The 72,089-nt window shown below is 43.9% G+C and overlaps 2 long non-coding RNA genes across 5 annotated transcripts; one reads left to right on the top strand and one right to left on the bottom strand.

Moving 5' to 3' along the window:
- Nucleotides 1–33,059: 33,059 nt before the first annotated feature.
- LOC111092076 lies at nucleotides 33,060–47,815 on the bottom strand. 3 transcript variants are annotated; one of them, XR_005377767.1, is made up of 3 exons: nucleotides 47,455–47,815; nucleotides 38,308–38,384; nucleotides 33,060–33,326 (listed from the first exon to the last, which is right to left on the bottom strand). It is a non-coding gene; the product is annotated as an uncharacterized LOC111092076 (long non-coding RNA). The 3 variants fall into 3 exon arrangements; XR_005377768.1 differs by lacking the exon at nucleotides 33,060–33,326 and adding an exon at nucleotides 33,734–34,917; XR_005377766.1 differs by lacking the exon at nucleotides 33,060–33,326 and adding an exon at nucleotides 35,128–36,394.
- A 501-nt stretch (nucleotides 47,816–48,316) lies between these two features.
- On the top strand, nucleotides 48,317–53,562 carry LOC111092077. Of its 2 annotated transcripts, none has more exons than XR_005377770.1 (3): nucleotides 48,317–48,511; nucleotides 49,247–49,304; nucleotides 53,362–53,562. It is a non-coding gene; the product is annotated as an uncharacterized LOC111092077 (long non-coding RNA). The 2 variants fall into 2 exon arrangements; XR_005377771.1 differs by lacking the exon at nucleotides 53,362–53,562 and adding an exon at nucleotides 50,046–50,096.
- Nucleotides 53,563–72,089: the final 18,527 nt, after the last annotated feature.

Below are 72,089 nucleotides of genomic sequence, written 5' to 3'. Positions count from 1 at the left end.
TCACAGATTTTAAAGATCGAGAATTCAGACAAGGCACAGTGGAGATGATTTCTCTCTGTTCCAACAATGTTTAGGGCCTTTACCAGGAAGACTCTAACTGCTGGAGGTGACTCAACTGGAATGATCTGAAGACTTCTCTTCACATGTTTGACACCTAGGCTGGCATGACTCAAAGGCTGAATTCAGTAGGGGCTATTGACCACAGAACCTACACATGGCTCCTCTATGTGGCTTGGGCTTCCTCATAGCATGGCAGACTCAGGGTAGTCAACTTCTCACATAGTGGCTCAGGGGGTCAAGAGCAGAGCAAGTGTTCTAAAAAGTAAGGCAGCAGCTACATACATGGTCTTTTGTGACCCAGCCTCTAAAATCACATTGAATCAGTTCTGCTGTACTTTTTTTTTTCCCCAAGATTGTATTTATCTATTTGGGGGAGGGGGGGGCGGTGCACAGGGAAGAGAGAATCCCAAGCCGACCCTGAGCTGAACACAAAGCCTGACATGGGCCTGAATCTCACAACCTCAAGACCCAGAACTGAGCCAAAATCGAGTCAGATGCCCAACTGACTAAGCCACCCAGGCACACCTCTACTGTACTCTTAAAATAGTCACAAGCTCACTAGGCTCAAAAAGAAAGGACATAGACATGACCTTTTTTTTTTTTTAATTTTTATTTATTTATGATAGTCACACATTGAGAGAGAGAGAGAGAGAGGCAGAGACACAGGCAGAGGGAGAAGCAGGCTCCATGCACCGGGAGCCCGATGTGGGATTCGATCCCGGGTCTCCAGGATCGCGCCCTGGGCCAAAGGCAGGCGCCAAACCGCTGCGCCACCCAGGGATCCCAGTATATCATTTTTAAAAAGAAACTAGAGGTATTTATACTTAAGATGCTGCCTCCAAAGTGTTCAGTAATTTTGCTTGTTATTATTACTTGATTCTTCCAGATTTCTCCCCACATACACTAACATATATAAATACATAAGTATCATGGCACACAGATAAAACAGTATATACCTAACTCTCTATGTTTAAAAAACTACAATGTGGATATATCTCTTCACATCTGTGTCTATAAAATGATCTGTTTAAAAAAAACTTCTTATTGTGGAGGGGCACCTGGGTGGCTCAGTGGTTGAGCATCTGCCTTTGGCTCAGGTCGTGATCCTGGGGTCCCAGGATAGAGTCCCACATTGGGCTCCTAGCAGGGAGTCTGCTTCTCCTTCTGCCTATGTCTCTGCCTCTCTCTGTGTCTCTCATGAATAAATAAAATCTTTAAAAAAAAAAAATTAAATTAAAAACTTCTTATTGGGGATCCCTGGGTGGCACAGCGGTTTGGCGCCTGCCTTTGGCCCAGGGTGCGATCCTGGAGACCCGGGATCGAATCCCACATCGGGCTCCCGGTGCATGGAGCCTGCTTCTCCCTCTGCCTGTGTCTCTGCCTCTCTCTCTCTAACTATCATAAATAAATAAAAATAAAAATAAAAATAAAATTAAAAAAAAAACTTCTTATTGTGGAAAATTTTAAACATATACAAAAGTGGAAGAAATCTTATAACAAAATCCCATGTGCCCATCATCCTACTCCAGTGATTATCAACTTATGGAGACTCTAGTTTCATTTCTGCCAACATCTACCTCCTGTCCTCTCGTATTATTTTGAAGCAAAATTCAGACATCATATTATTCCATTAGTAAACATTATTTTAGCAAACATTTTAGTATGCATTAGAGCTATCCCTTTTTAAAGATTTTATTTATTTATTCATGAGAGACACAGAGAGAGGCAGAGAGAGAAGCAGGCTCCATGCAGGAGCCCGATGCGGGACTCGATCCCGGGACTCTAGGATCATGCCCTGGACCAAAGGCAGGTGCTAAACCACTGAGCCACCCGGGATCCCCGAGCTATCCCTTTTTTTTAAAAAAGGATTTATTTATTCATTTGAGAGAGAGAGAGAGAGAGAGAGAGAGAGAGAGCAAGTGAGCCAGGGGAAGGGCAGCAAGGGAGAGGGAGAGAATCTCAAGCAGACTCCTCACTGAGCCCAGAGCCTGATGCAGGGCCCTATCTCACAACCCTGATATTATAACATAGCTGAAGATGCATCAAGAGTTGGATGCTTGGGTGCCTGGGTGTCTCACTCAGTTGGGTGTCTGCCTTCAGCTTGGGTTGTGGTCCTGGGGTCCTAAGATCGAGTCCCACATGGAGCTCCTTGGTCGGTGAGGAGTCTTCTTCTCCCTCTACCCCTCCTAACTTCTCATGCTCTCTCTCTCCCAAATAAATTAATAAAATCTTTTTTAAAAAGTTGAATGCTTAACTAACTGAGCTACCCAGGCACCCCAGAGACCATCCCTTTTTTTTTTTTCATCCCTTTTTTAAAATGACAAAATAGGGACGCCTGAGTGGCTCAGCGATTGAGCGTCTGCCTTCAGCTCAGGGAATGATCCCAGAGTCCCAGGATGGAGTCCTGCATTGGGCTCCCTGTGAGTATCCAGCTTCTACCTCTGCCTGTGTCTCTGCCTCTCTCTCTCTCTCTCTGTGTCTCTCATGAATAAATAAATCTTTAAAAAAATAATAATGATAAAATGACAAAATCAATACCTGGTTGTTATAAAGAAGCCAGACATTACACACAAATAACATGGAAAATAAATATTCCTCATAGCCTCAACTTATAGAAATAATTGCTGTTAACATGCTCTTAGTGACTATTCCCCTCGATCTCGTTTTCTGAGCACATACTAGTATATTTCAGTACTTAAAAAAACTAAAACAGGCATATTTGGTACGTTGCTTTGTAACAGAAACATTTTTTTAAAAGATTTTATTTATTTATTCATGAGAGACACAGAGAGAGAGAAAGAGAGAGAGAGAGACAGAGGCAGAAGGAGAAGCAGGCTCCATGCCAGGAGCCAAATGTGGGACTTGATTCTGGGACTACGGGATCAGTACCCGAGCCCAAGGCAGATGCTCGACCACTGAGCCACCCAGGTGTCCCTGTAACAGAAACATTTTATTTAGCAACATACCTTGGCCATATATTCATTGCAGCAAAAGTTGTGGATTTTTTGGCTGGATTCTCCCCATTTTGAGGCCTTAGTAAGGTGGGGCAAGTTCTAATGTAAAGACTTTAGGCAGAAGCCACCATGCAAAAGCAAGAAAGCCAACATTTCAATCCTTCCTCTCCTCCTCTCCCCACTAAGTTAAATTTTCACTTAAATTGGTTCAGCCCAATCTGGTCAAATTTTGGCTTGGTTTTGAGAGGCAGTTCTGAGTTGGCTGGTTGAGGAGCAACAGTTATGGTGAGGTGGAGGCAGATAAGGTCTTCACTTGGGAGGCTGCACAGTAAGCTGTAGATGAATTTGAATTGAGATTCTAAATACCTGAGCTCCTTATCTTGACTCTGCATTTTGTATACTTTATTTAGCTTAAATTTTTGAGATCTCTCTTTCTTAGATGGATTACAAGGATAGATAACTGAAGTATCTTTTTATTAGGTCATCTTATTAGGCACAACTTTGGAAAAGAGAAAATAAACCTATCACCATATGGATAAAAGGAGTATGTAACTGAAAACACCAAGAGAATCAACCAAAAAAAAAAAAAAAATGTCACAAACAATAAAAGGATTCTGTAGAATAATATGATAAAGAATTAAGGGATCCCTGGGTGGCGCAGCGGTTTAGCGCCTGCCTTTGGCCCAGGGCGCGATCTTGGAGACCCGGGATCAAATCCCACATCGGGCTCCTGGTGCATGGAGCCTGCTTCTCCCTCCTCCTGTGTTTCTGCCTCTCTCTCATCTCTCTCTGTGTGACTATCATAAATAAAAAAATAAAAAGAGGGATCCCTGGGTGGCGCAGCGGTTTGGCGCCTGCCTTTGGCCCAGGGCACGATCCTGGAGACCCAGGATCGAATCCCACGTCGGGCTCCCGGTGCATGGAGCCTGCTTCTCCCTCTGCCTGTGTCTCTGCCTCATTCTCTCTCTCTCTCTGTGACTATCACAAATAAATAAAAATTAAAAAAAAAAAGAATTAATAAACACCAACTTCTTAAAAAAAAAAAAAACCACCAACTTCTTTCATATATGTAAACATTAACAAGGAAGAAGACCTAATGGAAAAAAATATCCCGTTTACAATAGCAACAAGAAAGATGCAAAAGGATTCAAGTTATAAAGAAATCTAATCATTTCTTTACAAAACACCTACGAATAAAAGTACAATAACTATGTGCAGAAAACGTTAAAATATTACCAAAGAACATCAAATACTTGAATAAATAGTAAAATGTGTACTTGTATAAAATGACTCAATAACCCAAACATGTCATTTATCCTAATGCCAGTAGAAATACCAACAGTTTTTCTGTTTTGTTTTTTTTTAGAAATACCAACTGTTTTCCTTTTTTAAGTAAACAAGATTATTCCAAATTCCATAAGAAAAATAAACAACAATACCTGGGCAAATTATGAAAAGAAGAATGAGGGAAACCAGTTCCAACAGACATTCAAGCTTATTACATAACCACAGCAAAACAGTGCATCCATGTCACATGAATAGACAGGGAATAACTACTTGGACAGAAGACAGAGTCCAGAATTAAGTCCAAAATACAGAATTAAGTATATGATAATAGTGGCATCTCACACCAGAAGGAGAAAAGAGAGACTATTTCGAGGCGCCTGGGTGGCTCAGTCGGTTAAGCATCTGCCTTCCGCTCAGGTCATGATCCCAGGACTCTGGGATCCAACCCCCACATTGGGCTCCCTGCTCAGCAGGGAGCCTCCTTCTCCTCTCCCTCTGCCTGCCACTCCCTCTGCTTATGCTCTCTCTCTCTCTGTCAAATAAGTAAAAAAAAAAAAAAAAAATTTTAAGATTTTATTTATTTATTCATGAGAGACAGAGAGAGAGAGAGAGAGGCAGAGCAGGCAGAGGGAGAAGCAGCCTCCACACAGGTATTCCAACATGGGATTCAATCCCGGGTCTCCAGGATCAGCCCCTGAGCTGAAGGCAGCGCTAAACCACCGAGCCACCCGGGTTGCCCTCTGTCAAATAAATACAATCTTTAAAAGAGAGAGACTCAGGGATCCCTGGGTGGCTCAGCGGTTTGGAGCCTGCCTTTGGCCCAGGGCACGATCCTGGAGTCATGGGATCGAGTCCCATATTGGGTTCCTGGGGGATCCTGGCATGGAGTCTGCTTCTCCCTCCTCCTGTGTCTCTGCCTCTCTCTCACTCTGTCTTTCATGAATAAATAAATAAAATTTTAAAAAATTTCATAAATAAAATCTACAAAACAAAACAAGAGAGTTGGGAATGCCTGGGTGGCTCAGCGGTTTGGCGCCTGCCTTTGGCCCAGGGTGTGATTCTGGAGACCCAGGATGGAGACCCGCATCGGGCTCCCTGCATGGAGCCTGCCTCACTCTCTCTCTGCCTGTGTCTCTGCCTCTCTCTCTGTACCTCTCATGAATAAATAAATAAATAATCTTAAAAACAAACAAACAAACAAACAAAAACAAGAGAGTTGATGGAAAACAAACAAATGAGAGTTGATGGGACAGTTGGGTAGTCCATATGGGAAAAAAATTAGATCCATTAGATCCATTCCTCATTCACTTCATCAAGATAATTTCTACAGGATAAAAGATTTAGGTTAAAAAATAAAGATACTAGGAGAAAACATGGGGGGATGCTTGGGTAGCTCAGTGGTTGAGCATCTGCTTTGGGCTCAGGGCATGATCCTGGAGTCCTGGGATCCAGGCCTGCATCAGACTCCCCATGGGGAGCCTGCTTCTCCTTCTGCCTATATTTCTGCCTCTCTCTATGTGTCTCTTATGAATAAAATAAAATTTTTTAAAAAGAAGAAGAAAGAGGGATCCCTGGGTGGCGCAGCGGTTTGGCGCCTGCCTTTGGCCGAGGGCGCGATCCTGGAGACCCGGGATCGAATCCCACGTCAGGCTCCCGGTGCATGGAGCCTGCTTCTCCCTCTGCCTGTGTCTCTGCCTCTCTCTCTCTCTCTGTGTGACTATCATAAATAAATAAAATTAAAAAAAATTAAAAAAAAAAAAAGAAGAAGAAAGAAAACATGAGAAATTACTTTATTTTGTTGGCATAGAAAAAGACTGTCTAATTGTGACTCAAATTCCAAATAAATTTGACAGGGAGAGAGAAAGAGAAGAAAAAGGAGGAAGGAAGGAAGGAAGCAAGAAGGAAGGAAGGAAGGAAGGAAGGAAGGAAGGAAGGAAGGAAGGAAGGAAGGAAAGAAAAAATATCTGCATGGCAAAAATGCCAGAATCAAATTTAAAAAGACAAGTAATATATTGGAAATAATTTTTTCTGTAACTCCTATCTCAGACAAAGGACTAATCCCCTAATATGTAAAGAGCTCTGACAACTGAAAAGAAGAACAACCCAATACTAAAATGGGCAAGGATAAAAACAAATAATTCACACAAAAAAATAAATGCATGAAGGGATGCTCAAATTAACTCGGAATAAGAAAAATGCAAATTAAAACACCGATTTGCTATTTTTCACTGTCAGATTGGCAAAAATTCTAACATTACACTCTGTTAGGGAGCCCACAGTGGTCTTATTTATCTCTGGTGAAGAGAATAAACAACATAAATTGGTGCAACCCCTATGGAAGGCAATTTACAAATATCAAAATTTAAAAGACATATGCTGAGGGACACCTGGGTGGCTCAGCGGTTGAGCATCTGCTCAGGGCATAATTCTGGGGTCCTGGGATTGGGTCCCATCTCAGGCTCCCTGCATGGAGCCTACTTCTCCCTCTGCCTATTTCTCTGCCTCTCTCTCTCTCTGTCTCTTGCGAATAAATAAAATCTTTAAAAAAATAAAATAAAATAAAAGCTGAGGCATGTGGCTGGTTCAGTTGGCTAGGCATCCAATCTTGATTTCAGCTAAGGTCATGATCTCGAGGTCATGAGATAGAGCCTCACATCTGGCTTTTCACTGGCAGTGGAGCCTGCTTGGGATTCTCTCTTTCCCTCTCCTGTGCCTTCCACCTGCTCTCCCTAAAAAATAAAATAAAATATGCCCTTTGACCCAAAAACTCTTTTTCTGAGAATTTATAATAGCAACACTTACCAATAAGTGTAAAATGATGAATGTACAAGGTTATTTGTTGCAATACTGTTCATAATAGCAAATGATTAGAAATAATCTAAATGTTCATCAGGAAACTGGTTAAATACATTACAGTATATAAACAATGGTACAAAAGTGTAAAAAAGAATGAGTGGAACTTCTGATCTCACCAAGATGAAATAGCCCCATTTCTCCTAGGTCCTCTAGCTTACAACTAAAAAACATGGATATAACATAACAATAAACATAAAAGGACTCTGAAGGATGGAAAGGAGAAGGTATATTACAAACCCATAGCTGTCATGAATTGAGATGCAAAAATCTGCAACAAAATATTAGCAAATCAAATCTAGCAGTGTATAAAAATAATTATATTCCATGATCAAGTGGGATTTATTTCAGATATTGGGGAGGAAAAATTTTTACTCTACCCTCCTAGTTTTTTTGATTGGTTTATTAATTAAACTGAGCCTCGGTGACTCACTTAGTTAAGTGTCCAACTCTTGGTTTTGGCTCAGGTCAGGATCTCAGAGTTGTAAGATCAAGCCCCATATCAGGCTCCCACACTCAGCACAGAATTTGCTTGAGATTCTTTCCTTCTGCCTCTCCTCCCCCTCTTCTCCTCCCCCTACTAGTACTTGCTCTCTCCCCTTAAAATAAAGAAAAAAATTTCAAATTCAATATGAAATAGATTAGCAGGACAAAACAAATTTAATTACACACATACAGGAAGAAATATGAGACCCAAGAACAAGTTGGTCAGTTGAGGCTTATTATAAATGTCATCCTGAGCTAGGGAATAGGATGGAGAGGGAAGGAGGGTAATTTACAGGACAATAAGAAAAGCAGATTTTGGTCATTAGATGTTTGCCTGGCCATACAGATGGGTCTTTCAGACAAAAAGTTATCTCCGGTAATAGCTCTCTTTCCTGGCCAGGCCCCCTGTCTAAATTCTTTTAGGTAGTTAAGGGAGAGGTAAAGCTTGTCTTGAGTCTGCTGGATCTCTCTCTCTTTCTTAGATTTTATTTATTTATTTTTATTTAGAGAGAAAGAGAGAAGAGCATGAGTGGGGAGGGGCAAATGGAAAGGGAGAGAATCTCAAGCAGACCTTGTGCTGACCATGGAACCTGACACAGGGCTCCATCTCATGACTGATATCATAGCCTGAGCTGAAACCAAGAGCCAATCACTTAACTGACTGAGCCACCCAGGTGCCCGTAGTCTGCTCTATCTTGATTGCCTTCTGTTCAAAATAATCCACATGCCAAGTGGCATGTTTTGGGGTCAGTATTTTGTTCCCCCTCACAGGTATGGAAGCTGTGGTATTATAATTTATGATAAGAAATATTGGATCTTCCTACCAGTTTCTGGCACAGAGCTCCTACAACCTTGGAAATTGTCAAGATGAGAGCTATAAAGGTGATATTTGTTATGTTAATGAGGTAACTTTTCGAAAGTAACCCATGGTGGGAGCTGTCAGTAGAACTAACCATGGGATTAGAGCATTGAAACACCAAAAAGAAAAAAAGAAAGGGTTGAAACACTCAGTTTTACCTCCCTGACCTCTGGGGAAGGTAGAGGGACTGGAGATTGAGTTTATTTATTTATTTATTTTAAGATTTTATTTATTTATTCATAAGAGACACACAGAGAGAGGCAGAGACATAGGCAGAGGAAGAAGCAGGTTCCCCGTGGGGAGCCCCATGTGGGACACTATCCCAGCCAGGACTCTGGGATCACACCCTGAGCTGAATGGAGATGCTCAACCACTGAGCCACCCAGGCATCTCTGGAGATGGAGTTTAATATCAATGGCCAATGATTTGATCTATAATGCTTTTGTAATAAAGCCTCCATAAAAGCCCAAAAAGATGGAGTTGGGAGAGCTTCCAGGTTAGTGAACCAAAAGGCCTCCATGTGCCACCATTCCAGGCCCCAAACTCCATAAGTCTTTTCTGGCTGTTAGTTTGTATCCTTTAATATCATTTACAATAAATCAGTAATCTACTGCGTAAATGGGTTCCTGAGTTCTGTAAGCCACTCCAGCAAATTAATCAACCCCATGGAAGGGGTAGGGGGTCATAGGAACCACTGATTTACAACCAGTTGGTCAGAAACCCAGGTTAACAACCTAGGTTTGTGACTGGCATCTGAAGTGAAGGGCAATCTTATGGGACTGAGCCCTTAACCTGTGGAATCTGATGCTATCTCCAGGTAGACAGTGCTAGAATTGAGTTGAATTGTACAACACCAGATGGTATGGAAAAAATTGCTTGTTGGTGTGGGGAAAACTCTCTCCCACACACACACACGTAATTATAAGCCTAGTTCAAGCAAAATAAAGAAGAGAAGTTGTACGATCATATCAATTGATGTGGGTAAAACATTGACAAAATACACCTACCTATTCATAATAAAAGCTCTTAGCAAGCTAGGAATAGAAGGGAACTACTTCAACTTGATAAAGAACATCTGGGGTGCTTCGGTGGTTCAGTTGGTTAAGTGTCTTCTTTGGCTCAGGTCATGATCTCTGGATCCTGGGATTGTGCCTGCATTGGGCTCCCTGTTTAGCAGGCAATGTACTTCTCTCTCTCTCTCTCCCTCTGCCCCTTCCCACTGCTCATTCTCTCTCTTTCTCTCTCTCTCAAAAAATAAATAAAATCTTTTTTTAGGAGAGCCTGGGTGGCTCAGTCGGTTAAGCATCTGCCTTTGGCTCAGGTCATGATACCAGGGTTCTAGGATGAAGCCCTAAATTGGGCTCTCTACTCAATGGGGAGGGAGCCTGCTTCTCCCTCTTCCTCTGCCTGCCACTCTTCCTGCTTGTGCTCTTCTCCCTCTCTCTCTGTCAAATCAATAAATAAAATCTTAAAAAAATAAAATAAAATGTTAAAAAAAACCCTATAGCTAACATACTTAAAAATGATAGACTGAATATTTCTCTCTATGATTAGGAATAAGTTAAGAATGTCTGTTCCCACTACTAGAAGTTAGAGCCAATGCAATAAGGCAAGAAAAAAAAAAAGATAGAAAAAAAAAACCTGCCTCTATTTGCTGATGATATAATTGCTTACACAGAAAATCCTAAGAAATCTAAAAAAATAAAACAGGGGGATCCCTGGGTGGCTCAGCGGTTTGGCGCCTGCCTTTGGCCCAGGGCACGATCCTGGAGTTCCGGGATCGAGTCCCATGTCCGGCTCCCAGCATGGAGCCTGCTTCTCCCTCCTCCTGTGTCTCTGCCTCTCTCTCTCTCTCTATCATGAATGAATAAATAAATCTTTAAAAAAATAAAAAAACAAAAAAATATAAAACAAAAAACAAAACAACAAAACCTCCTGGAACTAATAAGTAAGTTCAACAAGGTCATAGGAGGGGTGTCTGTGTGGCTCAGTTAAACATCTGCCTTTGACTCAGGTCACGATCTCAGGGTCCGGGGTAACAGGCTCCCTGCTCAGTAGGGAGTCTGCCTCTCCCTCTCCCTTTGCCCCTCCCCTACTTGTGCTTTCTCTCTCAACCTCTCTCAAATAAATGAAAAAAAATCTTAAAAAAAAAAAAAAGTCACAGGTATCAGATCAATACACCAATATCAATTACATTTCTTTTTTTTTTTTTTTTTAAAGATTTTATTTATTTATTCATGATAGTCACACAGAGAGAGACAGAGAGGCAGAGACACAGGCAGAGGGAGAAGCAGGCTCCATGCACCGGGAGCCCGACGTGGGATTCGATCCCGGGTCTCCAGGATCGTGCCCCGGGCCAAAGGCAGGCGCCAAACCGCTGCGCCACCCAGGGATCCCTCAATTACATTTCTATAAACTAATAACAAACATGTAGAAACTGAAATAAAAAACTCAATACTATTTACTATAACTCCAAATAAAACTAAAGAATTAGGTTAAAACTGAACAAATTATGCAGGATCTGTATGTTGAAAATTACACACACACACACACACACACACACAAATTACAAAATGCTGATGAAAGAAATCAAACACTTGCAAGGGCATTCTATATCAATGAATTGGAAACTCAATGTAGTAAAGATGTCAGTTCTCTTCAAATTGATCTATAGATTTTACCTAATTCCTATCAAAATGCCAGCAAGTTTTTGTTTTGTTTTTATTTTTTTATTTTATTTTTTTTTAAAGATTTTATTTATTTATTCATGATAGTCACAGAGAGAGAGAGAGAGGCAGAGACACAGGCAGAGGGAGAAGCAGGCTCCATGCACTGGGAGCCCGATGTGGGATTCGATCCCGGGTCTCCAGGATCGCGCCCTGGGCCAAAGGCAGGCGCCAAACCGCTGCGCCACCCAGGGATCCCTCTTTTTAATAGATATAAACAAGTTTAGGTTGGTTAAACCAGGGTGCCTGGCTGGCTCAGTCAGAGGAACATGTGACTCCTGATCTTAGGATCATGAGTTCAAGCCCCATGTTGGGTGTACAGATTACTTAAATAAATAAATAAATATTTTTTTTAAAAAAGGATTGGTTAAACCAATTTTTTTTTTTTTTTTTTTTTTTTTTTTAGTTAAACCAAGCTTAAAAAAAAATAAAGTGGGGCAGCCCGGGTGGCTCAGTGGTTTAGTGCTGCCTGCAGCCCAGGGCATGATCCTGGAGACCTGGAATCAAGTCCCACATCAGGCTCCCTGCATGGAGTCTGCTTCTTCCTCTGCCTGTGTCTCTGCCTCTCTCTGTGTGTCTCTCATGAGTAAATAAATAAAATATTTTCTAAATAAATAAATAAATAAATAAATAAGACTTACTCTACCTGATATTAAATCCTATTATATAAATACAATAATCAAAGCAATTTAGTATTGGAAGAGGGATAGACCATAGATCAATAGAACATAATTGAGAATCCATAAATAGACCCATACATATATGCCAGTACAAAAACAATTCAATGGAGAAGGATAGCCTTCTCCACAAATGGAGCTGGAGCAAATAGACATCTATAAACAAAAACAAAAAGCAAAACAATTTAAAAACCTTGACCTAAATCTCACATCTTATACAAAAATGAACTTAAAATAGATTATACATTCACATGTAAAATGTGAAACAATGAAACTTACAGAAAAATTTTGGAAAAATCTTTAGGACTGTTATGGGCTTTGTGTTCTCAAAATTCATGTTAATTCACAGTGTGACTGTTCTGGGGATAGGGTCTTTATAAAGATAATTAAAGTTTTTTTTTTAATTTTATTTATTTATTCATGAGAGACACAGAGAGAGAGAGGCAGAGACACAGGCAGAGAGAGAAGCAGGCTCCATGCAGGGAGCCCCACGTGGGACTCGATCCCGCGGCTCCAGGATCAGGCCCTGGGCTAAAGGTGGCGCTAAACCGCTGAGCCATCCGGGCTGCCGATAATTAGGGTTAAATGGGGTCATTAGAATCAGTTCTTTTTTTTTAATTAATTAATTTATTTATTTATGTGTGAGACACAGAGGCAGAGGGAGAAGCAGGCTCCATGCAGGGAGCCGGACGTGGGACTCGATCCCAGGTCTCCAGGATCACGCCCTGGGCGGAAGGCAGGCACCAAACTGTTGCTGCTAGAATCAGTCCTAATCCAGTATGATTGATGTCCTTATAAGAGGAAATTAGGACATAGACTCACACATGGGAGAAATCATGTATAGACACAAGGAGAAGCTGCCCACCTATAAACCAAGGAGAAAGTCCTCAGAAGAAATCAATCTGACACCTTGATCTTGGACTTCCAGCTTCCAGAATTATGAGAAAATAAATTTCTGTTGTTTAGATCACCCCATCTGTCATACCTTGTTATGGCAACACTGGTAAAGTAATAAAGGAATCTAGAGCTAGGCAATGAGTTCTTAGACTTGACTTAAAAGTATGATTCACAAAAAGTAAAACTGAGAGGCACCTGGGTGGCTCCGTGGTTGAGCATTTCCTTTTGGCTCAGGTTGTGATTCCTGGGTTCTGGGATGGAGTCCCACGTTGGGAAGCAAGAAGCCTGCTTTTCCCTCTGCCTATGTCTCTGCCTCTCTCTTTCTCGCATGAATAGATAAATAAAACCTTAAAAAAAAAAAAAGTGGGAAGCCTGGGTGGCCCAGCGTTGGGACACCTGGGTGGCTCAGCGGTTTGGCACTTCCCTTCGGACCAAGGCCTGATCCTGGGGTCTCGGGATCGAATCCCGCAAGGGCTCCTTGCAGGGAGCCTGCTTCTCCCTCTGCCGGTGTCTCTGTCTCTCTCTCTGTGTCTCTCACGAATAAATAAATAAAATCGAAAGAAAGAAAGAAAGAAAGAAAATAAGAAAGAAGAAAGAAGAAAGAAAGAAGAAAGAAGAAGAAAGAGAGAGAGAGAGAAGAAAGAAGAAGAACTAACAGAAAGACATCGAGCACCAGCTACTAAAGACCCAAGAAAACGAAGCAAAACAACAAGACACAGAACCACTCGACTACGCCCCGCGCAAGAACAGAAAAGAACCGACGAAGTCATCCCTGGGTGGTTCCGCAGCGGTTTTGGCTCCTGCTTTGGCCCAGGGCGCGATCCTGAGACCCAGGATCGAATCCCCATCAGCTCCCCGGTGCATGGGCCTGCTTCTTCCCCTCTTGCCTGTGTCTCTGTCTCTTCTCTCTCTCTCTCTCTCTGTGACTATCATAAATAAATAAAAATTTAAAAAAAAAAAATTAAAAAAAAAAAAAAAAAGAAAGAAAGAAAGAAAGAAAGAAGCCGATAAAGCAGACCTCATTAAAATTAAATTTTTTTCCTTGGGGCGCCTGGATGGCTCAGTTTAAGTGTCTGTCCTCTGCTGGGGTCATGATCCCAGGGTTCTGGAATTGAGCCCCGCTTTGGGCTCTCTGCTTGGTGGGGAGCCTGCTTCTCCTTCTGCCTGCCACTCCAGGTACTTGTGTGCTCACTCTCTCTCTCTCTCTCTCTCTCTCTCTCATTCTGTTAAATAAAGGAAAAAAAGAAAAATTTTTCCTCTGTGGAAAGACTCTGTTAAGAGGATAAAAGGACAAGCTACAGACTGGGAGGAAATTGTTGCAATCCTCATATCTGACAAAAGACTGGTATCTAGAATATAAAATAATTCAATAGTCAACAGTAAAAAATTACAAAAATAATCCAATTAGAAAATAGATAAGAGACATGAATAGACATTTCACCAAGGAAGATAGATAGAAAGCAAATAAGCATATGAAAATATGCTCAACATCATTAGCCATTAGGGAACTGCAAATTAAAATTAAAATGAGAGGGGTGCCTGGGTGGCTCTGTTGGTTAAGCATCTGCCTTTGGCTCAGGTCATGATCCCAAGGTCCTGGGATTGAGCCCTGCATTAGGCTCCCTGCTCAGCAAAGAGTCTGCTTCTCCCTCTTCCTCTGCCTCTTCCCTGGCTTGTGTGTATGCTCTCTCTTTCTCAAATAAATACAATTTTTTAAATAAATAAAAATAAAATTATAATAAGATATCACTACATGGCTAAATTGAAAAATGGTGATAATACCAAATGAGGACACAGAGAAACTTGAAACAACCCAGCAATTGCACCCTGGGGCACTTAACCTGGAGAAATAAAAGTTTACCTTCATACAAAAATCTGTACACAAACGTTCAGAGCGGTTTTGTCTGTAATGGCCCAAAACTGGTAATAGCCCATATGTCTTTCAATGGGTGAACTGTCAAGCAAGCTATGGTATGTCCATACCATGGCACATTGGTCAGCAATGGAAAGGAACTGGCCGTTGATACACTGGATGAATTTCCAGGGAATTATGCTAAGTTAAAAAAAATCAATCCCAAAAGGTTACATGTATGATTCATTTAACAGTCTTCAAATGACAAAATTGTAGACATACAGAACAGATTAATGATTGTCAGGGCTAAGAAAAGATGAGAAGGAAGTGGTGGAGAGGAAGGTACATGTGGCAATAAAGGGCAACACATAAGATACTTGTGGTGATGGAACTATTCTGTATGTTGACTGTAATGATGTCAATATCCTGGTGGTATTGTACCATAGTTTTTGCAAAATGTCACCACTGGGGGAAAATGGATAAATGGTACACAGGATCTCTTAGTATCATTTCTTATAACTGCATGCGAATCTACAAGTTTTATGTTAAGGGACACCTGGGTGGCACAGTCCATTGTGTTCAACTCTTGGTTTCAGCTCAAGTCGTGATCTCAAGGTTGTGGGATTGAGCCCCATGCTGGGCTCCACACTCAGCATGGAGTCTACTTTGTATTCCCTCTCCCTCTGCCCCTTTCTACCATGCTTTCTCTCCCTCTCTCATAAATCTTTTAAAAATATATTTTATGTTAAAAAAGAGAAATGAGAATGCTCTCTAAAATGATGTGGGGGGCAGCCCCGGTGGCTGGGCGGTTTAGCGCCGCCTTCAGCCCAGGGCAAGATCCTGGAGACACGGGATCAAGTCCCGCGTCAGGCTCCCTGCATGGAGCTTGCTTCTCCCTCTGCCTGTGTCTCTGCCTCTCTCTCTTTCTCTCCTCTGTGTGTTCTAGTGAATAAATAAAATCTTTTAAAAATAAAAAAAAATAAAAATAAAGTGATGTGGGAATATCTCACTATTAAGTGAAAAAGAAAAAAAAAAGGATCAGAAGACTGAGAGTATCTGCATGCACAAAGAAATCTGGAAGGATACATGTGAAACTACTTAGGTATCCCTGAGGGTGGGAACAGGTGGATGGGGAAGGGAGTGGGTAAGAGAGGCACACATAGTTTTATAATGTTGGCTTTGAAACTATATGTATGTAAAACTTAAATAAATAAAAAAAAAAAGATGCTTGTAGCTTCTGAAAGGAGAATGGATTGAAGGGGCCAAAGGTGGAATTGGAGAGACCAGAAAGGAAACTTCTTACCTAGAGAACAATCGAAGAACAACTGAGCTTCATATTCTTCAATGCTGCTGAATCCAAATTAACTGGTCTTGCCTGCTAAGGAAACCTTTTTCACCCCTAGGATAAAGGCCAGCCACTCAGCACAGCATTCAAGACACATCACAACATGATCTACCGCTGATATTTCCAGGCTCATCCTTTCTTACTGTCCCTTCAATCGTGATATTCTTTTATCTGAACACTTGATATATTGTCACATCTTTGTGCCTTTGCCCATGCTATTCCTTCTGCCTAGAATGCCCTTCCTGCACACTTTACCCTTAAAATCTCCAACTTCTTTTTTTTTTTTTTTTTTTTTAACAATCTCCAACTTCTTAAGACCAAACACCAGGTTCTCTTTTTTCTTAATGATTTCTGATGAATCCATGTCCCCATGCACAATTAATTGCTTTCTGTTGAGGGTTCTCAAGGCACTTTCTCTAACTGCCATTTTATCACTTGTGACACTGGCATACATTCAGGTGTAACTTTAATTAATTGTTACTAAATAATTGAGTGGTCATTTGTTTGATATCCTTTTCCCCCACTAGACTGCCAACTAGGGACCATGTCTGTCATATAATTTCATTGACTGGGGTAGTATCTAGGATTCTGGAGCTTACTGCTAAAGGGTTCTCTAAAAAGTTTGGGATCTTGAGCTCCCATTCACCTTTAAGGAGCAGCATCCTGAAAGGTGATGCCTGTAGCATGTCCTAACTGGCACTAAAGGACTGAACATCACTTTCCTTGTTCAGTTCATGCAGCCCTATTATTGGAGCCCTACTTGGCAGGCCATTGGTCTCCCTAAGGTTCTAGCCCACCAGAAGGAAGGGGTTAAACCCTGCCATCAGGGGTTGGTGTAGAGAGCCTAGAGCTGCATGTCCAACACAGTAGCCACCAACCACAAGTGACTATTTAAATTTAAATTTGTTAAAATTAAGTTAAAAATTAAGGTCCTTAGGGGGCACTTGGGTAGCTAAGCTGGTTGAGTGTCTGACTTGAGCTCAGGTCATAATCTCAGGGTCCTGAGATGGAGCCCCACATCAGGCTGCCTGCTTCTCCCTCTCCCTCGCCCCTCCCTCCACTCGTGCTTGTTTGCTGTCTCTCTCTCTCTCTCTCTCAAATAAATAAATAAAATCTTCCCAAAAAATTAAGGTCCTTAGTCAAGCCAGCCACATTTCAAATGTTCAGTAGCTACCTGTGGCTAGTGGCTACTGAGACAGCACAGAATTATAAAACATGTCCATCATTACAGGCATTTCTATCGGACATCACGGAGATGTAGAGTTACCCTTTACCGAATGCTTCCTATAAAGTAGCAGTCTGCTAAAGCATCCCAGAGAGTTTGCTCTGAGGTCAGACTCTGGGTTTGAACCCCAGCTCTGCAGTCACTAACTGTGTGACCTTGAGCGAGTTTCTTCATTTCTCTGTGCCTCATTTTCTTCCACTGTAAATTGAGGGTGTACCATAGTAGTATCTATCTCATAGTAGGTTGTTATGAGTACTCCATGATATAATACAGTAAAACACTACCCTGGCCCATAGTAAATGCTCAGTTCCTGGTTTGTTTGGTTTTGAAAATGTTTAAATGTTTTCTTTAAATCTCACAGCAATCCTCTTAAGTGGATGCTATCATGATCCCCATTTACAGCTCGGGAAATTGAGGCTCAGAAAGATGAAGGAACTTCTCCAATGTCACATAGTAAGAAAGTGGCAGAGCTGGCTTTGAACCCTAAAGCCCACAGTTTTCTAGACTAACTCCTTTGAGGAGAAAGGATGGATATGTCCCTAGCTCCAGCTGGAACTCGTTTTAGCTCCATAGTCCTCTTTGCCAAGGCAACCTCCTGCCGACCCAGGGGCTCCAAGCACTTGGCTGATGCCCCATCCCCATCAGCAGGGGCCTCCACCATCAGCTGGTATCCATCAGAAAGCCTTCTCCTTCCTGCTGCCCTAGATGAGATGCTGGACCCGGAGCGCTGTGCAAATAGAACATGAATTCTGCTGACAGGGTAATAATAAGGATCCTAAATCAGCACTTGGACTGATTTTTGCTTTATATATATATTACTCAAATTACGTGTCAGGGATTAATATACATTATAAACCAGATGTGCCAGTTATATATTTCTCTCTGGAATGTCTCTCGGGTGCCTCCTGAAACTGCTACTGGTGTTAATCACATATTCTTCCCACCATGCTTGGGTCATGGTGGGGCCACAGACACCAGGACGGCCCGGATGGGGTCAGGAAGGCTGGGAGGCCTAGCGGAGCTGTAAGGAACCAGAACCTGATTTTCTCACTTTGAAACTAGGCCCAGCTACATTGGGTTTCTTTCTTTTTCTTTCTTTCTTTCTTTCTTTCTTTCTTTCTTTCTTTCTTTCTTTCTTTCTTTCTTTCTTTCTTTCTTGATTGTATTTATTCATGAGAAACAGAGAGAGAGAGAGAGGCAGAGACACAGGCAGAGGGAGAAGCAGGCTCCATGCAGGGAGCCCGACGTGGAACTCGATCCCGGGACTCCAGGATCAGGCCTTGGGCCCATGGCAGGCGCCAAACTGCTGAGCCACCCAGGGATCCCCTACATTGGGTTTCTCAATCACTTCTGTATCCTTCAGCTGTGTGGGCTGTAGTTTCCAGTCCCTGGTGCTTAGCCGGAGTCTAGTACATAGTATAGATTCAGAAGAGGTGGCAAAGGCTGCCAATGGCCCACCAAAGGTCTATTCTCTGCTTGTTTCCAATGAATAGAACTGTGATATTGGGGACGCCTGGGTGGCTCAGTGGTTGAGCGTCTGCCTTGGGCTCAGGGCATGATCCCAGAGTCCCAGGATCAAGTCCCACATCGGGCTTCCTGCGTGGAGCCTGCTTGCTTCTCCCTCTGCCTATGTCTCTGCCTCTCTCTCTGTGTGTCTCTTATGAATAAATAAAAAAAAAATCTTAAAAAAAAAAGAACTCTGATATTGTTTGGAGCTATAATGTATGAAGCTAAAAGTATTCACCTTTCCGACTTCCTTGTGGCTAGATATGGGTGTGTGAGTCAGTTCTAGCCAATGAGATGGAAGGGGAAATATACTGGGGACTTCTGGGAAGTTCTTACATAACGACCATTGCTTACTTTTTGATTCCTTTCCCCCTGGCCTGGAACATAGTCATGATGGTTATAGCTGCAGCCATGTTGCTGCTATGAGGTTCCAAGCATGAAAACAAAAGCCCACATGCTCACGTGGAGGTGTGAAAAGATGGAGTCTGGAATCATGTGGATATATCTGAGGCTTTGTTCTGGCCCTGTTCTGCCTCCTCCAGACACATTTTTTTTTCCCAGACACATTTTTTAAAAGATTTTATTTATTTGAGAGAGAGAGAAAAAAAGAGAGAGAGAGTGAGAGAGCACACACAGAGGGAGTGGGGAGGAGAGGGAGAAGCAGGCTCCTCCCTGAACAGGGAGCCCAATGCATGGCTCAATCCTAGGACCCTGGGATCATGACCTGAGCAGAAGGCAGACACTTAACTGACAGCCACCCAAGCGCCCCTTTTTATGTAAGATACGTAATTTCCCATCTTAAGTTTGCTGTATAAGAGTTTATCAAAGGCCTGATATAGTTGCCTTCTGTGCCCCTGTCATCCACAGAGAAGCAACTCTTAGGGGACCTCCCCTCAGTCCCTGCCTCTCTTCTCTGAAGTGTGGTCATCACCCCCTTCCTACCCACACTTGCTTCTCAGAGTATTTTCACCACATTCCCTGCTGGGTGGGCAGTGGACCATGACCATAGTTAATTGAGTCAGTGGAATAAATCTGACTCAACTGGATACTTTCCCTGAGAATTTCAACTGGACCCAGAGATTTGCATTCAGAACACACATACTGGGGATCCCTGGGTGGCGCAGCGGTTTGGCGCCTGCCTTTGGCCCAGGGCACGATCCTGGAGACCCGGGATCGAATCCCACATCGGGCTCCCGGTGCATGGAGCCTGCTTCTCCCTCTGCCTGAGTCTCTGCCTCTCTCTCTCTCACTGTGTGCCTATCATAAATAAATTAAAAAAAAAATTAAAAAAAAAAAAAAAAAAAGAACACACATACTGGCATCTCCAGCCCATCATGGCCCTGGGAGGGTTTGTTTGGCCTGCACAGCACTGTTTTTTGTTGTTGTTGTTGTTTGTTTGTTTTGATTTGTTTTGTTTTTTTTAGATTACTGATATTAGAAAATATCAAGCTTCCCATAAAAATCTAGATTTCTGGCTTCTCTTGGAATAGTGGAAAATCTGGCATCACTGGGCTTACATTCCATGTGGCAATAAAGGATGCTGCTGAGAAGTAGCTGCTCCCTCTAGACAAGCACACACTCTTCCAGACCCCATAGTCCCCACCTTTCCCAAGGTGTTCTTGCACATGCTCCACCTTACTTCTTCCCGTTGCCTGTCTGGCTCCTTCAGGTGCTTGAGTTGAAGACATCTGTTCTAATTAGTCTCCATAAGGCCCTGAGTCATGATGATGATAAAATGCTGCTCCTTGGGATGCCTGGGTGGCTCAGCGGTCGAACATCTGCCTTCGGCTCAGGGCGTGATCCTGGAGTCCCGGGATCGAGTCCCGAATCAGGCTCCCTGCATGGAGCCTGCTTCTCCCTCTGCCTGTGTCTCTGCCCCTCTCTCTCTGTGTGTCTCTCATGAATAAATAAATAAAAAATCATTAAAAAAAATAAAATGCTGTTTCTGAAGATCACAATGGCAATGAAGATCAATGACTATTGATGGTTACTATGAGCCAAGGAGCATACTGAGGGCTTTAAATACCATTATCTTATTTAGTCCTCAAAACAAGAAGGCCCTACCATGATCATTGTACAGATGAGGATTTAGAGACGGTTGTCACTAGGGATCCCTGGGTGGTGCAGCAGTTTAGCGCCTGCCTTTGGCCCAGGGCGCAATCCTGGAGACCCGGGATTGAATCCCACATCGGGCTCCTGGTGCATGGAGCCTACTTCTCCCTCTGCCTGTGTCTCTGCCTCTCTCTCTCTCTGTGTGACTATCATAAAAAATAATAATAATAAAAAAATTTAAAAAGTAAAATAAAAATATCAGCACTTTATTTTGCTGATAGTGATAGGTGGCCAAACCGCTGCGCCACCCAGGGATCCCAGTACTTTAAAAAAAAAAAAAAAAAGTAGAGACCGTCACTAGACCAAAGCCTCACAGTAAGCTATACATCTGGGATTCAAAACCAAGCATTCTGACATCCAAGTGAGTGCTTCCCCAGCTACAGACTATACTGCCCTCTCTAGAATTCAGACAAAGCCACAGCTGGAGAAAAATGTGGCAGAGGCACTAAGGGAGAGTGGGGGGAGCTAAGGCACCAGCATGAGAGGCGGAGTGGCTGCTGTGGCCCCTGGCTGTTTCCTGGCTCCTTGTGAGGCCTGGGTGTGCTCCACACTTCGGTTCCAAGGAAACCTCCACCAGGTTGGGATTCTTAAATGCAAGCAACAGAAACTGATTCTGATAGATTTTTTTAAAGTATTTATTTATTTATTTATTTATTTGAGAGAGAGAAAGAGCAGAGAGAGAGAGCACATGCACATGCACAAGTAGGGAGGAGGGTCAGAGGGAGGATGACAACCAGGCTTCCCACTGAGCAGGGAGCCAGATGTGGGGCTTGATTCCAGGACCCTGGGATGATGACCAGTGCCAAAGGCAGACGCTTAATCGACTGAACCACCCAGGTGCCCGATTCTGGTAGATTTATGTAGAAAAGGAATCAGTGGAAAGATACTGGGAAGCTTTCAGAATCACTAGGAAGGCTAGAGAACCAGACCAAGCTACCACAGAGGGAGAAGTACAGACTAGTCTGGTGTGGACCCTGCTGCCCCCACCATGGTATCAAACCCTTCAGCTTGTCCATCTGACCCTGCTAAAACTCCATACCTGACATGAGGGACTGCCACTGATCCTACAACTGGGCTGCCCCAGAGACGGGATATTGTTATTTCTGTGGCCACCATCACCACATTAGGCCTCTCGACTGCCCCTGGGTCCTTGTATCACTGGCTCCTCTTTCAAAATCTAATGTGTACACCTTTAACTGCCTAAGCCTAGCTAGGTTCCATACCCAACCCCTAGTTGCAAGGGAAGCTGGAAAGCAAATAGCACTTCCACATTCTACATTGGGAAGTGAGTTCTACTTCCCACTAAGACTCATATGGCAGGAAATTCTCCAGGCACAAGTATGGGTTTCTGAGTCTGGGCAGCTAAAAGGGGCAACTATAAATGAATATTTTTAAACTAGCTTGCTCTCAATTCAAGGTTGCATTAGGAAGGAGAACACTCAAATGGAATAAAGAGAAAAGAGAGTTTATAAAAATGCAAGAAGGGTCAAGGAAAACCAGTGAGGGATGGGAAAGCACCCCAGAGATCACAACAGTTGGGGGCCAGTGGGACTCCAGGCTTGAAGGGGCAAGGAGAATGATGCATATGGGAATGTGAAAAGAACTGGAAATGGCTCCAATCCATAGCCCCAGTGCCAAGGATGTTGAAGCAATAAATACCTTCATTTCTCTTTCCTTCCACCTCTTGCAGGTGCCTCCCAAGACTTCCCCAAACAAATAGGAAGCCAGAGAATAAAGGATCCTATTGATGTAATTCACAGAAGTGAGCCTCTGGGGCAGCCCCCCAGGAAGAGGAGAGTAAAAGGTAGAGGAACCTGCTTCTCCCTCTGCCTATATCTCTGCCTCTCTATGTTTCTCATGAATAAATTAATAAAATCTTAAAAAAAAAAAAAAAAAAGGTCAATGTCTTTGTTTCCAAAAAGCAGTCTTCTCTCTGTGCTCCCAGAGATTCTCCTTTGCTGTAGGTGAAAACAATTCTCCATCCAGCTCTCCAAATTCTGATTTGGTGACTCCCCTGGAATTCTGCAACTTGCCTTTTCAAGGCATAAAATGTCTGCCCAGATCTCTCAAGAGCTGCCCTGATGGGGCTGTTTCTTTATCCTTTAGTGCTTTACTCATTCTCTTTTTCCTCTCACAGCTTGATTCTCCAGTCAAATTCCCATCCTGGCTTCCCTCATTCCCCTCTGAGTGATCATCTCTCCATAACCCAGGCCTTAGCCTCTCTCTCTCCTCCTACTGCAAAGAACAATGTCACATCCCTACCTTAACTGCAGTTTGGTGACTCCATTGCCAGCATCATTTGAAATTGTTATTGCCTAGATTTCTGATGGAAAAAGCAAAGTTTCTCCTCATTCCTTAAGTTTTCAGCGGGTGGCCTTGATGAATGAGCAATGAAACTATGAAAACAGAGCTCAAAGGAGTGACTTTAGCAATGGGTTCATATAAAATCTCTGCATAGTTTATGAAACACATCCAATAAGTGATTACAAATGTTTAATGTATACATATACAAGTGACAATTGTAACTAAACAAAAAGAGAGTTTATCCACCCAATGCGCAGTAAGCCAATAAAAACTGATACAGAACTTTTACAATGAACAAAGATAGGTGGGGTAGCCTGGGTGGCTCAGCGGCTTAAGTGCCTGCCTTCAGCCCAGGGTGTGATCCTGGAGACCTGGGATCGAGTCCCATGTCGGGCTCCCTGCATGGAGCCTGCTTCTCGCTCTGCCTGTGTCTCTGTCTCTCTCCCTCTCATTCTATCATGAATAAATAAATTTTTTAAAAATCTTAAAAAAAAACAACAAAGATAGGCTATTCATTGGTGTGGTGCCACCTAAGAGAAAAGGGAACTAGTGCTCAAAAGTCCTGAACTCCCTAATGTCTTGCAAGGGAGGGTTTCAAGGGCAAAATTTGGGCAGGGGTCTCTCGAGAAGGTAGACACTGTTGATTGGAGGCCCATAAGGTCATGATAGCAGATATTACTTAACAATTTCTAGTGCTGCTTCATCTAGTGCCCCAGAAGTCTATTCCACCTCAAGAGACTGGGAATCTGAGAAAATCTTTGTTTTGTATGTTAGAGATTTTTTTTTTTTAAATTTTATTTATTTATTCATGAGAGACCAACAGAGAGAAGGAGGCAGAGACACAGGCAGAGGGAGAAGCAGAATCCATGCAGGGAGCCCAACGTGGGACTCAATCCCGGGTCTCCAGGATCACACCCTGGGCTAAAGGCTGTGCTAAACCGCTGAGCCACCCGGGCTGCCCTAGAGATTTCATTAGTGCTGATTAACTACCTGTCCTACAGTTTCCTTTGAATGATAAGATAGCATTCCCACCCTTTGAGCCTAGGCCTATGTGTTCCCTGGCCAGTCCTGTTGTGCCTAGGGGTGATACAACCTCTAGTGTTCATCTCCCATCTAAACTAACAAGATGGAGGCACCTGCATGGCCCAGTCGGTTAAGCATCTGCCTTCAGCTCAGGTAAGGATCTCAGGGTCCTGGAATCAAGCCCCATGTCATGCTCCCTGCTCAGTGGTGAGTCTGCTTCTCCCTCTCCCTCTGCAGCTCCACCTCCTTGTGCTCTCCTTCTGTCAGATAAATAAAATCTTAAACAAAAAAAAGATGGGCCCCAGCTTCATGTTATTACAAAAATTAGCATAACAGGGCACCTGGTTGGCTCAATCAGTAGAGCATTTCAATCTTGATCTTGGGATAAGTTTGAGCCCTACATTGGGTGTAGAGCTTACAAAACAAAACAAAACCAAAAAAAAAACCAGCATCACACACAATTCATGGGGAGATGTGGTAGTGTTGCGGCCTCTGATACTCCACACAGACATTCCTGCTCTGAGAAATGAAGACTAATTCCACCGGCTGCTGGAAGTACTAACTACAGAAAACCTCTAGAAGAAAGACTTATTTGGCAATTTCCTTGGCTGCTGTCTTTTTAAGGCAGCCTACATATAATAATTGATCAACTTGGGAACAGAGAGGACTGGTCCTCTGGCCCCAACTCAGGACAACTTTGAAAGCCTTTCTTAGCTTCAGACTTTCCCATGCAGTCAGTTGAAGCTTTTGTTCTGACAATGGTAGCTCAGAGTTCTCCCTCTGCTCTATCCTGTTCTTTCGTCTCTTCCACAGGTGATCCCAAGAACAACCCCCAATTAACCTCCTGCAGGTTTATCCCAGAGTCAGCTTTCCTGCAGGTTTATCCCAGAGTCAGCTTTCCAGAGGCCCCCACCCCCATCCATGCCCATTGGAATGTGACTTTGCAGCTTCTCCAGTCAAGAGATTCTATTTCTTCTCGCAAATCAAGACTGGCCTTGTGACTTGCAGCAGTGAATAGAATGAAGCAGAGGTAATACTGTACCGGTTCTGAGCCTGAGCCTCCAGAGGTCTCGCATGTTTCTCTCCTACTCTCGGAGCCCTGCCAGCACCATTGAAAACAAGCCAAGCTAGAGTGCTGGAGTATGAAAGACAAGTGGCCAAGTCACTGTTGTTCCCCAGCTGACAACCAACCACCCCCCAGAAGCAGAGCCACCACCTGATTACAATGCATGAATGAACAGACAAGAACAGAATACTACCTAGCTGAGCCTATACCAAACTGCTGAGCAGAGAGGATTATGACCTAATAAACAGTGTTGTTCTAAGTCAGTTAAGTTTGGGATGGGTTTGTCATAGCAATTCTTAAATGATACCAGAGAACTGCCTTTGAGAAACCACCTGTGATATTGTGATTTGTTATAAGAAATATATAATCTTTATCCTCATTTCTATCTCTGAGCTCCCCAATACCTTTGGAATTTCCTAAGTATTAAGAGTGATGGAGGTGTCTTTTGTTATGTTAATGAAGTGACTTCATGAAAGCTAAGAATGGGGGCTGGTTGACAACAGAGCCAGCTCCACTCATTAACCTCCTCACAGGGAAGAAAAGCTGGAAATTTTGTTCAATCATCAATAGCCAATGATTTAATCCAACAAGCCTTTTTTTTTTTTTTTAAGACTTTATTTATTCATGAGAGACAGAGAGAGAGAGAGAGAGGCAGAGACATAGGCAGAGAGAGAAGCAGGCTCCCTGTGAGGAGCCCAATGTGGGACTTGATCCTGGGACCCCATGGATCATGACCTGAGCCAAAGGCCACCATTGAGCTACTCAGGCGCCCCCAACAAGCCTTAATAATGAAGCCTCCAAAAAACCCTCAAAGGATGGATTTGGGAGAACTTCCAGGTTAGTGAACACTTGGAGACTGGGGAGAGCAACTTGCCTGGAGAAGATATGGAAGCTCTGTGCCCCTTCCTCATACCTTGCCCTATGCATCTCTTACACTTGGCTGTTCCTTTTATAATAAACCAGTAATCTAGTAAATAAAATGTTTCTTTTAGTTCTGCGAACTGCCCTAGCAAATTAATCAAACCTGAGGAGTTCATGGGAACCTCTGATTTATAGCCAGTTAGTCAGAAGCACAGGTGACCTGGGCTGGTGACTGGTGGCCGAATTGGGGGCAGGACCAACTTTGTAGGACTGAAGCACCACCTGTGGAATCTGACGCTATTTCCAGGTAGATAGTGTCAGGATCAAGTTGAATTCTCTCACACTCACCTGGTGTGCTGAGAATTGGTTATTGGTGTGGGAAACTCCTTCCTAACATTGGAATTCGCACCAGAACCTTTTAACCACCTTGATAAGAAAATAAATTTGTGGAGGCAGGAGCATCTGGCCACAAGCAACATAAAGGATGATGAAACAGCTTTCCAAGAGAAAATGGACATACCTTTTTTTTTTTTTTTAACTAATCTCCATGCTCAATGTGGGCTCAAACTCACAACCCCAAGATCAAGAGTTGCATGCTCCACCAGCTGAGCCAGACACGCACTCGGGGAGAACTTATTTTTTTGCCCCAGAGAAGGAGATAGAAAGATGGGACTGGAAGTGAAGGCATTGAAAAGCAGATAAGGAGGAGGAAGTTATCAGCAAGATGGTTTGAAACAAGGAACAATAAGGTTGAAACAGCAGGTGGAATCCCCCAGTAGGCAGGGATTTGCATGCATGGAGATGAGACAACTAAGCAGAGATGAACCTAATAGTTATTCTGAACTTCTTTGCATTTTCTTTTTTTTTTTGACATAACCACTTCTCTGTTTCTACGCATCCCCTCCAATCTTCAGGAAAATCTTCTTACAATATAGGAACCCTCCCACTCTGCTGGGAGAAGTTTAATTGCAGAGCAGTTTGGTAGTTTATTTATCTAGTGAAGTACAAAATGCACATGCCCTTTGACCTGGCAATTCCACTCCTAGGTTTTTACAAAGAAACTCTTGCACATATGCACCAGGAAACATGTACAGGATGTTTTCTCTTTACCCTTGTCTGTAATAGAAGAAGCTTGTTAAAATCTCAATTGTCTACAAGTAGAACTTTATATAGATGAATTTTAAATATTCCTAAGATAAAATACTATATAACAGTTAATATGAATGAAATATCTATGTATATATCAAAGATAGATCCCAAAATAGATTATTGTGTAACAAATAATACATTATTGTGTAAAAAAGCAAGTTCCAGATAATAAAATACGATACCATTTTTGTGAATTTTATTTACTTATTTTTAATTTCAAAGATTTTACTTTTAAGTTATTGCTACACCCAATGTGGGGCTCAAATTTACAACCCCAAGATCAAGAGTTGCATCAACTGACTGAGCCAGCCAGGCGCCCTTTTTGTGCATTTTAAGTCCATGCAAAACAGTGTTATGAGCATTTATGAATACATTATATACATAAAATTATAAAAACAGGATTTGGAAGGACAGACACCAAATTCCTGATAGTGAGTTCTCCTGGGGAAAGAAGTGTGACAGAGATTTCACTTTTAACCCTACTAGTTTAAAAACAGCAAATAGTATAAAATGAAGTGGATGATAAAATGATAGCATTCAATTCTGAGACTTGGGAGAGCATGGGTGTTTGTTAGATTATGTTCCATTCTTTTGTGTATTTAACATTTTTTTACCAACTGAGAAAAAAATCTAATTATACCCATGAATGCTTTCTGTGATTTGGGTGGTTATTTGTCTGTGTGTGGGGCTGACTTTCACATCTGGGTCACAGAAATTCATGCCAGAACCAGGCCCCAGAGGTGGATGTTACTGAGCATGTGAGCCCCTTGGAGTTTCAGACTCTTGGAGAAAGTTCTGTAGACCTACAAACTGTGAACCTGGAATCAAGTTAGTCTGAGATCACCCACAGTGAGAGACTCTAGGGTACATCTGGGTTGCATGTATAATTGTTACAGGCATTGATACCAATGGTAAGCTGGTCTTATCAATTACATGAGTGTGAAAAAAATTCATCTCATTTTTCTGATTTTCCAGTGTCTACGATCAAGCTAGATATGCATGCATATCTTGGCATATTTCTTCCAGTCATTTAGAAAATTAACTCTAGGAGTGCCTGGGTGATTCAGTCAGTTGAGCATCTGACTCTTGATTTCAGCTCATCTCATGACCTCAGGGTCCTGGAATCAAGCCCCAAGTCAGGCTCCACACTTAGCAGAGGAGTCTATCCCCCTGCCATGACCCCTCCTCCACCATGTGCATGCAAGTGTGCATTCTTACTCTCAAAATATATAAATCTTATTAAAAAGAAGAAAGAAAGAAAAAATAAAAATAAAAAAAGAAGAAAGAAAGAAAGAAAGAAAGAAAGAAAGAAAGAAAGAAAGAAAGAAAGAAAAAGAAAGAAAGAAAATTAACTCTACCCATTGCATCCAAATGTTTTTTGTAAGTCTGGAAACTATTCGCACAAAAATTTTTTGAGTGGGAGTTTATGTATGGGAATTAAGGAAGGAGTGAGATTTCACATGTGATAAACAATGCAGAATCATAATAGCTAATGTTACATAGCTCTATGTCTGTTCCGGGTACTTTACATACAGTGACTCACATCTTTATGCCAACCTTAAAAAACATGTTATCACCTTCAATTTATAGAGAGGAAACTGAAGCCCAGAGAGGTTACTCACCCAAGATCACAAGTGGAATAGGTATTGGAGCCAAGACTCGAACACAGGAAGTTTGTGCCCAGAGTCCACACTTTTTTTTTTTAAAGATTTTATTTATTCATGAGAGACAGAGAGAGAGAGAGAGAGAGGGAAAGACAGAGAGAGAGAGGCAGAGACACAGGCAGACACACAGAGGGAGAAGCAGGTTTCCTGCAAGGATCCCGATGTGGGACTCGATCCTGGGATCACGCCCTGAGCCGAAGGCAGATGCTGAGGCACTGCCACTGAGGTGCCACTGAGGCACCCTGGCGACCCCCAGAGTCCCCACTTTTTTTTTTCTTTTTTTAAGATTTTATCCATTTATTCATAGTGACACACACACACACAGAGGCAGAGACACAGGCAGAGAGAGAAGCAGGCTCCATGCAGGGACCCCGACGTGGGACTTGATCCCGAGACTCCAGGATCACACCCCAGGCTGCAGGCCGCACTAAACCACTGCGCCGCAGGGGCTGCCCTAGTCCACACTGTTAACCACTGAACCTTACCATCTTTCCAGACTTACCAGAAAGCCTGGAGTCAGAGGTGCACAAAAGTAATGCATAAAATTCACAGGACCTTCTCTAGCACTTTCTCACAGGCATTGTTCTAAGACCTTATTAGGTGTTAACTTGCATAAAAGGTCAAGTGGGAGATTTGAATCCATCCTGAGTCACTCTCAGAAGGCTGGAAGAGGCAGGGAAAATGTAGGTTGTGTGAGGCACGTGGGTGGTTCAGTTAAGCATGACTCTTGATTTCAGCTCAGGTCATGATCTCAGGGTTGTGAGATTGAGTCCCAAGTCTGGCTCTGTGTTGAGCATGGATCTCCTTAAGATTATCTCTCCCCTGGGACGCCTGGGTGGCTTAGCGGTAAAGCGTCTGCCTTCAGCCCAGGGTGCGATCCTGGGGCCCTGGGATTGAGTCCCACATCGGGCTCCCTGCATGGAGCTGCTTCTCCCTCTGCCTCGTTCTCTCTCTCTCTCTCTCTTTCTCTGTCTCTCATGAATACATAAATTAAAAAAATTATCTTTCCAAAAAAAAAAAATTATCTTTCCCATCTGCCCCTCCTCACTGCTTGTGTGTGTTCTAAAAATAAATATATTTTTAAATAATAAAAATTAAAAAAATAAAATGTAGATTGTATGCCTTATCTCACTGACTGCTTATAAACTACAATCTAAAGTTGGCTTAGGGGATCCCTGGGTGGCTCAGCGGTTTGGTACCTGCCTTTAGCCCAGGGCACGATCCTGGAGTCCTGGGATTAAGTCCCGCATCCAGCTCCCGGTATGGAGCCTGCTTCTCCCTCTGCCTGTGTCTCTGCCTCTCTCTATCTGTGTCTCTCATGAATAAATAAATAAAATCTTAAAAAAAAAAAAAGTAGAGAGAGAGTGTGAGCGAACGCAAGCAGGGCGAGCAGCAGGCAGAGGGAGAAACAGGTTCCCTGCTGAGTAGGATCCCCATTCGGGGTTTGATCCAAAGACCCCAGGATCATGACTTGAGATGAAAGCAGACGCTTAACCGACTGAGCCACCCAGATGCTTCTGCCTTTTCCAACACATTATGGGAGATTAGGGGCTGGACTACTGCAGTGATGATTCCAAATATCTCTGAGGGGGTGGGCCCAGGTTCCATCTCTGGAGACAACCTTCTCTCTTGTCTCTCCATTGCTTCAGAAATTTCAGTTCATTTATTCATCCATGCATGTACACATTTGTTCATTCTTACATTGATTTTAGCAATACTTGTTAAGCACAGATCCTGCTCCAATACAGTGGTGGTAAATAAAGCAGATATGGAAACTGCACCTATGGAACTTACATACTGTGGGGAAGTCAGACAATAAGCAGGTAAACAGATGTAAATTAAAATTGTGATAAGTGCTTTGAAGGAGCCCAAAGAGGGCATTACTGAGACCTGTACCACAGCACAGCAAGGGTAGCCATCAGTAATGGACAAACATCCATGGGTCCAGGGAGACCAGGCTTTAAATTTTTTTAAAGTTTTTTATGTATTTATGATAGTCACAGAGAGAAAGAGAGAGAGGCAGAGACACAGGCAGAGGGAGAAGCAGGCTCCATGCACCCGGAGCCCGGTGTGGGATTCGATCCCGGGTCTCCAGGATCGCGCCCTGGGCCAAAGGCAGGCGCCAAACCGCTGCGCCACCCAGGGATCCCGAGACCAGGCTTTAACAGCAACATAGTGATGCAGTGAGAAGCAATGTAGTGAAATGATCAGACTTCCTAGTTCTCTCTGTGGGTGGCATTGGAACTGAACTGATGCTCTAAACCCAAATTATCCCCTAGGCTTTGAAAATTCAGGAATCAGGGGAAGCCCAATGAGGGAGATTTTGGCTCTTATACAAATAAGGGCATGTAAGCATTTGAATGAGTGGGAAATTGAAAAACAGTTATTTGTGCCCTCAAGTGAACAACGTAGGTCATTCTGGTTATTCTAGTTTATTTTTTATTTAAGAATAAGAAAAGACCATTTTTAAAAAACAGATTTTATTTATTTATTCATGAGAGACAAACTGAGAGGCAGAGACATAGGCAGAGGGAGAAGTAGGCTCCCCACAGGGAGCCCCGATGCGGGACCCAATCCCAGGACCCCAGGATCACACCCTGAGCCAAAGGCAGATGCTCAACCGCTGAGCCACCCAAGAGTCCCGAAGGAGGGACATTTTTAAGGTGCCTGGATGTCTCAGTCGGTTAAGCATTTGTCCTCAGCTCAGGTCATGATCACAAGGTCCTGGAATCCAGCCCCACATGGGGTTCCCTGGTCAGCAAGGAGTCTGCTTCTCCCTCTCTCTGCCCCTCCCCCATTTGTGCACGTGCTGTCAAATAAATAAACAAATCTTTTTAAAAAAAGACCATTTTTAATTTTTCTTTCACTTATTCCTTCCTAAAAACTTTTCCTTTTTTTTTTTTTTTTTTTAAGATTTATTCATTTGACACAGAGAGAGAGAGAGACAGAGAGAGCACAAGCAGGAGCAGCAGCAGACTGAAGAAGCAGCAGCAGAGGGAGAAGTAAGCTCCCTGTGGAGGGGAGCCTGATGTGGAGCTCAATCCCAAGACCCTAGGATCATGACCTAAGCTGAGGGCAGGTGTTTAACCAACTAAGCCACCCAGGCGCCCCAAAAACTTTTCTTTATGTAGACTTGAGTTTCTGACCTATATCATTGTCATTCACTAAAGAACCTCTTCTTGCAAGACATGCACCACATTTCTTCAATCTTGGCTTTTTGCTGTTTGTTGTGAAGGATAATTTGGCAGGTACAGATTTCCAGGTTGGTGAGTTTTTTCTCTTAACACTTTTTAAAAAATTTTAATTCCTGGGAACCCTGGGTGGCGCAGTGGTTTAGCGCCTGCCTTTGGCCCGGGGCGCGATCCTGGAGACCCGAGATCGAATCCCACGTCGGGCTCCCGGTGCATGGAGCCTGCTTCTCCCTCTGCCTGTGTCTCTGCCTCTCTCTCTCTCTGTGACTATCATAAATAAATTTAAAAAAATTAAAAAAAAAAGAAATATAAAGAGACTTAGTAAAAGAAGCAACTCTTTAAAAAAAAAAAAAATTTTAATTCCAGTGTAGTTAACGTAGTGTTATTAGTTTCAGCTATACAGCGTAGTGATTTAACAACTCCATATGTTATTCAGTGCTCATCCTGATAAGTGTACTCTCTAATCCTTGTCACCTATTGCACCCAATCCCCTACCTACCTCCCCTCTGTCTGTTCACTATAGTTAAGAGTCTGTTTTTTGGTTTCTTTTTTTCCTTTGTTCATTTATTTCCTTAATTTTCATATATGAGTGAAACTGTATGGTGTATCTGTCTTTCTCAGACCAACTTATTTCACTTAGCATTGTAGTCTCTAGATCTAACCATTTTGTTGCCAATGGCAAAGTTTCATTTATTTATTGCTGGATAATATTCCATTGTGTATATATATATATATATATATATATATATATATATATATATATATACCACATCTTCTTTATCCATTCATCTATTGGTGGACACTTGAGCTGCTTCTATAATCTGGCTGTTGTAAATAATGCTGCAATAAACATAAGAGGGCAGGAACACCTGGGTGGCTCAGCAGGTAAGCACCTGCCTTCAGCCCAGGGCATGATCCTGGAGTCGTGGAGATCGAGTCCCACATCAGACTCTCTGCATGGAACCTGCTTCTCCCTCTGCCTGTGTCTCTGCCTCTCTCTCTGTCTCTCATGAATAAATAAAAATAAATAAATAAATAGATCTTACTTCTGTATTTCCCTAATACCATTTATTTAATGCTGGTTACATTGTTACTCATGGGGCTGCATCATCCATCCATCGTGCTGCCAGTGAATAATGGCTTCCGTGGATTCTCTCAAAGGTAGTGCTTCATTGACGGTGGCTACTAATAGAAGTCTTACTGAGAGTATGGGGAATCTGTGAATGATACTTAATTTGGGGTCATGTTAATTTCCAATTAGAATTTTATAGTGTCCTGGAGTGCCTGGGTAGCTCAGCAGGTTGGGCATCTGCCTTTGTCTGAGGTCATGATCCCAGGGGTCCTGGGATGGAGTCCCTGCTTCGGGCTCTCAGCTTGGCAATGAGTCTGCTTCTCTCTCTCACTCTCCCTCTGTGCACTCTCTCTCTCTCTCAAATAAATAAATAAAATCTTTTTTTTTTAATTTATTTACTTATGATAGTCACAGAGAGAGAGAGGCAGAGACACAGGCAGAGGGAGAAGCAGGCTCCATGCACCGGGAGCCCGATGTGGGATTCGATCCCGGGTCTCCAGGATCGCGCCCTGGGCCAAAGGCAGGTGCCAAACCGCTGCGCCACCCAGGGATCCCAAATAAATAAAATCTTAAAAAAAAAAAAGGGAGGGGAATTGTGTAGTGTCCAACCATGTCTTCTCTTGACTCTGAGCTGCAATCACTGCCTTCCTAAAATATAATCTATTTCAATGTTGATCTCACTCCTGCCTGCTACACACTATCGCTAGCAGGGAGCATAGATGAGGGGATCATGACTGGAACAAGAACAGTACCATTTGTGCAAAGAATGTTTGTCATCAACAAACTAACCCAGAAGAGTAAGATTTGACTTATCGATCAGAAGCAAGAAAGGACATGGATAATGATGCAGCTTTGGAATGTTGTGAGGTCTGGAGCCAAAGGACAAGAAAGAATTCTTGAGCTGTCTTTGGTGCAAAAAAGGTGATTTTATTAAAGCATGGGGACAGGACCCATGGGCAGGAAGAGCCTCTGGATTGGGGTTATGAGGAATAGTTGATTTTATATTTGGGAGTTAGAGGATGTAAGGAAAAAGGGAAGGGTCTAAAAGGACTTTCAGATGCTAAAGAAGACCCTCAGGATACAGAAGCCTTGCTATTGTCACCCTAAAGTTGTTTTTCTCTCTGGCAAAGCATTAACTTTAAGACAGTTGGGAGTTTTCTGGAGGACTGTTACACATAACCCACCCAGGAGCTGAAGGGTGTTGAAGGGTGTTGCCAGTATCACCTTTGTCGTTAGCTTGCCTTTCCTAGCAAATCAATAGGAAAGGCCCATGGGCATTGCAGAATAACGAGTAGGCACAGCTACACTCAAAAGACTAACACATGACCCAAAGCCTGCAGAGTGATTTGGATCCAACAGAAGAAAGTAACCAGGGTAAGGACACTCACTGCTACCCTAAAACCCATGGGTGTTGTGAACTGGTGGTGGTATTATACCGGAGCACAGATGGGTGAGAACCAATGCACAGGCTCAAATATATGGGTCAAACCCAAGGGTCATTGGTAGACTATCAATAGCTCAGAGCTCTGAAGCCCTCCTATGTCTGATATGAGAGTCACCTAAAATCTCTGTGTCAGCATCATTCTGCAGATGCAATTTCATGTGATACCACAAAAGAAATATCACACCAGCCAGAGAAAGTGATCTGTTCCTACACCATCCTTCTGAAACAGGTCTTAGTCACAAGACCCTAGGAATACCTCACAGGCCGAATCCTGGATCTTCTCAGGTCATCTGGCCAACTCCATCTGTGTGGTAGAGGGTTAGAGACCACTTTAAAATAGGGGGAGAAAGGGATCCCTGGGTGGCGCAGCGGTTTGGCGCCTGCCTTTGGCCCAGGGCGCGATCCTGGAGACCCGGGATCGAATCCCACATCGGGCTCTCGGTGCATGGAGCCTGCTTCTCCCTCTGCCTGTGTCTCTGCCTCTCTCTCTCTCTCTCTGTGTGACTATCATAAATAAATAAAAATTAAAAAAAAAAAAATAATAAAATAGGGGGAGAAAGAGAAGTAAGAACTCATGCGGACACCAGTTCAGGCTCAGGGAGCCCCACCTAGATGATACTGCCAGCCATAGCCAGAGCGGTTCTTAGAAAATTTTGAAAAAAAAAAAAAAGAAAGAAAAGAAAATTTTGAGATAGGGATACCTAGTATTTCTGTTGGTTGATTGTTTGACTCTTGGTTTTGGCTCAGATCATGGAATCAAGTCCTGGGTCAGGCTCCACGCTCAGTGGGGAGTCTGTTGGAGATTCTCCCCCCCCTCCCCTGTCCCTCCCCCAGCTTATGCATGCTCATACTCTCTCAAAATAAATCTGAAGGGAGGAAGGAAGGAAGGAAGGAAGGAAGATAGATTATGAGGCAGGTGTTTCTGGCAACCAGGACTTAACCCAGGACAAGGTATAGGCTGAGGGTATTGAGCCTGAATACTACTGCCAGCCCCACCTGATTCCAGATACCAGAAGAGGACTTCCTTTGAGGAATGCACTCCAAAACACAAGGCCCCTGAGGCATGAGCCTTAAACAGGGGACCTCCTTTACTGGGTCTCAGGACAGTACTGAGCAGAAGCTAAACACAAGTGCAAGTTACAACTTAGCCGGACACATTTACTGAGCACCAGCTAAGTGCCAGGCACTGCGTCGGGAAAAACTGGAAATCTGTGAAGCCACGGTGCATTGCACATTGCAGTGTTGCCAGAGCAGTTATCCACTGGTTGTGTGGCATCACTCTACTCCTGTCCCACAGATTCCAAATCATCTGAAATGGAGAGCAGCCCTGTGCATCCAGGGACCTGTTTACACCTCACTGCATCCACTATTTCATTCCATTCCATTCCAATAAATATTAGATAACAGGAAATACTGAGGCTTATTCCATGTGTTCCAGGCAGTTGTTTATACCTCATTACTTTTTTGAGAGAGTATTAGGTAGAGGGTGGGGAGTGGGGAGACAGTGAGAGGCCCAGAGAGCTGCATCATGAGGAGCCCAACCTATAACTGGGGCTTGTCAGTGAAAACAATCCTCTTTCCTTCCACTGGGGTTCCTTTCATACCTTATCTTATGCCTTAGTAAAGACTCTGCTGGTTATAAGAAAACTTCTCAAAAACAGAGACTACCAAGGGCTCCCAGGAGGAGGCAGAAAAAATCACTAGTCAGGTAACTGTGGCACTCTTGTTCAACTGAGACCAGGAAGTAAGCTGCAAGCAAGACTGAGCGGCATGGAAAACAGCTGTTGAGGGAGAAGAGAAGGAGAGACACAGAAGCAATGAGTAGTGCGGGAGGGTGCAGACTGGGAAAGCTGAATCAGTGCCTGGTGTGTGATATGAGAGGCAAACTCCTGCTCTGTCTACTGAGTAATCTTCAGTAAAAGATTTTTTCCCATTAATGCCCTGTGGCAGCCTTCACTGTGCCCACTCGTTCATTCCCAGAGCTCTACCAACACAAGGCCCTTGGAGAGTGTATTAGTTTCCTAGGGCTGCCTTAGCCGATAACCACAAACTTGATGCTAGAAAACAACAGAAATTTATTTCCTGGGATCCCTGGGTGGCGCAGCGGTTTGGCGCCTGCCTTTGGCCCAGGGCGCGATCCTGGAGACCCGGGATCGAATCCCACATCGGGCTCCCGGTGCATGGAGCCTGCTTCTCCCTCTGCCTGTGTTTCTGCCTCTCTCTCTCTCTGTAACTATCATAAATAAATAAAAATTAGGGGATCCCTGGGTGGCGCAGCGGTTTGGTGCCTGCCTTTGGCCCAGGGCGCGATCCTGGAGACCTGGGATTGAATCCCACGTCGGGCTCCCGGTGCATGGAGCCTGCTTCTCCCTCTGCCTGTGTCTCTGCCTCTCTCCCTCTCTCGGTGACTATCATAAATAAATAAAAATTTTAAAAAAATAAAAAATAAAGAATAAATAAATAAATAAAAATTTAAAAATAAATAAATAAATAAATAAAAAAAAATTTATTTCCTCACAGTTCTGGAGGCCAGAAGTTGAGATCAAGGTGACATGAGGGCCTGGCTCCCTCTGAAAGCTCTAGAGTAGGATACTTTCTTGGTTCCTTCAACTCTGGTGGCCTCAGGCATCCCTTGGCTTGTAGCTACATCACTCCAACCTCTGGTTCCCTCTCTGTCTCTTTTTGCTTTCTCCTCTATGTCCTCGTCTTCTGTTTCTTTTTTGAAATTTTATTTTTAAGTAACCTCTGCATCCAACATGGGGTCAAATCACAACCCCAAGATCAAGAATCTCATGCTTTACTGACTGAGCCAGCCAGGTGCCTTTCTTCTCCGAATTTTTATTTTATTTTTTAAAGATTTTATTTATTTATTCATGATAGAGAGAGAGAGAGAGAGAAAGACAGAGACACAGGCAGAGGGAGAAGCAGGCTCCATGCAGGAAGCCTGATGTGGGACTCGATCCCGGGACTCCAGGATCGTGCCCTGGGCCAAAGGCAGGTGCCAAACCATTGAGCCACCCAAGGATCCCTTCTCTGAATTTTTTTAAAAAGATTGATTGATTTAAGAGAGAGAGAGAGATCATGAACAGGAGGGGCAGAGGGAAAGAGAGAGAGAATATCAAGCAGACTCCATGCTGAGCACAGAGCCCAATTCAGGGCTCAAACTCAAGACCCAGAGATCACGACCTGAACAGAAACCAAGTCAGATGCTCAACCAACTGTATCACCTAGGCGCCCCATTTCTGTTTGTTATTAAGATACTTATCCTTTATTAGATTTAGGGCTCACCCAGATGATCCAGGATGATCTCATCTCAAAATCCTTTAACTTAATTACATCTGCAAAACCCCTTTTCCCAAATTAGGTCACATTCACAGGTGGATTAGGATGTGAATATTATTTTTTTCAGGAGAGCCACAATGGAACTCACTACTGGGGTAACAATGATGCCGAAGATCTGGGGCAGTGTCATCGTAGAATTAACGATATCTCTAAAGTGAGCATTAGGCATCACTGTGCCCAATGTTCCCATGCAAGAATGTATTACTGGATACCTAACTCCTTTCGCCCTGACCTGTTGCCAAGCTCTCTCATCGCCCCCTCTAAATACTTACTGTGTACCAAATATCTGTTAAAGTGCTAAATAAAGGTTGGAAGTAAGGCAAAGATGTATCAGGCAAGGACACATGAGTACCTAGGTGAAACTGAAAATCCCTGCTGCTTAATCAGGAACAGCAGAACAGCAAGGCTGGCCTCTCAGCAGGTATCCGTCTGCAAGATAAATAGGTCTCTTGAAATATTTTCCCAAACAAAAGATCGATAGTGTCTCAAAAGAAGTCTAACATCTGCCTATAGAGCGTAATAAGCATAAACTGCTTCTGAAATAAGATTTTCTCCTAGCACCTGGAAACCAGGAAACTGGGAATCTAATCAGGCAGAGAACTTGGACTTCCCTGGCTCCTTGTCAGAAGAGGATTTTGCAGAGACCAGGAGAGTACTCAGTCCAGGGAACATTCTATTATGCTGTGCTCCTTTTTCTCTTCAGGTCTTCAAGCAATAGTCCCAAACAGAAAAGCAACTCTAGCCTGTTTATGTCTGTTATAGTTGCTTGTTTATGTCTGTTATTTTTCAGTATAGAGTTACGTGGGAGAAGGGACATCCCCTCTCTGGGCTCAGCGTTTCTGTCACGAAGTGTGCTATTGTGATTCATAGTAAGAAATAGATATTGGGTCCTCCAGCACAGAGCTTCTAAAATCCTTGGTATTTCCCAAGTGGTTACAGGCTGTCAAGGTGAAAGCAGAGCCTTTTGTTATTCATAGCAAGCCCCTATCTACCCCACCGGACTTTATGCTAATAATGACTTCTGAAAAGCCCTAAGGATGGGGGCTGGTTCCTGGGGAACCAACAAAGGGAAGGCTGGAACTTTCAGCAGAGCGGAGGGCCTGGAGATCCAGCTCTATCACCAAAGACCCATGATTTCATCAGCCGTGCCCAAGTAATGAAGCCTCCATAAAATCCCAGGCTGGAGTTGAATGAGCTTTCTGAGCTGGTCAACACGTGAAGGTATGGGGCATGCTTGCTCAGAGACCGCGTGTTAGCTCTGCCCCTCCTCCCCATCTACCTTGTCCTATGTTTCACCTGGCTCTTCATTTGCATCCTTTAATATCCTTCGGAACAAACTAGTTACTAATTAAACTGGTTTTCTGGGTTTTGTGATCTGCTCTAACAAATTAATTGAATCTGAGGAGGGGGCCATGGGAACCTCCTATTTATAGCTGGTTGGTCAAAAGCAAAGGTGGTGGGGGGTGGCGGTGGTGGTGGTGGTGGTGGTGGCGGCGGCGGCGGCGGTGGCGGGGTGGGGGTGGGGGTGGGGGGCAGACTTGCGGGACTGAGCACTTAGCCTGTGGGTTCTGAGACTACCTCCAGGTCACGTCAGAATTGAGTTAAATCTGGGCTGCCTGGGTAACTCAGTGGTTGAGTGTCTGTCTCCCTTTGGCTCAGGTTGTGATCCTGGGGTCCTGGGATTGAGTTCCCCATTGGGCTCTCTGCGGGGAGCCTGCTTCTCCCTCTGCCTATGTCACTGCCTCTCTCTCTCATGAAAAAATAAATAAAATCTTTTTTAAAAAATTGAGTTAAATCAATTTAACACACCAATCTGTGTCCACTGAGAATTGGAGAATAGTGTTGGAAAAGCACACAAGACTAATACAAGGAGAGAGGCCCCCAGGACATCTGGAGACAGACCTTGGATGTTATTTTTTATCCCTTTCAATATAGGTCTTCTATGTCAGATTTCTCTTGAAATACATTGTAAGGCTAGTGAACTTGATGACTTCTAAGGGCTACTCCAGCACTGCCCTTTGCTCAAGTTGCTTAATAAATATTTACTGAATACCAACTGTGTGTGAAGCACTGTTGTAGGCACGGGGCCATGGCAGTGAACAAAAAAACAAACATTAAAGAAAGAGAGTCAACAGGCCCAAAATGGACTCACTTATGTTAAGCCTCACATAAGCAAACCAAGACTTAATACCTAACCTAACTGCAGTTTCAACCGCTCCTAGGCCTATAATCTTAATCTTTTTTTTAAGATTTATTTATTTGTGGGGCGCCTGGGTGGCTCAATCAGTTAGGCATCTACCTTTGGCTCAGGTCATGATCTAGCCCTGTGTAGGGCTCCCTGCTCAGTGGGGAGCCTACTTCTCCCTCTCCCTCTGCCCCTCCCCTCCGCTCGTGCTCTCTGCTCTCTCTCTCTCTCTCAAAAAAATAAATAAAATCTTAAAAAAAAAAGAAAAGATTTATTTGGGGGGGGTAGGTGAGGCGCAGAGGGAGAAAGAATCTTAAGCAGACTCTGCACTGAGTGCAAAGCCCCATGTGAGGCTCAATCTCAGGACCTCAAGATCATGACCTGAGCTGAAACCAAGAGTTGGAAGCTCAACTGACTGTCACCCAGGTGCCCCTCCCAAGAATGTAATCTTAAATTTTTTTTATTTTTTTTATTTTTTATTTTTAATTTTTTTATTTATTTATGATAGTCACACACAGAGAGAGAGAGGCAGAGACACAGGCAGAGGGAGAAGCAGGCTCCATGCACCGGGAGCCCGACGTGGGATTCGATCCCGGGACTCCAGGATCGCGCCCTGGGCCAAAGGCAGGCGCTAAACCGCTGCGCCACCCAGGGATCCCCAGAATGTAATCTTAAACCCGGAAATCTGGAATTTTCTGGTCAGCACTGGTGAGATAGACCCCTTTCAACCCCCAAAGATGAACTCTGCTTTTCCCCTGTTCATGCCTCCTCCTGCCTATGGAAGGGGTTCAGGACAGCTCTGCACTGAATGTTCCACTCTGACATGTGAATTGTTTCAAGCTGAAGGCACTTGAGACGCTTTGGAGGGGAGAAACTTTTGTCTCTCCTGACATAGAAGAATTGAAATTGGGGGGGTCTTTCCTAGAATAAAGGTTATTAGCAGAAGTAAATTTTATGAGTGACCCATCCTTATGGTAAGGCAAACATCTAATTACCAAACATCTGCTCTTCTTACTGTCCTGTAAAATGCATTCCTTCTGAAATCACTGACCGGTACCCCCTTCTTCTCAATTCAGAATGAAATATAGATCTCATTTTCCCTGTCTCTGGCATCTCCATGTCTACATGGATTCCTATACATATGCTTTATTAAATTTGATCTCTCCTGTTAATCTGTCTCATGTCAATTGATTCTCAGTCCAGCTAGAAGGACCTTTGAGGGGACAGGAATTCTTGCTCCTTGACACTATAAAAAGTCTCCCACATTGTTCAGTTCCTCAGAACTCCTTTTTATTTGCTAAATGAGCTGCTGCCTGACCCAAGAATTGTTGGATAAAGCCAATTTGGTATTTAAATGTATTTGGTTGAACTGTGTTTTTTAATCATTTCAACTCTCAATAGATGAGAAGGTGGTTGAGTGCTTTGAAGAAGAATCAAAGTTAGGGGGGAGAGTGCGATGTTTAAAGGGTGATCAGGGAAGGGAAGACGCCACAGAAAGACAGCAACTGGGCAGCCCCGGTGGCGCAGGGGTTTAGCACCGCCTGCAGCCTCGGGTGTGATCCTGGAGACCCAGGATCGAGTCCCGCATCGGGCTCCCTGCATGGAGCCTGCTTCTCCCTCTGCCTATGTCTCTGCCTCTCTCTCTCTCTCTCTCTGTGTCTCTCATGAATAAATAAATAAAATATTTAAAAAAAAAAAAAAAAGAAAGAAAGGCAGCAACTGGAGCCAATGTGAGGGAAGTGAGGAATGAGCCATGGGGGATCTTATAGTAGGAGATACTGCCTATTATTTTACTTTTAAAGATTTTATTTATTCATTAGAGACACTGAGAGAGACAGAGACATAGGCAGAGGGAGAAGCAGGCTCCCTGTGAGGAACCCAACGTAGAACTCCATCCCCTGGGATCATGACCTGAGCAAAGGCAGATAATCAACCACTGAGCCACCCAGCCCCACTGCCTCTTATTTTTAACAGTTATTTGTTTATTACAAATATTTTTGGTTTTCATTTTTAGTGGTGATATACAGTTATCTTTAAAAGATTTTTTAAAATAATTTATTTATTTGAGAGAGAGAAAGCGAGAACATGAACAGGGTGAGGGGCACAGGGAGAAGCAGACTCTGCTGGGCAGGGAGCCAATGCAGGGCTTGATCCTGGGACTCCAGGATAATGACCTGAGTCGAAGGCATATGCTTAACTGACTGAGCCTCCCAGGCATCCTATTTATTTTAAAGAGAGAGTGCGTGTGAGAGCAGGAGGGACAGAGGGGGAGGGAGAGGCAGAGAATCTCAAGCAGTTAGACAGAGGGCTCCACCTCAAAATCCTGAGATCATGACCTGAGCCAAAACCAAGAAGAGTCCAACACTTAACCAAATGAGCTACCCAAGTGCCCCTACAGTTAGTTAGTTAAAGATTTATTTATGAGAAGGAGAGTCTTTTTTTTTTTTTTTTTAAGATTTTATTTATTTATTTATTCATGAGACACACACAGAGAAAGGCAGAGGGAGAAGCAGGCTCCACGCAGGAAGCCAGACCTGGGACTCGATCCCGCGGCTCCAGGATCATGCCCGGGCTGAAGGCGGCGCCAAACTGCTAAGCCACTCGGGCTGCCCCCTTTTTTTTTTTTTAAGATTTTATTTACTTATTCTTGAGAGAGACACAGAGAGAGGCGTAGACATAGGCGGAAGGAGAAGCCGGCTCCACGCAGGGAGCTCTATGTGAGACTCGATCTCAAGGCTCCAGGATCACACCCTGGGCTGAAGGCAGATGCTCAACCACTGAGTCACCCAGGAGTCCTGAGACTCTGAATTGATCATGAACCCACCAGAGGGCTCCATCTCAACCCTGAGATCACAACCTGAGCTGAAACTAAGAATCAGAAGGTTAACCAACTGTGCTACCCAGGCGCCCCCTACAGTTACCTTTTATTTATTTATTTATTTATTTATTTATTTATTTATTTATTTATTTATTTATTTATTTATTTATTTAAAAATTTTTTATAGGAACTGGGGTCTGAATTCAGAATTTAAGGATGTCTTTTTTTTTTAAGATTATTTATTTATTTATTTATTTATTTATTTATTTATTCATGAGAAACAGAGAGAAGCAGAGACACAGGCAGAGGGAGAAGCAAGCTCCATGCAGGAAGCCCGACGTGGGACTCAATCCGGGGGTCTCCAGGATCAGGCCCTGGGCAGAAGGTGGTGCTACACTGCTGAGCCACCGGGCTGCCCTACAGTTACTTTTTTTTTTTTTTTTTTTTTTTTCAGTTACCTTTTAAAATAGAAGTTTTTAAGTTTAAAAAGTAGGAACTGATTTAAAGTGCAATACTAAGTAAATTAGCAGTGGCCACAGGCACATATAGTACAGTGGTCCCAGCTGGATGGGGGCTGGTGGTGCAAAGTGTGTGTGTGTGCATGTGTGTGTATCCACCTGAGGCAGAACAAAGGAAATACAAGTTTATTGAATACACAGCAAGGGAGCAATGGACAGGACAGCAAACCAGAGACTGTGACAGGGCAGTGGTGGGAGGCCACAGTTACAGGGCAGAGTGAAGGAGAATGGGGACTATGGATTTTTCCTTTTTTTTTCTTTCTTTTGGTAATCTTAGGAACTATGCCTGGTTGTAATCTGCCAGTTAGGGCCTATGGTCATTTGGAGGCAGGTCACTTATTGAGCCTGTTTGCATTCAGCCAGGGCCCTCTTGCCTTGCTTAAGTTTCCATTTCTCAAGTTTGTTGCCTGAAAGCAGCCTCTACACACAGCAAATATGAAGGTGATTCCCAAATGCCTGAGGCTGGGAAACACCAACTTCAAAATTCATTAAATTATTACTGGTGGCTATTTATTTCTTAGCATAATCTTTTTTTTCTTGAACAGTCTCACATCCCTAATAAAAGACAATGAGAAACTGGGAATCCAGATTTGACAATGGCTTTGCAAGCCACCTCTAAAAAAAGCATCCAAGGGATGCCTGGGTGGCTCAGTGTTTGAATGTCTACCTTTGGCTCAGGTTGTGATCCGGGGTCCTGGGATCAAGTGCCACATTAGGCTCTCCCTGCAGACAGCCTGCTTCTCCCTGTTTCTGTGTCTCTGCCTCTGTCTCTCGTGAATAAATAAATAAAATCTTTTTAAAAATGCAAGCGAGAGTTGAATAAACATTTACTTCCCATAGAGTCATTGTCAAAAAGGACAGAACATGAGTAGTATGGGGCACAAGTGAAGGGTCACTCTGCGATGGCTGATCCAAGGGGGTTTGAACCTGCCTCTGATTAAGGCAGTGTCTCCAAGTATGGCAGGGCATAAAATCACCTCTTTAAAAAAACAAAAACTAAAAAACCCCCAGGCCTCACTCCAGACCAATTGCATTAGACTCTCTGAGGGTGGGATGCTTGGGTAGCTCAGTGGTTTAGTGTCTGCCTTCAGCTCAGGGCATGATCCCAGTCTGGGGACTAAGTCCCAGGAAAGGACTCCCTGCGGGGGGGCCTGCTTCTCCATCTGCCTATGTCTCTGCTTCTCTTTCTGTGTCTCTCATGAATAAATAAATAAAATCTTTTTTTTTTTAAATAAATAAAATCTTAAAAAAAAAACAAAAAAAAGAGGGATCCCTGGGTGGCGCAGCGGTTTGGCGCCTGCCTTTGGCCCAGGGTGTGATCCCGGAGACTCGGGATCAAGTCCCACATCGGGCTCCCGGTGCATGGAGCCTGCTTCTCCCTCTGCCTGTGTGTCTGCCTCTCTCTCTCTCTGTGACTATCATAAATAAATAGAAATTAAAAAAAAAAAAAAAAAGAATCTCTGAGGGTGGGGTCCTGGCACCTGTGTGCTTTGAAATCTCTCAAGTGATTTCATACCTGTCTATCCTCTTGCTCCTTGGTACAGAGAAAGTACAGCTTTGAATAAGACAGACCTGGGTTCAATATAACAATGTAGGTTTACTTCTGGAATTAAAGCAATGACTCAATTAGAACTGATATAATTAGTTTTTTAAAGATAGATAGATATAGATTTATAGATTGATTGATAGGTTGATCGATGGAATTTTTTTTTTTTTTTTTTTTTTTTTTTTTAGTAATCTCTACATCCAGCGTGGGGCTCAAACTTACCTCCCGGAGATCAAGAATTGCACGCTCTGCTGACTGAGCAAGCCAGGTGCTCCAGGACTAATATAATTAAATATTATTTTAAAAATAGAAAATAGGGAAGCCTGTGGCTCAGCGGTTGAGCGTCTGCCTTAGGCTCGGGTGTGGTCCCGGGACTTCCGGGATCATCCCCTGTCGGGCTCCCTGCATGGGGCCTGCTTCTCCTCCCTCTGCCAGTATCTTTACCTCTCTCTCTGTGTCTCTCAAGAATAAATAAATAAAATCTTTTTTAAAAAATAAATAAATAAAATAAAAATGGAAAATAATAAATGGATCAATGGATCAATTATGGATCAATAAATGGATCAATGGATCAATGGATCAATGGAGCCAGCTCGATCAATTAGTAGACTGTGTTACTCTTGATCTCGGGACTGTAAGTTTGAGCCCCATGTTGGGCCCCATGAATGGATTAAGGATTTGATTCTTAGGCATTGTTACTCCCTCCAAATACTCAGCTCAAACCTCTGCTCTCCGAGATCTGAGAGTGGGAGCTGAGGTTTTGCTACTGGGTACTGTGTCAAGCTCTGGGTGGTGGGGGTGTCACTGAAGAAAGGAGGGGACAGGATATACTGAACCTCCATTGTCTGGCATGCTCTGTGTGGGCACAGGGCCAGTCCTGAATTTAAAAAACAAAACAGGGCGCTCCCTCCGCCCTCCCTTGGCTTTCTTTTGATGTAGCGGGGAACTACCAAAAAATTTTAAATAAAAAAATTAAAATAAAAAATAAAAAACAAAACGGGTGGCCTGGGTGGTTCAGCAGTTGAGTGTCTGCCTTTGGCTCAGGGCATAATCCCGGAGTCCCAGGATCGAGTCCCACACTGGATGTAGAGATTACTAAAACAAATAAATAAACTTTTTAAAAAAGTAATTACATCAGTTCTAATTGAGCCATTGCTTTAATTCGAGAAGTTAACATACATTGTTAAATTGGTTTCAGGTGTACAATACAGTGATTCAACAGTTCTATACATTGCTCAGTACTCATCATAAGTGTACTCTTTTTTTCTTTTTTTAAGATTTTATTTATTTATTCATGAGAGTCACAGAGAGAGAGAGGCAGAGATACAGGCAGAGGGAGAAGCAGGCTTCCCGCAAGGAGCCCAATGTAGGACTCCTGTGTATTTTTCACCTTTAGAATTACTCTTAATTTGCTCAGTAATGGAATGAGCACTGGACTGGGAGTCAGTGAACTTTGGACTTTGTGGCCTGCCACATCTGAATCCTAGGCTCTCCATCCTAGGCACAGTCTCTGCCCCTTGTCTGCTATGATTCTCTCATCTTATCCAGTTCACCTGCCTCTTCACTGACCTCTTGTCTCTGGCCAGGTCCCTGGTTCCTCCCAATGAAGCCTATCATGCCTTTCTACGTACAATTCTCTATCAGCTAAAGAGCCCAGCCCTGGTGAAGGCAGAGCCTGCAGGGGTGAGATGCGGGAGGCCCAGGGGTGGCAGGACAGGCAGCAGCACTGAGAACGGTTTGTAGGAGACAGTACGGAATCACATCGACCTGGGAGTGAAATGCTTGCAGAACTAAATGACCACTCACATACTCTCCATGAAGTCTACCTGGGCATGACTGCTCCTTGCCCCCTCATGGTACTCTGTTCTGCTATTTTAGCACTTTGTACACAGAATTTTTGCATGTTATCTTCCTGTTTGTGTCCTCCTTGGCCTGTGAAACTTCTTGGAGGTTGGGAGTGTGTCTCTGAATCCCCAGTGACCAAAATGGGCACGGTTCAAGTAATAGGTACAAACCAGTGTTTGTTGAAAAAATGATGCACTTGGGCTTGAAGTTTATGGGCAATAGAACAGAGCATCCCTTGCAGGTAGTCCAGGAAGTTCAACACATGTGTCAATCAGGGGCTCTGAAGTTGGCAAAGTATAATATAATGGCCAGGAGAAGTCAGACTCCAGTCCTACAAGGTTTGGTATTTCAATTATCTACTGCTATTTCATAGGCCACTACCAGTTTTCTTTTTCACAAGCCACTGCAAATTTTTTCTTTGTTCCTTTTTTTTTTTTTTTTTTTTTTAATGTAAGCTCTATACCCAAAGCAGGGCTTGACCTTAAGACCTTGAGATCAAGAATCGCGTACTCTACTGACTCAGCCAGCCAGGTGCCTTGCCACTGCAAAATCTTAACAGCTTAAAATAATGATTTATTATTTCTTACCATTCCAAGGGATGGCCCGTTGCAGCTGAGCAGTTCTTCCACAGGATGTTTGCTGGGTCACTCACAAATTCCACTGGGGCTCTGGGTCTGCAACGTACAAGACCATGGCTAGAAAGACTGGGGGCTGGCTGGGCCGTACTCTTGCAAGTTAGTTGGATTTCTTCCTCAGTAACACCACCCCTTGGGGCGTTTGGATGGCTCAGTCAAGCGTCTGCCTTCGGCTCAGGTCAGAATCCCAGGTTCCAGGGATGGAGTTTTGAATCGAGCTCCCTGTTCAGCAGGGAGTGTACTTCTCTCTCTCTCCCTCTGCCTATGTTCTCTCTCTGTCAAATAAGTAAAATATTAAAAATAAAATAAAATAACACCACCTCTTGACAGGAAGAGCAGCACACTTTCTCTGGGATGGACAGGAAGCATTGGTGGTGGTGTTAACCTTAAAAATAAAGCTGCCAATTATTTTACTAGCAAACAAATGTACTTTTTGTTGTCACCGTTGTTTCTGGAACAGCAGAGAATTGCAACCTGGGAAAAGAAAACTATGACAAAAATATAGGCAAGCCCACAGAACAAAGAGCAATACTCGTCCATAAAGGAAAGGAGTTGTGGAGGAGGGCTGATAGAAACACAAAGCCCATTGGAGTCAACTGGGAATTTCAAATATAGTGGCCTTTCATTGGCTGAGCTGTGACTGTCTCTCATTGGCTGGGCTGTGACTGTCTCTCATTGGTTGAGCTGTGACTGTCTCTCATTGGTTGAGCTGTGACTGTCTCTCATTGGCTGGGCTGTGACTGTCTCTCATTGGTTGAGCTGTGACTGTCTCTCATTGGCTGGGCTGTGATTGTCTCTCATTGGCTGGGTTGTTGCTGAGGGAGGAGGAAAGCCAGAGAGTGGCTCTTGAAGTAGTATCCAGGTGCAGAGTTCTCCTCCTGTTCAGTTTGCAATTGACCACAAGTGACGGGCACAGGAGCTCCATGCGCTGGTGTCCTGATTCCATTTTAAACAAGATCTCCAGGGCAGCTGAGTGGCTTAGTCCAGTGAGCGTCTGCCTTCAGCTCAGGTCATGATCCCAGAGTCCTAGGATGAAGCCCGGCTCAGTGGAAAGTCTGCTTCTCTCTCTCTCCTTTTGCCTCCCCACTTCCCTCGTGCTCTCTCTCAAATAAAATCTTAAAAAAATTTTTTTTAATAAACAAGATTTCCGGGATCCCTGGGTGGCGCAGCGGTTTGGCGCCTGCCTTTGGCCCAGGGCGCGATCCTGGAGACCCGGGATCGAATCCCACGTCGGGCTCCCGGTGCATGGAGCCTGCTTCTCTCTCTGCCTCTGTGTGTGTGTGTGTGTGTGTGTGACTATCATAAATAAAAATTTTTAAAAAAATTAAAAAAAAATAAACAAAATTTCCTTTTTTAAAAAAAATATTTTATTTATTTGAGAGAGAGAGAGAGGTGGAGACACAGGCAGGGGGAGAAGCAGGCTCCATGCAGGGAGCCTGACGTGGGACTCCATCCTGGGTCTCCAAGATCACGCCCTGGGCTAAAGGTGGCACTAAACCACTGAGCCACCTGGGCTGCCCCCAAGATTTCCTTTTTTAAAAATATGTATTTATTTATCTTGAGATTTATCGTGAGGGAGAGAAAGAGCACAAGCGGGAGGGGCAGAGGGAGAAGGAAAGAGAACCCCAAGCATCCTGATCCTGTGATCCTGAGACCATGACTGGAGCCTAACCTAAGAGTCAGACACTCAAACAACTGCACCACCCAGGTGCTCCACAAGATTTCCTTTTATTAATTTTCACAGTGGCTGTCTTTGGAGGCAATCTCCCATAGTTGGAAAGAAAACGAGCCTTTTCTTCCAGGTACCAGCCTTTATAGTCACCTTTATGTAGGTTTTAGGTGGGGGACTGATGGAGGAGGACAGGTGGTTGGTGATGCCTATGGGAGACGCTGAGCATGTGTGTTTTTTTTTGTTGTTGTTTTTGTTTTTTTGTTTTGTTTTGTTTTTATGATAGTCACAGAGAGAGAGAGAGGGGCAGAGACACAGGCAGAGGGAGAAGCAGGCTCCATGCACCGGGAGCCCGACGTGGGATTCGATCCCGGGTCTCTAGGATCGCGCCCTGGGCCAAAGGCAGGCGCCAAACTGCTGTGCCACCCAGGGATCCCGACGCTGAGCATTTGTAGGGAAAAATCCAGAATAGTCACTAGCTGCCAAGGCCGTCAGAAAGGAGGTGGATGAAAGGAACATAGAGACAGGCGAATGGTAGGAAGGTCAATATTGAGGTTCAGGACTGAGCTCTTGGGTGGGGCAAGGGCCAGAACCTCCCTACATGTGTCACAGAGGTGAGCTTGTGATAGTCACATCAGGATGAAATTCATAATCTGATTTCAGTGGGGAGAGAGGAGGAGAGAAGCATCTGGAGACATTGTCCCCTATTCTAACCTGCCCAGGAGATCACAAATCTCACCCCTCTGCAACCCCCAAGGATGGCTCTGGTCCTCTCACCCCCTGTAATTATTCTTCAGCCAACTCTCCCATTTAGGACAAGACAATTCTTTGAGTTTCTTTTTTTTTTTTTTTTTTTTAAATTTATTTATGATAGTCACACAGAGAGAGAGGCAGAGACACAGGCTGAGGGAGAAGCAGGCTCCATGCACCGGGAGCCCGACGTGGGATTCGATCCCGGGTCTCCAGGATCGCGCCCTGGGCCAAAGGCAGGCGCCAAACCGCTGCGCCACCCAGGGATCCCAATTCTTTGAGTTTCAATCAAAGAATAAGGGTGTCTGTTCAGTTTCCCGATAATATTTGAAATAATAAATATTTGAAAATCAGTTAATTTTTCTTACTCTCTGTGGCAGAGATCAATTGCTATTTTACATTACACTCAAATTCTATTAGTTTAGAATTTACTTCCTAAGTGATACCACCAGCATTGGGCTTGAATAAAACACTTTACCCTAGACAAGCTCATTAAATTCTTGAAGGTGAGTGGACAAAAGGGAGGGAGAATCAGTCTTGGTTTTACAATTTTGAAGGTATCAATTTAAATCCATTAGAGGAGTGTCAAACAGGTAGGGGCCAGAAATCCCAGATGATGAAGGTTAGAAGCCATTGGAAGGACAATCCTGTTTGGCCTTAGGCCACCACAACTAGCCCTTTCCCAGAGCCAACCCCAACTCCAACCTGATTTCTGATACTCCTAAAATGTTCAAGACTTGGCCTCAAACAGCTCATCCTGACCCAAATAGGACTCCCATTTCCCAATCTGTTCTGCATCTTCATAGATTCTGACAAACCATATTTTTTAGAGTCTCATTTTACTTCTTGAAACTGAAATTCAGCCCTGCTGAGGGTGGTGAAGTTTTCTCATCTTTAAACAGGGATTTTATGGGGCATCTGGGTTGCTCAGTCAACTGTCTGCCTTTGGCTCAGGTCATGATCCCAAGGGTCCTGGGATTAAGCCCCACATTGGGATCCCTGCTCAATGGGAAGTCTGATTCTCCCACTCCCTTTGCCCCTCCCACTGGCTCATGCTTTTTTTTTTTCGTTTTCTTTTTCTTTCTCTCTCTTTTTTTTTTTTTTTGGCTCATGCTTTCTAACAAATAAATAAAATCTTAGAAAAAAACAGGGGATTTAATGATGATTATGATGTTCACCATCATTATCATTATAAATATCATGCTATACCTGACCAAGGGATACCCTGCTGTCCAGACTCCCCTGTCACTCAGGGCACACCTCATCGGTGACTGTGGCACCCTCTACTGAGAACCACTCTAGCTCAGAAGTCAACTGCCCCACCTACTCCATTCTAACTCCAGACCCTGCTCCTGCTGGCTGGATTCCTCCCTTTTATTCCTACTACACATATCCTTTCACCAGATGCTGTTTTGGGATTGAAAAGCCTAAGGAATTAAGTGGGTTTTTAAAATGTAGCTTAGGGGATCCCTGGGTGGCTCAGCAGTTTAGCGCCTGCCTTCTGCCCAGGACATAATCCTGGAGTCCCGGGATCAAGTCCCGCATCAGGATCCCTGCATGGAGCCTGCTTCTCCCTCTGCTTCTCCCTCTGCCTGTGTCTCTGCCTCTCCTCTCTCTATGTCTCTCATGAGTAAATAAATTAAAAAATTAAAAAAAAAATGAAAATGTAGTTTAATCACATTCTTCCTTACCTACAAGATTCCATACTCCCTGACATCACTTTATTGATAGAGTCTGATCTTTACCCTCCAAACCTCCAGCTTGGCACTCAGCACAGCTAAGGATGTCAAAATAACATGGTTAAGGCCATGAATAAAAAGGAAATTCCAAAGTAACAAGATTGAATTCCTTCACTGAAGGGACTCATACTTCCTTAGTTAGTCCCCTTTTCCTCATCAGCTCCAAAAAATGCTGGAATTAAGCCCCATAGCCTAAGAATTACTGTTGAACACTGGTCAGCAGTAGACTCCCTTTACATTTATGGTCATTTTCCCTGTGGGTTTTTATATCCTTTCTCTCAGGAGCCTCAATTGGGCTCACCCCAATCAACCAGAAAGATTATGATAATCTTAAAAGAAAAGAGCATAAAGCCTTGGTTCCTGACCTCCCTGGTAGCTCCTGGCCCATATGCAAATTTTCCCAGGTCATCCCCAGCTTCAGCTCTGCAAACCAAGGGTTAACTTTAATCCTATTTATGAAGTCACAGAATGTCCTTTGTGGCACAATTCCCCAGAGCAAAGGTATCAACTTCCTTATAACTGCATATTTCAGAAGGAAGTTTCTAGAAGAGTCCAAGAGAATCTGCTGCACTTGAATAAGGAAGTGGCTAAATTATTTTAAGTTCCAGAACACCCAAGATCCCACATTATGACTATTTGGAAAGCCAAGAGGGATAAATGCAGGGCAGTGCTCATGGGGACCAGAACTTGAAACTCAGTAACACAGAAACATTTTCCCCCTCTTTGGGTTCAATCTTTCTCTCTCCCCTTCCCTTTGACCAGCTTTCCCTGCTCCTATTTCCACATAATGTCCACATGCCACCTCCAGTTTGTTTGCAGGATGTTTGCTCCCCCAGCAGCAGAGCTTAACACAAGGATCCAAGTGCAGTAGCTTATTTGAGAGGCATAGGAGCAAATGCTGGTCAGGGAGTGGAAAGTGAAACAGGGAAAGCAAGGAGGGATACATGACTGGCCAATTACCACAGTAGGATCTCAATCCTACCAGAGAGCTCTGGACGTGGTGTAGAACATGGATCAGAGTTAACCCACCCAAGGGGCGAGGGAGCTGCAGTGTTCAGGCCTTGATTGCAATCAGTCCTTGGTGGAGGACTATCCCTGGGCATTAACCCTCTGGTACTTCAGCTTTTCCTGTCTGCCTGTGATGGTGCTTTCAGCAGAAAGCAGCCAGATAAAAGCCCTCAGCCAGAAGGTGGCAGGTCCTAGGGGTTGGCAATAAGTGGTGTTTAGGATGTTGAACAGGGGATCTCACGTTTATGTATGTTGCATCACTCACAGCTGCTCCCTTGCCCCAGTCAAATGTTATGTAACTCTTCATCATTAGTATTTGCCCTTTGTCGTGGGCAGAACTGTGTCCTCCTAAACCACCTATGTTCACGCCCTAGCCCCCAGTTCTTTTTTTAAAAGATTTTATTTATTTATTCACGAGAGACGGAGAGAAAGAGACACATACAAAGGCAGAGGGAGAAGCAGGCTCCATGCAGGGAAGCCTGATGCGAGACTCGATCAGGACCCTGCGATCACAACCTGAGCCACACGGCCAGTGCTATGAGTGAGGACAGATCTCTGAAAAGGAGGCATCACTGGGGAAGGCACCCCAAATTTGTACCTTGGCCTTCTGCAATGGTCCTAAGCTGAGGTGGCAGGTCATCTACATGCTTGCTTTAATCTGGGGCATCTCCAACCACTGTGTCTTTGTCCTAGAAACAGATCATCCAAGGAAGTAAGCCAGAAAAATGCTGAAAATCTAGACGCTGCTTCAGACACCCACACGTTAGGCTACATGTTGGCTAGTTTCCGGGCTTTGAAGACTATGATCAAGAAAGGCCCCAGCCCTGTCCACGGTGGCTGAAACAGAAGTTGAGAGGCACAATTCACTTTGCCTGGAAACCAACAGAATGTGAAGCTGACAGTTAATTAGATTAATTAGGAAACTATGCCTTAAAATGTAATGTTGTTTTCATGAGCTTTTAATGCCTATCAAAATGTTTGCTGAGCTTTATGGCTGGTAATTAACAACCTTATAAAAATATACAAGGAAACAAGGAGATAGATGTCGGGGAGCTAATGAACGTGACAGCTGCCAGACACACAGGCAGAGCCTCGTTCTGGCCTCCATAACAGCTAAGTTCGAATCCTAACCCTGCTTCAACTTTCTGTGGCCTCAAACAAGCTCCTCACTCTCTCTAGTGTCATATGCTTCTCCAGTGAGAAGTCTAGATGACTGCTAAGCCCCATACCAACTATATCTCTTGGCCTTTCCCTTTTCTGTACCTCAGAGCACAGGCCTGCAAACTCCACTGTTCTGAGGGCAATTCAATCATCAAGGCCTAAGTGTTCACAAAATAGATCTTAGGGAGATTCTCACCATCCCACTCCGTGGAACTGAACATACAAATTTTTTTGGCCAAAGTCCTTTCAACCTTCTTTGGCAACAAGTTTTTCCTTTGTGAGATCTCTCCATTGCAGATTTCAGTCCGTGTGTGTGCGTGTGTGTGTGTTTAAGATTTTATTTATTTATTCGTGAGAGACACAGAAAGAGGCAGAAGCAGAGGCAGAGGGAGGAGCAGGCTCCCTATTGGGAGCCTGATATGGCACTCAATCCCAGGACCTCGGGATCACAACCTGAGCTGAAGGTAGACCCTTAACCACTGAACCACCCAGGTGCCCCAGACCCTGTGTTTTAGACAGACTTGACTCCACCCTTGGCACTGGGGTTGGGTCTTCATCTCAGTTGTAACCATCAGAGCATCTCAATCCCCTGACCACTGTGATTTGTTCAGGGATGGCCAACTGACCCAGTGAGAACAAGAGAGGCACAACAGAGAGCATCTCTGTTCAATTCCACTGGGATGATTTAAACCTAGGATTGTTGGCAGCTATCCTGGCACATGTGAAGTGTAAACACCAATTCAGCATGAACGGCTGAGTCTTAATGATGGAAAGAGACAAAATTATAGTATAATTGTTTGGTCCCCCAAGGTAGCCATGTCTTAAATTTACTGTTGCACTTTTTGATTACATGAACCAAAAAGTTTCCTTTATTTGTTTTAAGCTGTTTTGAGGTGAGTTTTCTGTCAGTTCTAACAATTTTTTTAAAAGATTTTATTTATTTATTTGAGAGAGAGTGTGTGAATGAGCAGGGGGAGGGGGAGGGGGAAGGGCAGAGGGAGAAGCAGACTCCTCTCTGAGCAGGGAGCCAGATGTGGGGCTCCATCCGAGGACCTCGAGATCATGACCCGAGCTGAAGGCAGATGCTTAACCAACTGAGCTGCCCCAGTACCCTGAGTTCTAACAGTTATATGGTGTGTTTGTGAATATAGGTGTGTGTGTGTATGTGTGTGTGAGAGAGAGAGGAATTCAGAAAAACAGGGAAAAAAGTTTTTAGTGAAAGTACATGTTAGTATTTGCACGTGTTTTTTTCTGTGTACGAAATATCATCTGTCTTCTTTTTCTCTTTGAAAATTCCTACTTATTTTCTTAAAGGCTGTTTCAGTGGCATCTCCTCTTTTTCAGCTTCTGAGACAGGCAGTCACTCTTCTGTGACCTTGTGATGCTTTGCTATGTAAAGTTTCTCCATATACCTTTACCTTGGGGACCCACCATAACTGGACCGGGATGGATACATATGACTGCCACTTGTACCTGAGTCAAATTGTCAGAAGGGACAGAGGATAAAACCTTCAACAGTTGTTGACAAGATTCATTATATTAGCCAATGCCCCCTTTGTAAGAACACACATGATAAATTCCCAGAAAAAGCTGTCTTGAATAATTGGTAGGTTCATTTGTGGAAGATAATGATAGTTATAAATCTATTGGGTTTCCTTTTTTGATTTTACCCCAGGGGACCCAAAACTAAATCCAATGCTCTTGTCAAGGTCACCAATGACCTCCATGTTGCTAAATCCAATGGTCAGTCTTCATTTCTCACTTTACTTATCCCATCAGCACCCTTGAACATAGATGACCATCTCTCTCTCTTTATTTGTCTTCTGGGACCATTTAAGCTCTTGATTTCCCTCCTATGTCACTGACAACTTCTGAGTCTTTTTGTTGACTCTTCCTCCTCTCCCCAACCTCTAAACATAGGAAGGTCATAGGGGCTGATGCTTTGCGTGTCCTCATCTTTGTGACACCATCTTCATTAGCAATCTCATCTAGCCTCAGAACTTTAAAGACCGGGATCCCTGGGTGGCGCAGCGGTTTGGCGCCTGCCTTTGGCCCAGGGCGCGATCCTGGAGACCCGGGATCGAATCCCACATCGGGCTCCCGGTGCATGGAGCCTGCTTCTCCCTCTGCCTGTGTCTCTGCCTCTCTCTCTCTCACTGTGTGCCTATCATAAAAAAAAAAAAAAAAAAAAAAATTAAAAAAAAAAAAAAAAAAGAACTTTAAAGACCATCTCCTGATCATGATTCCCAAACATATCTGTAGCCTGGGCCTTTCTCCTGAATTTTGAACCTATATGTCCAACTGCCAATTTTTTTTTTTTTTAATTTTTATTTATTTATGATAGTTACAGAGAGAGAGAGAGGCAGAGACACAGGCAGAGGGAGAAGCAGGCTCCATGCACCGGGAGCCTGACGTGGGATTCGATCCCGGGTCTCCAGGATCGCGCCCTGGGCCAAAGGCAGGCACCAAACCGCTGCGCCACCCAGGGATCCCCGTCCAACTGCCAATTTTACATCTCTTCTTAAACATCTATATTAGTCAACTTGGGCTGCCATAACTAGACACCACAGTCTGGTGGCTTAAACAGCATTTATTTTTTTATAGCCCTAGAGGCTGAAATCTAGGATCAAGGTGCCAGCAGGGTTGGTTTCTGATGCAGTCTCTCTTCCTGGTTTGTAGATTGTCACCTTCTCACTGTGTCCTCACATGGTATTTCCTCTGTACATGAGGCTAGAGATCTCTGGGGTTCTCTTCCTCTTCTTGTAGGACATCAGTCTATTAAATTAAAGCCCCATCCTTTTGATCTCATTTACCTTAATTACTTCTTTGAAGTCCCTATTTCTATTACAGTCACAATGAGGATTAGGGCTGCAGCATATGGATTTTAGGGGCACCTGGCTGGCTCCATCCACAGAGCATGTTTCTTGGTCTCAGGGCCACGACTTCAAGGCCCATGTTGGGTGTAGAGCTTACTTAAAAATGAGAACAAAAATATATGGATTTTAAGGGGACATAATTCAGTCTATAACATTACATACAGTAGGCATCTCAAACTAAACACATCTAAGACTAAGTTCCTTATCCTCAAACCTATTCTACTCATGGCCTTCACCATCTCACCAAATGAGAACTCCCCACTTTTGGTTACTCAGGCCAAAACCCTTGGGCACATCCTTGACTCCTTTCTCTTTTTGTTTCATACCTCCTCCAATCCATCAGCAAATCCTATGGCCTCTATCTTTATTTTTTTAAAACTTTTTTTTTTAAGATTTATTTTTATTTTATGATAGACAGAGAGAGAGACAGGCAGAGGGAGAAGCAGGCTCCATGCCAGGAGCCCGATGCGGGCCTCGATCCCGGTACTCCAGGATCGCACCCTGGGCCAAAGGCAGGCGCGAAACCGCTGAGCCACCCAGGGATCCCCTGGCCTCTATCTTTAAATATAAAATGTATCTTGTACCCAACCACTTCTCACCTCTTCACTGCTTCCACTTTATTCCAAACCACCATCATCTCTTGCCTGGGTCATGATAATATTCTCCTACATGCTTTTCCTGCTTCTGCCCCATCATACTCCAGTCTCTTTTACTCCCAGTCTCCAAAGATATTTCTTTTTTTTTTTTTTTTTTTTTTTTTTAAGATTTTACTTATTTATTCATGAGAGACAGAGAGAGGCAGAGGGAGAAGCAGGCTCCATGCAGGGATCCCGACATGGGACTCGATCGTGCGTCTCCAGGATCATGCCCTGGGCCGAAGTCAGCGCTAAACCACTGAGCCACCCGGGCTGCCCCAAAGATATTTCTTTTAAGCCGCAAGTCATGTTGTGCCTTCCTCTGCTCCTGCAGTGGCACCATTATGCTTGGAGTAAAAGCCAAAGTACTTCTGTGGCCTACAAGGCCTCACATGGTCTGTCCTCTTGTTACCTTTTTGACTTTCTCTTCTATTGAGTGACTCGCCTTCATGCAAAGATGATGACTAGGGTCACGGGAGTGGGTGAGGTCACTTAGGGCAAGGAAGTTAAGAGAAGAGAAGAAAAGAGAAGAGAGGGCAGCCTGAGTGGCTCAGCAGTTTAGCGATACCTTCGGCCCAGGGCGTGATCCTAGAGACCCACTGGGCGTGATCCTAGAGACCCAGAATCGTGTACCACGTCAGGCTCCCTGCATGGAGCCTGCTTCTCTGTCTGCCTGTGTCTCTGCCTCTCTCTCTCTGTGTCTCTCATGAATGAATAAGTTTTTTTAAAAATCTTTAAAAAAAAGAAAAGAGAAGAGAGAAGGGTGTTGGAGGGGAGGGGAGGGAAAAGAAGACAGTAGGGAGGGGAAAGGAGAGGAGAGGGCACAGAGAAGGGGTTGGGGAAAAAAGTGAGCTGAAAAAAAGTGGGGCATCTAGAGGACTAGGAGAGGAGCCAGCAAAGGTAGGTCCATCAAAGCCCAAGAGAGAGATGTCCCTAGAAGGAACAATCTCTTACTGAGGGCCCACATGGCTCAACATCTCATCTTTAATTTCCCCTTCGTCCTATTAAAATTTTTATACCTTTTTAAATGATGAGCGATTTGTCAGTGTAGCAGTTGGCAGCCAAGCCGGCTAAGGAGAAAAAATATTAGCATCTTTCAAATGGTCATTTTTTCCCCTTTTCAACATAAGCAGGCCAGAACCAGTATCTATTATTAATAGATGCATGTTTTATTAAAGGTATAAAGACCAAAGATTTGTAACTTTAATAATCCAGATTCTTATTTTAAATTCTTCAACATTATTATTTATTGATCAGCTTAGAATGTTTCTTTTGCAATCACCAATCTGCCAATTCCTGGAGGGGAAATAGAAGTGATGGAATTAGGGGAGCTCGCATTGACACCAACTTACTCAAGGGTGGGCAGTAAAACTCCCACAAAATGAGTATCCCCTCTGTGCCGGGCTCTGGACCAGACATGGTGCAGAGGAAGCAGGATGACAAAGACAGGACCTTTTCCTGTGTGGAGACAAATATAAACAATATATGGACAATGCAGTAAGTTGGGAAGTAGAGTTGAGTAGTTAAAACCTCTTCTCTAAAATTAGGAAGTTTTGAGTCTCAGAGCTACAACTTACCAGCTGTGTGATCTTGAGCATGATACCATTCCTATCTGAGCCTCAGTTTCCTCATCTGTAAAATGGGGATGATATGGGGTTATCATGAAGATGAACTGCAATAATGATGCATATAGCTTGCTTGGCATGGTGCTCAGCACATAGTGAGCCTTCCTCATTAAATGCTAGCTAAGGTTGTGGTGATAGTGATATTAGAAGTGTCAGGGGCACACATTCTGGGCATTGATTCTTCCTAGAGGGGAGAGGTTAAGGGAAGCTTTCAGAGGTGAGGACAGCTGGTTCTTGAAGGATGGTTAGAATTTCAAAAGATTGCCTAGCTGAGAGGAAGGTTACTCCAGGCAGTGAAAACAGCCAGGAAAGTTTGAGCTGTGTTTGGGAGAAAGCAGAGAAGCTTGGTGGAGCTGGAGAATATAGTAGCTGGAGAGCATTGAGGGGAGGTAGCTGCAAAGGAAGGTCTGAGATGGTGCAGAGGGCTTCACAGGCCAAGGGGTCCAGGTTTACCTTAAAAGCTATGGGGAACCTTGAAGGTGGTTTGGTTTTGGTTTTGTTTTAATTCAAGCAAAAAACAAAAACATGTAACATAAAATTTACCATCTTAGGGGTACCTGGCTGGCTCAGTCCATAGAGCATGGGACTCTTGATCTCCAGGTCAGGAGTTCAAGTTCCATGTTGGGTGTAGAGATTACTTAAAGATAAAGTCTTAAGGGAAAAAAAAAGAGGTACCGTCTTATTCTTTTTTTGAATTTAATAAATTTAATAAATTTTATTTATTTATTCATGAGAGACACACACAGAGAGAGAAAGAAAGGCAGAGGGATAAGCAGGCTCCATGCAGGGAGCCCAACATGGGACTCGATTCCAGGTCTCCAGGATCAGGCCCTGGGCTGAAGGTGGTGCTAAACCACTGAGCCACCCAGGCTGCCCGTCTTATTATTTTTAAAAAGATTTTATTTTTGTAATCTCTACATCCCAAATGAGGCTCCAATTCATGACCTTGAGATCAAGAATTTCATGTTCTATCCACTGAGTCAGCCAGGCACCCCCACCTCAACCATTTTTAAGTGTACTGTTCAGTAGTATTATCTATATTCATACCATTGTACAAAAGATCTCTAAAACTTGCAAAGCAGAAACTCTATATCCATAAAACAGCTCCTCATTTTACCCTTCCCTGAACCCCAGGCAACCACCATTCTAGCCTGTTTCTATGAGTTTGACTACTTTAGATACCTCATTTAAGTGAAATCATACAGTATTTGTGCTTTTCTCACTGGCTAATTTCACTTAGCAGAATGTCCTCTATCTTGGGGCACCTGGGTGGCTCAGTCAGTTAAGCATCCAGTCTTGATTTCAGCTCATGAAATCAAGCCCAGCCTTGAGCCACACGTTGAGCCATACATCAGGCTCAACGCTTGGCACAGAGTCCACTTGTCTTTCTTTCTCTGCTCCTTCCCCCAACTCCTTTGCCCCTGCTTTCTCTATTTTTTTTAATATTTTTTAAAGATTTTATTTATTCATAGAGACAGAGAGAGAGGGGCAGAGACACAGGCAGAGGGAGAAGCGGACTCCTTACAGGAAGCCCGATGTGGGACTTGATCCCGGGACTCCAGGATCACGCCCTGGGCTGAAGGCGGTGCTAAACAGCTGAGCCACCGGGGCTGCCCTCTATTTTTTTTTTTTTTTAAGATTTTTATTAAAAAAAAAAGATTTTTATTTATTTATTCATGGGAGACACAGAGAGAGAGAGAGGCAGAGACACAGGCAAAGGGAGAAGCAGACTCCATGCAGGGAGCCCGATGTGGGACTCCATCACCAGACTCCAGGATCACGCCCTGGGCCAAAGGCAGGCGCTAAACTGCTGAGCCACCCAGGCGTCCCCAATAAGTAAAATTTTTTTAGAAAGGAATGTCCTCTAGCTTCATCTATGTTTTATCATGTAATAGGACGTCCTTTTTAAGACTAAATAATATTCCCGGGATCCCTGGGTGGCTCAGCGGTTAAGCGCCTGTTTTCAGCCCAGGTTGTGATCCCAGAGTCCCAGGATCGAGTCCCACTTCAGGCTCCCTGCAGGGAGCCCGCTTCTCCCTCTGCCTGTGTCTCTGCCTCTCTGTGTCTCTCATGAATAAATAAATAAAATCTTAAAAAAAAAAAAGACTGAATAACATTCCATTGCATGTATATACCACATTTTCTTTACCCTTTCCTACTTTGGAGAGTTTTTTTTTTTAAAGATATTTGTCCTAACTTTAGGAATTCAGAGGTGCTTCAGGTCTTTCCAGCCCTACCCACCCCCAGAAAGAGGAGGAAAAGAGGCGGCCTGGCTGCTCTTTATCCTAGCCAGCTACAGAGGCAGGTGAAGGAACATGCCCTAAGGGGAGACAGCACTGGCCTTCTGGTCCCTGCACCACCTGTGGCTCACTATGTGGTCTTGGATAAGCCTGTGCCCCTCTCTAGTCCTCAGTTTCCCCATGTGTAAAGTGAAGGAGTTAGTAAAGCAGTAGTACTCCTGTGAATGATGATGATGATGATGGTGGTGGTGGTGGTGGTGGTGGTGGTGGTGGTGGTGGAGGTAGCCACCAACTCGGTTTGAGGGCTTATTTTCTGTCAGGCATTCTTCTAATTGCTTTACAAGCATTAGTTCATTAATGCAATTAATTCTATCATACTACTATTAGGGATCCCTGGGTGGCTCAGCGGTTTAGCGCCTGCCTTCGGCCCAGGGCGTGATCCTGGAGATCCGGGATCGAGTCCCACATCGGGCTCCCTCATGGAGCCTGCTTCTCCCTCTGCCTGTGTCTCTGCCTCTCTCTCTCTCTCTGTCTCTCGTGAGTAAATAAATAAAATCTTTTAAAAAAAATACTACTATTATCCCCATTGTACAGATGAGGAAATTACAGCACATTATTTGCCAGAGGTCACAGGAATAACAGGTGAGCTAGAATTCAAATTCAGGCACTCTGGCTCTAGACCATTCCAGGGAATCACTGGGAGAGCTTTAAAATATCAGAGTGGATGCCTGGCTGCCTCAGTTGGTAGAACATGAGACTCTTGATCTCAAGGTTGTAAATTCGAGCCCTCATTGGGTATGGAGATTACTTAAAAAGGAGATTTTTTGGGCCACCTGTGTGGCTCAGTGGGTTAAGCATCTGCCTTCAGCTCAGGTCATGATCCCAGGGTCCTGCGATCCAGACCCACATTGGGGTCCCTGCTCAGTAGTGAGCCTGCTTAGTGGAGAGCCTGCTTCTCCTTCTCCCTCTGCCTGCTGCTCCCCCTGTTTATTTTCTCTCTCTTTCTCTTTCTGTCAAATAAATAAATAACATCTTAAAAAAAAAAAAAGAAACCTTAAAAAAATAATAAATAAATAATAAAATATATTCCTGGATCCACCCTAGACCTGCTGCATCAGAGCCTCTAGTGTGGCCCAGGCATCATTGCTAAGACACTCTCAAGCTAAAAAGATGAGGCTTGAAGCTGAGGGTTCTAGTGGGGACAGAAAATGCCTGAGTCTGACCTGAGAGAGACTGGAGGCTGACTCTCCCCCACCTTCCCTGAGCACTGATTTTCCTTGGATCCGGGGGTGAGTGACCCTTTAGGGGACAACTTCAAAGGGGTGTCCAGATCATTCTAACCCTTTCCCCTAGGCCTCCAGAAGAAGCAGCCTCCAACCTCCCAACTCCCCCAGTCCTCCAGAGAAGGTCCCTGCAGGATATGAGGGAATATAAATGACAGATGATCCTGAGAAAAGACACTCAACTTCTCTAGTAACCTCGGAAATCAAAATTAAAGCAATTAGAAGATGTTCTAGAAGGTTCTCAAGAGGGAAGGAATGTGGTCAGACACTTTCCTAATCAAACTCACCCCTGCTCCTTTTGGAACTTGAATGCATTTGAGTACTCTCAAGATCTAAATTATTCCCCCTTTTGGGGGGAGGAGGGGTACATACTATCATGACAGTATGAGATCTGCAAATATCTTGGCATTTGGTTATTTTTTAAAAAGACAACACTGTCAAACTAGATACCAATAACTAGCAATCACAAGCATAATCACTTTTTAAAATTTTAATCTAAAAAAGAGTTCAAAAATACTGCTCTATGCATTGAGGATGAATCTCACAGACACAGCAGATGAACAAAAGGATCCAGACACACACAAAAAACGAGATACCAGGTGATTGCATTTATATGATATTCAAGAAGAGACAAAACCAATCTCTAGTGACAGAAGTCAGGATAATGGTTCTCTTCGAGGTAGTAACTGCAAAGGTAGTCGGGGTGTGGGGAGGTGCTGGAAATATCTTGTGTCTTGATCTGTGTGGGGATTATGTGGGTGTACTCAAAGTAAAAATTCATTGGGTGATAAATTTATAATGTATGTGCTTTACTGTGTACAATTCATACCTTAATAAAAATGTTTTGAAGAGTTAGATTATTATGTTTTTCTGTTTATCCATGTCTTCTACTAAACTTTAGATGGTGACTCAACACTGTGAGTGTCTACATTGCACACAGCCACTCATGCGAGGCCAGTGGCAGAAGTAAAAGCAGGTTAGGATTTAGCTACCTACAAGGAGCTGGCACGTGGCTCTGGACTTGGAACAAGGATCACAGCTGGAGGGGGCTCCCCAGGGCCAATCACCTTTTTTTTTTTTTTTTTTTTTTAGATTTTATTTATTTATTCCTGAGAGACACAGAAAGAGAGAGAGGCAGAGACACAGGCAGAGGGAGAAGCAGACTCCATGCAGGGAGCCTGATGTGGGACTCGATCCTGAGACTGCAGGATCAGGCCCTGAGCCAAAGGCAGGTGCTAAACCGCTGAGCCACCCAGGCATTCCCCCAATCACCTTTTGATGCCACCAAGATTCCTGCTTCTACACATACACACCGCTATAGAGCTAAGGCCAGGCCTGGACAGTCAGGCCTGGACAGGCAACTGGGTCAGTCAGAAGGCAGCCAGATGCGAGAGGCCAGGATGGGAATAGATGAAGCATTAGTTAACAGATGCCCTGGCCATAGGGACCTGTCTGGATCAAAGATAAGAATGGAGCTGGCCGGGAACGCCTGGGCGGTTCAGCGGTTGAGCGTCTGCCTTCGGCTCAGGGAGTCCTGCCTCAGGCTCCCTGTGGAGAGCCAGCTTATGTTTCTGCCTCTCTCTGTGTGTCTTTCATGAATAAATAAATAAAATCTTAAAAAAAAAAAAAAAAAAAAGAATGGAACTGGCCCATGGGACAAGGATGAGGCCAGAGTCGGCAGGAAGGAGCATTAAAAAGGACATCAGGGGGTACCTGGGTGGCTCAGTCAGTTAGGTATCTGACTTTTGATTTTGGCTCAGGTTATGATCTCAGGATCATGAGATCAAGCCCTGTATCAGACTCCATGCTGGACATGAAATCTGCTTGGGATTCTCTCTCCCTTTGCCCCCCCACCCTTGTGCACTCTCTCTATATAATTATTCATTTTTTTACATTTATTTTTAAAAATATTTTATTTATTTATTCATGAGAGACACACACACACGGAGAGAAAGAGAGAGAAGCAGAGACACAGGCAGAGGGAGAAACAGTCTCCATGTAGGGAGCCCGACACGGGACTTGATCCTGGGTTCCCAGGATCACGCCCTGGACTGAAGGCAGGTGCTAAACCGCTGAGCCACCCAGGCTGCCCTAATAATTTTTTTAAAAAGGGGATGCCTGGGTGACTCAGCGGTTAAGCCTCAGCCTTCGGCTCAGGGCATGATCCTGGACTCCTGGGATCGAGTCCCACGTCGGGCTCCCTGCGTGGAGCTTGCTTCTCCCTCTGCCTATGTCTCTGCCTCTCTCTTTCTCTCTCTCTCTCTCTCTCTCTCTCTGTGTCTCTCATGAATAAATAAATAGGGATCCCTGGGTGGCGCAGCGGTTTGGCGCCTGCCTTTGGCCCAGGGCGCGATCCTGGAGACCCGGGATCGAATCCCACGTCGGGCTCCCGGTGCATGGAGCCTGCTTCTCCCTCTGCCTGTGTCCCTGCCTCTCTCTCTCTCTGTGTGACTATCATAAATAAATAAAGATTTAAAAAAAAAAAAATGAATAAATAAATAAAATCTTTTTAAAAATAAATAAATAAAGGACATCAGGGACGCCTGGGTGGCTCAGTGGTTAAGCATCTGCCGTCAGCTCAGGGCATGATCCTGGAGTCCTGGGATCGAGTCTCACATCGGGCTCCCTGCATGGAGCCTGCTTCTCCCTCTGTCTGTGTCTCTGTCTCTCATGAATAAATAAATAAAATATTTTTTTAAAAAGAAGGACATCAGGTGGTTAGACAATAGCTCATAGATACTAGGATTCTCATCTCCTAATGGGACCACATGCCAGGAGGCCTGGGCTCAGAGTGGGGACAGGAGGTTGGATGAAAGATGTTCAAGCAGTCCAGATAGAAACCAGAGATATCCAGTTCCTGCTCAAGGTTACACAGCAAGTCAGCCTTGATCCAGGTCAAGACCTACACATTCTACACTGTACCAGCTTCTTCCCACCACTCCAGCAATACCCCAAGATCATTTCTATTTCCCCTTCTGGATGCTCTATATTCTATATACCCTGTGTTTTCAGCTAAAAAAAAAAAAATATATATATATATATAAAAAATATAAATTTATATATTTTTATATATAAAAATATATATTTCTTTCCATATATATATATATATATATATATATAAAGAAAGAAACTTCTGTATTCTATCACAACTTACATCATCTTGAAAGTGAAAAAAAAAATCCTACACTACCCACTTTTAATACAGATCTTTGCCGTATTGGGAAGTATAAACAAACCAGAAGAGCAATAATTAGTTCTAAATTCAGGCGAGGTTTATGGAACGTGAATCGTTTGGGTAATCGGCTGGGGTGGTGCCATGAAGTGGTAATTAATTTGTTTTTTTCCTTAAAATGTTTTACTTAATTAAGGGAGGTGCTGATTTATATATACCCTTCCCCTGGGGATGGTTTGTAAGGCAAGAGAACATTCCGACTGTCTCCTTGCCACATTTCTCATCAAATTATTTCATTACATTCAGACACACTTTTGTAACACTGATTGTGACAGATCCTGGAGTTATGAGCTCATAAATCCTGGGGGGGAAGCTGGAGACGTACACTTAATGGGAAATGTTCTCATAATCAAAAGAATATTTCAAGCTGTGACAATGCAGGCCAAGAGAAGGAGAGGGAATGTTTTTCCTTCAAAGAATAACGGGATGCTGAAACCAAGCCAGCACCTGCAGCTTTGTCTACTTCTGAGTCAGCTGGGCTCTCAAATCTCAGCTTGCAGAGGGTGGAAGTCAGGAGGAGTTGGATCTAGTCCTGGCTCCACCATGACTTACTTTGAGCTGATCTTTCCTTTATTCAACATATATTTAGTGAGTACCTACAATGTGGCAGGCACTGTGTTACGTGCTGAGGATACAGTGTGAGCAAGACAGGTTTGTTTTCTACCTTCGCAGAACTTAGAGTCTAGTAGGAAAAATAAACACATAAAAGAATAATAGCTAATAAGCATAATCTCTCCCTATGATCTAGCAATTCCATTCCCAGGCACATACCCAAGAGAAATGAATGTATATCTGTCCAAAGATATGCATAAAAATGTTTCATAGCAGTATTATGTAATAGCTCAAAATCATGAACAGTCATCATTAGAAGAACAGATAAATAAATTAGGGTATATTTAAATAGTAGAATACTACATAGTAATTAAAAAGAACAAACTTATTGCACACATCCATATGCAAAAACATGGCTGAACCTCACAAACAATAATGAAAGAATTTTTTTTTTAAGATTTTTTTATTCATGAGAGAGACAGAAGCAGAGACATAGGCAGAGGGAGAAGCAGGGTCCCTGCAGGGAGCCCGATGCAGGACTTGATCCCAGGACTCCAGGATCACGCCCTGTGCCAAAGGCAGGCTCTAAACCACTGAGCCACCCAGGTGTCCCCCAATAAAATCTTAAAAAAAAAAAAACTATCTGTAAAGTTGAGCCATATTGATATAAGACATCCAAAAATGGGAGTCTAGAGCCTAGTGACACTAGGGAAAGTGTCACCCAGCTTTACCTCTGGACACAACATTTTGCTAGAGCCAATGATCCCCTTCATGGGGGGAGACTGTCTTAGAAGCAGACCCAAAGACAAGGATTCCTGTGCAAGTGGCTTTTTAAGGAAGTGCTCCTAGGAGAAGCTGGATATGCGTGTGGAAGACAAGAAGGAGAAAAGGGCAGACTGAAGCGCAACTTCAGGCAGGGTCTCAGCCTCGGCCTGATCCCACCCTGAGCCGAGAAATACGTTACATCTCAGAGTGTACATGGAAAAAGAGGCCAAGCAGGAACCATAAGGCGCTATGCCTACCATCATGCTGTTAGCATTAGAAGGATAAAGAAGTTGACTGAAATCCTCACCTTTCAGTATTTTCTTTATTCATATTCCAGGATCATCTATTTTCAGGGACTGATCTTTGGAAAAACAACAGCCATAATAACCACAACACAAAATGAAAGCTAAGTTATAAATGAACTGTTTGGCTGCACTGTATGTTACTTTTGCTTCTTGTCATTGATAATTTGCACATTAAGGTTACTTGCATGCATAAAAATGCATAAAACTTCTAAATGAAAAAGAAAGTACAGGGACTGCTCACCGAAGCTTCAGGTGACCCCCAGGGTGGGCTGAGGGAATGTGGGCAAGACTCTGATCCAAACTAGACACTGGGCCTCACATGTTAAATCTTATCCATTCTCCTGTGAGATAGATACTATTTCCATATTCCATATTTCAACAAATCTACAATAGCATCAGTCAAAACATACATCATTATTTTGTTACCACCAAGAAAGAAAAAATACTACTGCTTAAAAATATAACATACCATCAATTGTGAGATAAGCCCAGTTTTAGAGATGTGAAATGTGAAAAACTACATCTTAGAATTGATAAAATAGGGCACACCCCCATTTTGCAGATGAGAACACCAGGCAATAAGAGTTAATGTTTTGGGGATGCCTGGATGGATCAGTGGTTAAGCTCTGCTTTCGGCTTAGGATGTGATCCTGGAGTTCAGGGATTGAGTCCCACTTGGGTTCCCTGCATGGAGCCTGCTTCTCCCTCTGCCTGTGTCTCTGCCTCTCTCTGTGTGTGTCTCTCATGAATAAGTAAATAAGTAAAATCTTTAAAAAATAAAGTTAATGTTTTGTCCAAAATTATGGAGCTAAGAAGGAGCAAGGCCAAGATTCAACCTGGGTCCATCTAACCCCAAAGCCTAGATCTTCTGATCCTCCTATAGAATAATTTGCTGAGTGTTACTGGATGACTTGAACATTGGACTGTGAATGGTCTCCGTGGGGCTGTGCAGTGCTTATCCAGCTGTAACTAGTGGTCCTACACTTGTTCTACTGAGCCCAGCTGAGATGGTTGGGTTAGAACCTTTAGAAAGGCTGGAAAATATACCCCAACCCAAAATACTAGGTAGGAACGAGTAGAGAGCATAGAACTAGAAATCAGCCTGACTGTGGCCGAGAATGTACACTGGAAACCCAGAGAGATATGGCCCAACAGACAGGTGGCCTTGAGTAACAGGCTACCTAAAAAATGTTGTCAATCTCTCCTACTTCCTCCGGGGCCTAGTTGCTGGCATTGTCAGTTACCGAGTGCCAGATGACAAAGCAAGCTCTTCAAGCCCCACCCTGTTCTAAAATCAAGACATTGTCTGCCACTGCTCCTGTTTCTGGGAATCTTCTCGAGGTCTAGCAATGATCAGACATCCGATTCACTCGCTGCTTACCTGGGTTTGAGACGGAGTTGTTGATATGCCTGCCATGGTCCATCCTGGTATATTTCTTTTATTTTTCCCAATACCACTGGGTGAGTTTTATCAAATATAAGGAATGGATACTTGTCCAAATGCATGACCTTAGAATCCTTGGTCCCAGTAGAGGTCTTAGGATGTTCCCTGGAAGTGATACTCTGATTTACACTTTAATCATATCCTGGATCTCCACAGGGTTTGGGAAAGAAGCCAATGGAATTTATTTTTTATCTCTTCTTCCACTCTCTATCTTTCCAAAATCTCCACGTTAGAGGCTGCCTGGTTGGGCAGGTGTAAGCAGGTATTTTGGGCATTAATCTGCCTGTCTCCACTTCCCCCTATGCAGAGGGTCTATTTATCTGAAGCCCAGGCCTCAGGGACAGGGTGAGTGCGGCTACATCTCTGAGCCTCGCGAGTGGAGAAGGGTCCCGGCAAAGAGACATAGTACACTACAATGTAGCCAGCACTTTCCCATCACTTCCTTCCTGGGACCTCATGTTCTCCCCCAGTCAGAGCTGGTGAGTGTATCATCCAGAACAAGCAACAGAAACCCAGTCCACACTGGTTATAATGGTTGATTGCATGTGTCAGCTAGGCTAGGCTAGGGAATGCCCAGATAGCTGGTAAAACACGATTTCTGAGTGTGCCTGCAAGAGTGTTTCCAGGAGAGATTAGCATTTGAATTGGGGAACTGAGTAAAGCAGAGGACCCTCCCTAATGTGGTAGGCATCAAAGAGAACAAAAAGGAGGAAGGGTGAATTCATCCTCTTTCTGTCTGAGCTGAAACATCCATCTTCTGCCCTTGGATATTGGCACTCCTGGTCCTCAGGTTTTCAGACTCACATTGGGACTTACATCAGCAACTCCTGCTCCCAAGTTCTCAGGCTTTCAGATTCAGACTGAAAGATACATCAGCTTTCCTGGTTCAGGGGATTTCTCGGCTCCCATAACCACATGTACCAGTTCCTATAACATATATCTTATATTTATTTCTATATATCCTATTGAATCTGTTTCTCTGGAGAATCCTAATACACCAGCTGCAGAGAAAGGGAACTGATTGGCTCCTGGGATGCAAAGATGAAGTTAACAACCAAGCCTCAGGCCGGGGAGGAATATAACTATACTGCCCAATACCTGATACCTGGGAATGGAGGCCACCAGGATTCCCTGAACCCCTTTCTGTCTCTGCTTTTCAATGTATCAGATTCCTTCTCTCTTACTTCAGGTGCCACCATGGTCTCCAACATTCCTTCTGTTCTGACACCAGAGAAAGGAACTGACTTACTCCATTGCAGATTAAAAGACTCTGGCCCAATTTGGATCAGATGGCACCAAGAATTGGGCCACTCAGTTGTGGCCAGGTGAACAGACTACATAAAAATATGGGGCTCCTGCTAGACCCAAAGACGAAAGGAAATTCCTGGAAGAGTGGGGTTGCAGATTCCAGAACAAAGTGGGAATAATTCCAAGCATGGAACCTCAGAATCCCTCTTAACACAGCACTTTAGATCACCACTACCACTGGGTCAGACTTATCACAGAGATAAAACCATTAATCTAAACTTTAGATCCCAGATCAATAGAACATAGGGAGAGATCCTCTAGGTCCATCCTATTTGGAATCTGCCAAAATAACCCAAATTTTATAAAGGACCTTGTAGATCAAAGACCAAATGATTTGTGACAAAGATTCCAGGATTTCACCAAGGCCCTGAAGTTTTCCTCCCAGCCCACAGAAATAGCTAGTACCCAGAGCACCTGGGTGGCTCATGGTTGAGCATCTGCCTTGGGTTCAGGTCATGATTCCAGGGTCCTGAAATCGAGTCCCTCATTGGGCTCCCCACAGGGAGGCTGCTTCTCCCTCTGCCTATGTCTCTGCTTCTCTGTGTCTCTCATGAATAAATAAAATCTTTAAAAAAAATAAAATAGCTGGTACCCATCCGATGTCCTCTGTCGATAACCAGTTAATGATCACTTAACACATTAGATGGCTGCCATCCCTAATAATGACAGTTGGGCTCCGCCGAGCAGTCTGAGTATTTTTATTTTCCTCTGTTCCTAAGATTGGCATTAGGGAATTTGAATTCCCTAATGTGCCAAGACAGTTAAACAGAGTCATCCTGTCCGTTTGCTCACCTATCCTTGGCTGGGCCCTGGCAGAGCTAGGAGACACTCCATTCATTTTTCTTAAGAAGCAATGTACTTCTCTGAATGTCTTTGTTATTATTATTGATCTCCCTGGGTCTCCTTATGGCCAGAAATAAGGAATCCAATTTGATTAGGGACTGATTTGGCCTCCAAGGCAAGATGTGTCAATACAACAGCTGAGAATCGTGCGGGAACCAATTTGGTTAGAGTTGACCCAGCACATTCAGAATGCCTTCAGGTGCCTCTTCCAGCTGTCAGCCTCCTCCATCCATTCTCTGCTGACTGCCCACCCCCCGCCCCCTACTCAAATGGGTTTTTGTTTTTTTTCTTAAGATTTTATTTATTTATTCATGAGAGACAGAGAGAGAGGCAGTGACACAGGCAGAGGGAGAAGCAGGCTCCATGCAGGGAGCCCGATGTGGGACTTGATCCCGGGTCTCCAGAATCAGGCCCTGGGCTAAAGGCAGGCGCTAAACAGCTGAGCCACCCGGGCTGCCCCGAGGGAGGTTTTTTAATGTAACAAACGGAAGATACTGCCAAGGCTTACACATTCCACAGCTCTGTATCCCAGCCTCCATCCCATCAACCTCCCTCAAAAGTATGAAGAGATGACTCATGCTGGCTTTGGAGTCAAACCAACTTGAGTTCCGCTCCTAGCTCTACTACATACAGTGGGGCCTTGGGCAAGTGGGAGCCTCAGTTCCCTCATCTGTAAAATGAATATATCACATTGACATCCCTTTGGGCTCAAATGGCAGAAAGCCTGCCTTGTCTTTTGCCTTCACCCTCTCAATTCACCCCGACCAAGCCTCCTGGAGGTCCCTTCAAAGTGCCACCCACAGCTCTAGCCAATGGCCTTCCAGCCCAAGGTATTCTCATGGCTGAACTCTCCTTTATTTTTCAACTTTCAGGTCTCAGTGTAGGAAACACTTCCTCCAGGAAGCTTTCTCTCGCCCCATATCAAGGGCCCTGGCTCTGGTCCCCACGGTCCCTCATCTCTGCCCCCAGTAACGGTCTGCCTCCCCATTAGTGCATGAGCCCCGGGAGGGCTGACATGGGGCATCTCCTGTGTCTCTGCCTCCTCAGTATCAGGCCCAGAGCAGGCACTCAAGGAATGAGTCAAGCCTGTGACGATGATACTGTCCCGGTTACTATCGCAACAAATTACCCCAACACTTACTGGCATACAAC

The sequence above is a fragment of the Canis lupus genome, chromosome 24, assembly GCF_011100685.1.
Source record: "Canis lupus familiaris isolate Mischka breed German Shepherd chromosome 24, alternate assembly UU_Cfam_GSD_1.0, whole genome shotgun sequence".
Lineage (NCBI taxonomy): Eukaryota > Metazoa > Chordata > Mammalia > Carnivora > Canidae > Canis > Canis lupus.
The sequence above is the reverse complement of the archived record's forward strand: the minus strand, read 5'-3'. Positions and strand labels throughout refer to the sequence as shown.